Source organism: Strongylocentrotus purpuratus, unplaced genomic scaffold (genome assembly GCF_000002235.5).
Source record: "Strongylocentrotus purpuratus isolate Spur 01 unplaced genomic scaffold, Spur_5.0 spur5_scaffold_19, whole genome shotgun sequence".
Lineage (NCBI taxonomy): Eukaryota > Metazoa > Echinodermata > Echinoidea > Camarodonta > Strongylocentrotidae > Strongylocentrotus > Strongylocentrotus purpuratus.
The window spans coordinates 8,493,139-8,565,227 of NW_022145604.1; the positions used below are offsets into that span (position 1 = coordinate 8,493,139).

General features: G+C 39.2%; 4 protein-coding genes and 2 long non-coding RNA genes across 10 annotated transcripts in view; 4 read left to right on the forward strand and 2 right to left on the reverse strand.

Annotated features, from left to right (window-relative positions):
• Nucleotides 1-4,410: 4,410 nt before the first annotated feature.
• On the reverse strand, nucleotides 4,411-5,448 carry LOC115926219. The gene has a single exon (XM_030990886.1). The coding sequence runs from the start codon at nucleotides 5,446-5,448 to the stop codon at nucleotides 4,411-4,413; it is 1,038 nt and encodes a 345-aa protein (XP_030846746.1).
• Nucleotides 5,449-6,377: 929 nt separating this feature from the next.
• LOC100890368 (ketimine reductase mu-crystallin) lies at nucleotides 6,378-15,071 on the forward strand. Of its 2 annotated transcripts, none has more exons than XM_030990213.1 (7): nucleotides 6,378-6,601; nucleotides 7,950-8,012; nucleotides 8,687-8,788; nucleotides 10,842-11,019; nucleotides 12,985-13,148; nucleotides 14,152-14,236; nucleotides 14,574-15,071. In XM_030990213.1, exons 1-7 carry the CDS (start codon nucleotides 6,464-6,466, stop codon nucleotides 14,648-14,650), a joined length of 807 nt encoding a protein of 268 aa, XP_030846073.1. In that variant the 5' UTR covers nucleotides 6,378-6,463; the 3' UTR covers nucleotides 14,651-15,071. The 2 variants fall into 2 exon arrangements, with proteins under 2 accessions (XP_030846073.1, XP_030846074.1); XM_030990214.1 differs by having other exon boundaries at nucleotides 6,400-6,601; nucleotides 12,985-13,106.
• A 636-nt stretch (nucleotides 15,072-15,707) lies between these two features.
• LOC115926220 lies at nucleotides 15,708-16,805 on the reverse strand. The gene has a single exon (XM_030990887.1). It carries the CDS (start codon nucleotides 16,803-16,805, stop codon nucleotides 15,708-15,710), a length of 1,098 nt encoding a protein of 365 aa, XP_030846747.1.
• Nucleotides 16,806-19,013: 2,208 nt separating this feature from the next.
• On the forward strand, nucleotides 19,014-21,752 carry LOC115926010. Of its 2 annotated transcripts, none has more exons than XR_004064921.1 (3): nucleotides 19,014-19,374; nucleotides 21,075-21,336; nucleotides 21,663-21,752. It is a non-coding gene; the product is annotated as an uncharacterized LOC115926010 (long non-coding RNA). The 2 variants fall into 2 exon arrangements; XR_004064922.1 differs by having other exon boundaries at nucleotides 21,075-21,305.
• Nucleotides 21,753-38,105: 16,353 nt separating this feature from the next.
• LOC115926011 lies at nucleotides 38,106-40,932 on the forward strand. The gene is made up of 4 exons (XR_004064923.1): nucleotides 38,106-38,117; nucleotides 39,668-39,761; nucleotides 40,191-40,330; nucleotides 40,894-40,932. It is a non-coding gene; the product is annotated as an uncharacterized LOC115926011 (long non-coding RNA).
• Nucleotides 40,933-69,148: 28,216 nt separating this feature from the next.
• Nucleotides 69,149-72,089, forward strand: part of LOC593410 (ketimine reductase mu-crystallin) — a 19,498-nt gene continuing 16,557 nt past the window's right edge. The window contains exon 1 of one of the 3 annotated variants that reach the window (XM_030990216.1): nucleotides 69,149-69,478. The gene's annotated coding sequence lies outside the window, so the exon portion shown is untranslated. Of the gene's footprint in view, nucleotides 69,479-69,940; nucleotides 70,120-72,089 lie in introns of those variants that run through there. The other 2 variants (XM_030990217.1, XM_030990215.1) reach the window with 2 other exon arrangements.

Sequence of the window (72,089 nt, forward strand, 5' to 3'; positions counted from 1 at the left end):
CCCCCCCCCCCGGTTTGACCGAAAGGGTGCGTTGGGAGTGTCGCGTCGCATCGTGTTAACTTGAACGCTACCATTCGTCCAAAGCCCCCCCCCCCGGTATGGCCGAAAGGGTGTGTTAAAAATATTTAAAAAGTATTTAAAAAATAATAATCTTGTAAATCAAGGGTATCGAATAAGAAATAAACCACGATGAATTATATTTGGCATCTGTCACCCCCCCCCCGATCCACAAGTTGTTGGCGGGATTAATCGCAACTGTTCTTTTTCTTCCTCTTTTTTTGATGGGGGGGGGGGGGTAACAGCTGGGAGGCAAGGCCCTTTCGGCCCCCCCGATCTCCTTCCCCCTTTTTTCTAATCGTAGCTGATCTCCCCTACCTTTCTTTTTTCTTTCCCTTTCTCTCCTATTCAAGTTCCTTTCCCTTCCTTCTCTCTGTTTTAGGTTTTCTAGGGAAAGGGCCTTTCGCTGCCCCCCCCCGATCCACAAGTTGTTGGCGGGATTAATCGCAACTGTTCTCCCCTTCTTTTTACCCTTTTCTTTTCTTCTTCCTCTTTTTTGTTCCCTTTTAGCTCTCCTCTTTACCTTTCCCTTCCCCCATTTTTTTTTGTGGGGGGGGGGGGGGTGCCCTTCTTTTCTTCTTCCTATTTTTTCTTCCCTTTCTCTCCTCTTTTTCTTTCCCTTTCCTTCCTTCTCTCTTATTTTTTTGATGGGGGGGGGGGGGTAACAGCTGGGAGGCAAGGCCCTTTCGGCCCCCCGATCTCCTTTCCCCCCTTTTTCTTATCGTAGCTGATCTCCCCTACCTTTCTTTTTTCTTTACTTTATCTCTCTTCCCTTTCCTTCTCTCTCTCTTTCTATTATTTTTTTTTTGGGGGGGGGGGGGGGGGGTGGGTGGAAGGCAAGAGCCCTTTGCCCCCCCCCTCTTCCTCTTTTCTTCTTTCTTTCCTTTATCTTCTCTTTCCCTTTCCCTTCCCTTCTCTCTCTCTCTCTCTCTATTATTTATTTGGCGGGGGGGGGGGGGGGAGGCAAAAGCCCTTCGCCCCCGTCTCCCTTTCTTCTTCTTTCCTTTATCTTCTCTTTCCCTTTCCCTTCTCTCTCTCTTTCTCTCTATGATTTATTTTTCGGCGGGGGGGGGGGGGAGGAGGCAAGAGCCCTTTGCCCCCCTCTCCTCTTTTCTTCTTCTTCCTCTTCTTTCTTTCCTTTATCTTCTCTTCCCTTTCCCTTCTCTCCCTCTCTCTCTCTCTCTATTGTTTATTTTTTGGCGGGGGGGGGGGGGGGGAGGCAAGAGCCCTTCGCCCCGTCTCCCTTTCTTCTTCTTTCCTTTATCTTCTCTTTCCCTTTCCCTTCTCTCTCTCTTTCTCTCTATTATTTATTTTTTGGCGGGGGGGGGGGTGGAAGGCAAGAGCCCTTTGCCCCCGTCTTCCTCTTTTCTTCTTCCTCTTCTTTCTTTCCTTTATCTTCTCTTTCCCTTTCCCTTTCCCTTTTCTCTCTCTCTCTCTCTCTCTCTCTCTATTATTTATTTTTTGGCGGGGGGGGGGGGGGGGGGAGGGAGGCAAAAGCCCTTTGCCCCGTCTCCCTCTTTTCTTCTTCTTCCTCTTCTTTCTTTCCTTTATTTTATTTTTATTAAGCAATCATATGTTTTCTCTTTAGTGATTTAGAAGTCTATTTAAGCCCCACTGTCCTACTTCACTTGTATTGTAGCTACTTGCTCCGAGCTCCCTCTAGCATGTCTAGACTATAGGCCTATAGAAAACTCCCCCAATTTGTGCCTGTTGCCGTTGGTCCCCCATGATCCTCTTTTTCTTATGTTAGTTGAGAGCTGAATTAATGAGATAGCCACCTGTCAGTGACCTCGCTGTGAGGTCTAATCCCTTCTGGCCCAGTAGTATTGACGGTCTTTAATAGAGCCTCATTAAGTAGCCCCTTAGACCTAGTTAGTTCTGAAAGATTACGCCAAATTAAGCACATGGGACTGATCTCAGTCAATCCGATCAACCGCGCGGTCCGATCATCAAGTTTTTGTTGTTGGTTGTATTGTATTGTATTGGTTTATTGAGATAGAAATCATCGGACATGCAGCTAAAAGCTGAAATTGTTCAATTTACAGAGTAAAAAAAGTACATGGCATAACATTGCATTGATAACACATTAAAATATATAGCCCACTTAACAAATATTGTGTATATTTAAATAGGATTTACAGTTTCATTGATGATATAAAATTGTCATTCGTTTTACATGAGATAGAAAATTGATAATTAACAATTTACAGGTTCATTGCAACAGTGATACGTAGGTGGGATAACATTTAGATGTTTATACAGATAAAATATGATAAAAGATAAGATATTAAAGGTAAGTTTCAATATTGGTTAAACAAGGTGATGTTCCTGAATTAAGCGAAATTGGCAAATTAATATTACATCAGAAAGTATAAAGTGAAGAAACCTTGAATGAATTAAATATAGTGATGATAAAGATGTAATGTTGACATCGATAAAGATAAATATTAACAAGGTGATGGTCCTGAATTCAGCGAAATTGGCAAATTAATATTACATCAGAGAGTATAAAGTGAAGAAACCTTGAATTAATTAAATATAGTTATGATAAAGATGTAATGTTGAAATCGACAAAGATAAATATTAACAAGTAAAAAGGCTATTTCACATTGATTGAAACATTCTCAAGTTCTGTTATTAATTGATATTGCACATAGAAGAGGAGATACAAAAGTAGCAATCAGTAGATGAATATGCATGTGGGAATATAATCAAATACATTGTTTTGTTTACTCGATCTTTGTTATTTTTAGTTCAAAGATTCAAGGTGAATTAAGCAGTCTAACAATAGTGGGTATCGTTGAGGAATAATACCGGGTAGTCCGACAGAGGGGGGTGTTGAGAAGATGTGAAGAGCGTAAGCGACGAGAGGACATATCACTACGTAAGGGAGGGAGAAGATCACGGTGCCGGGGAGATTTCAACAGACTACGAGCAAAGGAATCCAGTAGTTGTTCATGACGCTCAGACATTCGACAGATGGAGAGGTGCTCTAGAGCATGGTCGTAAGAGACATACTGGTCCTTCATAATGATGCGGCAGACACGTTTCTGGATTTTCTCAATATCATTGTACTGATTTGCAGTGATGCTTGGAGACCAAAGGGGAGATGAATACTCCAAAAGAGGACGTATGTAGGATGAGTAGATGTTGACTAGGTCACAACTTGGGACGGATGCCTTTCGAAGACGACTTATCATAAATACTCGCTTTCCCGCTCTTGATACCATATCACCAACTTGTTTGTCCCACTTGAGATTGGATTGTAAGTGCACGCCCAGTATTTTCTGGGATTCCGTTGTTTTCAGAGGCTCATCATTCAAACGCAAACAAGGAGTGTTGATGGGACGTTTCGTGAAGTTGACAGACATGGCATTGCTCTTGGTGGTATTGAATTTCATGTCATTGTCTTTACTCCAATTTTCTAATTCGTCAAGATGGTCCTGTAGTTTCGGTGGTGCCGATGTCGTGCGAATCTCGAGCAGGCTTAGGTCGTCAACATATTTCCAATGATGCTCGATATCATGTGCGGCATCATTCACCAGAGCTAGGAACATCAACGGGCCTAGTTTTGTTCCCTGCGGAACTCCGCACGTCAAATGCCTTTCCTCGGAGATACAAGAGCCAACTCTAACAGCCTGGGTGCGATCAGTTAAGAAGCTGGTCGCGGTCTGAAGAACTGCTTCATTGACACCATACGTGAAGAGTTTGTGAATCACTATATTGTGGTTGACACGATCGAAGGCTTTAGAAAAATCTATCGTGCAAAGGGACGCACAGTAGCCAGGCCTATCTAAGCCCTTGAGGATTGTATCCACTAGGCTCACCAAGTAGTGGGTTGTTGAACTGCCTTTAATGTTGCCAAACTGACGATTGTCAAGATGGGGTGTGAGGTCTCTCATCAGATACAGTGAAATGAAACCTTCAAACACTCGTGAAAATATCGGAGTTATCGATATGGGTCTCAAATCAGAACAGCTTCTAACTGGGTAGGTTTTAGGTACCGGTGTTACAACGGAACGTTTCCAACGCGATGGGAAAGAACCCGACTTCAGAATGGAATTGAAGATGGCAGATAACGGAGCAGAGATCTCTAGGGCGAATTCTCTGATCAGTCGAACCGGAGTATCTTCAGGATGGATAGCTTTAAATGGATTTAGCTTCTTCAGCGCTTGAAAGACCCTGAAGCGCTGAATGTCGGGTGGTGGTCTTCTGGCAGGTAGGTAGGCCGGGCTAGTCGTGGTATCAAGGGCAGGTAGTTCAGAGCATATACCTGCAAAGAAGTCGTTGATATGATTTGCCTGCTGAGAATGGCTCATGCCGAAGTCATCTGGAAAACTGTAGGAAATACGTTTACTCAAACCAGCAAGAGAGCGTATTTGACGGTGCCAGGAGCCAGGATTTGAGTTCTTCATCGCTGCCTGCGATCTTTGAGCGATAGAACGTAGACTTCAGTTTCACAATTGCGCGCTGAATTTGGTTGCGGATACTCCTAAAAGAAGCCAAGTCACCCCTTTCCAAGGCTCGTTGTCTCTTCTGGATGTCAGTTTTTATCTTGTCATTGATCCATTGTTTGTCGTTCGCTGAACGCTTACGAACAACAAGAGGGAAATGTTGACGATATGCCTGATCTAGAACATTCTGAAGAGATCGGACCATATCGTCAGGTGACTCCATATCATTCAGGTAGCTGAAGTCATAAGAAGTGATCCAACGACCAAAGGATCTGATGCCAGAGTCGCGCATGGGACGATAGCTAAATCTGGTCGTAAGTGTAGGACGGGAAATCTCTGGAAACAACAACACTGTAGAGTGATCTGAACGTCCGATGGGGGCCGTTATCCGAGGTTCCTTGTAAAAATCTCCCCTGTCAGTGAAGATCATATCAAGTATCCGGTTTTGTCTAGTAGGCTGCTTGACAAGTTGATCGACATTGAGATGTCGCACAAACGGGGTTGTATCTAGATCATTGAAATCACCAAGGATCACAATCGCAGCATCAGAGAAAGAGTTACGAATATGGTCGCTCATATATATGACATGGTCGATGATCTCTTCCTTCATAGGTGTGTTAGATGGTGCATAAACAACACAAGTGAAGAGGTTTACAGAGTTCCGGACGTAACTGCGAAGACTTGCTTTAGCCCAGAGGATTTCAAGGTGTTTGGGTGTAAGCTCTGCTCCAAAAGGTGTTGCATGGAGATCATTTCTAGCATACAGAGCTACACCTCCACCACGTTTATCAGCTCGGTCCTTGTGAAGAAGGTTGTATCCTTTCATTTCGTTGGCTTCCGCAGGGTTACTATCCGAAAACCATGTCTCAGTCACGGCTACTAAGTCAGCTTGATTGACCTGCACCGTTGCATAAAGTTCATCAAGTTTATTATTCATCGATCTAATGTTGTTAGGAGGATCGATGGAAAGTGTTCTTTGCGTCTATCACTTCGAACCAACTGGATAACATTGGCTTTCCTTGAAGGAAATGGAAGATGTTTTCGCCTTGGTATTGGTTTAACAACAGTAATGTGTCTTCTCATGTGCGAACCTCCTCTCCTACCCCTCATGCGGCGGTGTTGATCATTACGTGCTATTCCTAATCGATCAATGTTTATCAACACTTCTTGGGGTAATTGAACTCTAGACGTAGACACATTATTACGTAATAACATCAATTCACTTTCACTGTAGCGTATCTCGTGTTCAAGTTCAGTTTAATACAACATTACGGTTTAACACTTGGCAAAAAAACCCATAAACTTCAATATTCTGACATTTTACTAGTATACTTAAACACGTACTACACAAAAAACACGATAATATGCAGGAATACTCATATACACTCACCACGAAAATGATCAGGAAGCTTAAAGCCCGGTCGCACGTGTCCAGTCTCTTTTCAGCGCTCTTACTTGAAATTCGATGCTCTGAACAGGTACATTTGGAATAAGCCCCCCCCCCCCCGTATGTGCCATTTGGTCGCGTTATCTGACCTGACGCGCCTTAACAATCCAACGCACCCTTTCGGTCAAACCGGGGGGGGGGGCTTTGGACGAATAGTCGCGTTCAAGTCAACGTGCCGCGACGCGACACTACCCACCCTTATGGTATAAGCCAAATTAAACGATTTTTATGGAAATTGATGTTGTGTATTTTGATCTTCACCGCAGTTTATTACTGTATAGTAATTGAAATAATAAACAGAGCATGAAGCCCCCTCCCCCACCTCCAGATCCCCCTGGTCCTATTTCTTAACGTGCCAAAAAATTCAAATCCAGTTCTTTTAGGATGGGATTAAACGCTTCACATTATCTATTTATTTTGCATAGGCACATTTCAACAACCTTTACTTATTTTGTTGTTTTCTTTGCTTTGCTGTTTTTGTTGTTTCATCAGTATCGTGGTGGTCATGCCTGCTTTCAGTTCTGTTGGTAATGTCGTTGTAACAAAGATTATCAATCGTTACGTAGACAATCCTGAGCACAACCTCCCCTTAATTCTCGGAACGATCATTCTGCATGATGCCCGGACCGGAGAATCCAAAGCCGTAAGTAACGACCTTGATAATAGGGACTTTTCGATTTGCGTGGACGTAGACGTGTGACTTCCTTTTACGGCACTGGCAGTCACGTGTGACGTCCTTTTAAGGCACTGCCATTGTTGCAGTCCATGTTCTCGTCGTGCAAATCGAAAAGTCCCTAGTGATTCCTTGCACTTCGACATGAAACATGTCCAGAGTGTATAGAGTGAGAGAGCGAGTTTTACATTGCACATACATTTATTATCATGCAGAGTCATAGGTCATATTACGGGGATCCAAATAGTTCCTTCCCATATTTCAACTTCCATGGGAGGGAACTCTGTGGAGCTCTGTGAAGTGACTGACCAATCGGAAAAAAACTTCCTGTGACGTAACTGTATCTCTCAACTAGCTATGAGCATGGCCTATTCCATTCGAGCATGGACAAGAACAGGGGGGGGGGGTATTGTGATAAATTGTTTTCTGTGTTTCTCTCTTTCTGTAGCCATATTTTTGTAATGCCTGTTGATAGCTCTACTGATGACAACAAAGAGTTCTGAAGACCTTGCCTAATATCTGTATTTAATAAGAAAATACTGACACACACCCCTACGGTAGACCCACTATTGGTATGGCTACCCAGTATTTGTCCCATGCACCATTGGGCCTATGCACCATTAATTAGCTCAATGTACCACTGGTAACAGTCCCCATTTGTCCTATGAACCATTGGTTCTATATGCAGCTGGTCATCTGGATTTATGTTGCTCCTCCCCAGTATGCACTATCGGTCCATGCATTGGCTGTTTGTACCATTGGACCTACCCTGATATAAATACTCCAGTATTGTATGTGCCATAATTGGTAAAGGGGGCTAGAATTAGGGTAAACCTAACCCTACATGTAGTCTTAATCTCAGCCCTTACAGTTAGGACCAGGAATTGTAAATTTAATGGCATGATTATATTAGGTAGCTGAGTGAAATGAATTGGCACAACAAAGATGTGTCCATAATTGTTGGTGCTATTTAGGAATTAAAAGCCATTTCTGGACATATCTAAATCACATTTCAATTGGTTGGTTCTTTGTATTCATATTCCATGCAAAATTAGCAAGTCTCAATACATTTTACAAAACATTAGCATTTATTTAAGTAATATGGATCCGGAGTAAGTGATCCTTAATCTTAGTAATCATTGACGTTTTTGGTGTTATCTGTCATAATCAAGGTCACAGAGTTGTTTAATAGCTCCACGTCCTGAGGACGTGGTTCTACCTCTATTCCTTATAAAAGTAATAATTTTCCATCATTATGCATTTTGTGTTCTGGACGGGTCTTTTTGCTACGCTACATGCCTTCCTGTTCATTTACTAGGTAATGGATGCAGAGCACATTACTGCTATGAGAACCGCAGCAGCATCAGCCGTAGCTACAAAGGTAAGAAATTATATCTGATATTAAACTCAACAGGAATCAATTTACCATGTTAAAGACGGCAATATCTTTCACTCAATATGGTATTCGCAATGTGCTCATCTCTATATTCGAAGGGTTTAGTTGTCATTCAATCATTTTTTAAAATTTGTTATGGTTTCATCCTCCTGGCAATGAATTATCTTTTTAGCACTTTCCATTATGTGCCTGTGAGTTCAGTGAAATTATCTATCTGCCTACCCCACCCCCAACAAAATATGCACAACAAGGAAATGTTATTATATCTTATTAGATTACAACAAAATATTTTCCGGAGGTTTAACATAAATTATTTGTGTCTTTTCTCCTTAGTCTATTGTGTCCTAGTTGTTTTTATTTTATGTAATGTTGTCATTTTGTATTTAAATGTCTATGATTATTTTTGTTTAGTGCCATAAATCTATGATATTATTAATGTTATAAGTAAAAGTAGTAGTAGTATCATTCTTCTACTTCTCTTTCTTCTCCTCATTCTTCTTCTTCTTTTTATTATTGTTATAATAGTTATTATAATGATGATTAATATTTATAGTGTTCTTGTTGTAATTTTGTTATGACAATCATCAACTTAATTGACATTAAGTTGATAATATCATCAATAAATTGAACGTGTAATATAAATTCCATTTTCCATCCAGTACCTGGCGAAGGATGGCTGGCAGACGTTAGCAATTCTTGGAGCAGGGTCCCAGGCCGTATCTCACCTTCATGCCTTGAAGCATATGGCGACAATTAGGGAGGTCTGTATCAGGTCTCATCCACATAGATGATGCATTAAGCCATCAAAAATACTGCTATGGCAAAATAAAATGTCATGATGATAATAATATAGGATTTCCCGGCCAAATTCGCGAGTTTGTCATTCAAATTCATTTGTCTTGCGTTCAAATTCGACGGTTTTAGTGCTGTCGGGTATATCTCGGGTTTATATTCCTTTTTCTAGATTTCAAATCTATGAAGTTTTCGTTAGAATCTATGTATATTTCATTCCAATTAATGAACAAAGTGCTTCTTTCGCTATTTGGTCATTCGATTTAGCGCAACACGATTTTCTGACATCGCGACGGTGTACTTCTAGCATTCGAATTTATTTGTAGCATTCAAATTAGCACTTTGTGCACTAAAATTAATGGTCAATATACATTTCTCGTTTATTAAACACTTTTTATAGCTCATTCTTTTTCTTTCAAGATCGTTTTTTCATGTGTATTTCATCCTATTTTATTTTCTTGCATTTATACTCTTTACATACTTTTAGATTTATCAGATATTCATCAGCCTTTAAGTTTGATTGTTAAAAAAAAGACCTACATCTACGGACTTGATGGTCTCAATACTTGTGTAAATTTACATGTAAGGAAGCTGCTTGTCTTGTGTTTCATCATAAATTTAATACAATTTCATTATAGAGGAAGGGTACAATATTGTGACTGGGGTAGGTGTTTTTGTATCCCCACTTTTCCGGGGTATATGAACATGTCCGTTCAGAGATGCCATATCCCTTGATTTCGCCCCTTCTTTAACTAATGTCTGCCTACAAACAAATGCTTTGTCCTCAAAATTAATAAATTGAATAACAGAACAGACCCCAATGGCAAATCATGTATTTAATTACATTTTTTTAAAGCTGTAAACGTGTGTTGCATTTCTCCCCCGTAACATTCCTAACTTGAATAAACATAATTCGAATACGAATGACAGGTGTTAATTTGAATGATAAAAATGACGCCTCGACAAGTGACGATTAATTTGAATGCTAGTTGATCAGTTTTTAAATTGAATGACAGATCTATGAAATCCTTCGACCAATATCCTAAATTAAATACAAAATCGGGAAAATTGAATGATAATTGGCATGGCAAAGCTGATCTCCGCTAACTTAACTGCAAAGTAAATGAATTCGAATGACAAACTCGCGAATTTGGCCGGGAAATCCTATAATATTTATCATATTCCATTCTTGTAAAGTGCAAATCACCTTGTGTTATAAAATCTCTATGCACTGTCTAAGGACTTTGGATATTTGTGACCCTTGCTCTACCTCCGAAAACCATATCGCTTTGTATATTCAAGGAATAAATCTTACCATGTAGGCAGGTACCTATTTACCTCACGTCGGTCAAGTCTGGCAAATGTAGATTAATGTCTTTCTAAAGGATTTTAATGCTGCGGTAGGAATTCAAACCCATACCTTGTAGTTCATAGTCCAGAGACTTATCCACAAGACCACAAACCTCTACATAAGCGCTTCATATTGATGTTATAAATGACACATACAGCATAGAAGATAAACAAAGTACCGGTACTGAAAGTGCTTATTTGCTGGAATTTGTCAAAACCTGTTGCCATGCCTGATATCCTGATATTTAACATGATAAAGATGCACGTAGGCCTACATGTATAGGCCTACTACAATTCAAACATCTTTATTATATGATAAACCTTTATTTATGCCCTTGATTATGTCATTTGTCAAAAGATGATGCATTTTCACGGATATCAATGCATTATTGATATTTATGTATCCATTTGATATATTATGATTGTAAAATAACCTGCAATTTGGCCATCTAGCTGCGAATTTTTTCTTATCCAAAAACCATTTAGAATGAATAATCACTCTTTATAGGGGCTTTTTTGTGTGTAGCTTCATTTAATTGTTCCCATTTGCTATTCTTTCACCCACATTTTATGTGTGAAGAATCAAGCACGATCCTGTGACATCATTTGATCAATAAATAATTCTTCAGACACAAAGCTGTAAACTGCATCACGTTGATCTCTTTGATGCAGGTACGAGTTTGGACAAGATCCTCTGAGAAGTGCCAGGCTTTTGCCCAGAAGTTTGATGTAAAAGCGTGTGAAACAGCTCAAGAGGCAGTTACTGGTGCAGATGTTATTGTCACATGCACTTCTTCTAAAACTCCTGTATTGGAGTCTAGCTGGCTGAAACCGGGTGCTCACATAAATTGTAAGTATCTTGCTTTTCTCTTTTGCAGTACAACGTGGACTTCTGGGATGCAACGGAATTTAAAAAGAACATCTCTCCTTTGCCATTAGTTTTTGTTTGTTTCTTATTTGATTATTGACAGTGTCTTTCAAGTCATATATGATGGTATCTGGTTACGGATAACAATTGTGGTGTAATTGCAAGTGAGCAAAGCGAGCAAGCAAATTTTCTGACAGTTATTCAATATCAGTAGCCACCGGTGTGTGTTATGTATCCATTTCAAGCATGAGAAGGAATTTAACATTTCTTTTGGTTTTTCATGCCTCAAAGACTAAAGGTGGCGCCGGAGGCATTGTTTACTTGACGTTTTTGGTGGCCACATCAAATTGTGCTATTATTTAAACAGCCCGTATTCAATTCAATATTTAGGTATTAACCATTTTTGCATGGAAACCCCCCCCCCCCCTGCATCCCCTCTCAAAAAAAAAATGAAATGGAAGCTCCTATTACCAATCATGTGAAAGAATATGTTTTGGATTATACGTGATGATACAAATATTGCCGGGAAACCGCCTACTAATTGATATATTAGGTAAATTATTATATATATCCGGACTGGATAGATACCGCGCACGTGTCGCGTAGTCCCATATACATCTTTCTGTGTACAGTGCTTGTAACTTTACCAAGATTGGGTCAAATTTCTTTTTTGATGATTCTAGAACCTTGCAGTACACACCAATACTTATATGCTAGATAATGAACCTCTTGTGATCAATTCCAAAACTTTTCTTTCACAATGCAATCGCATGACCAGAAATTGTCTTTACCTTTAAGTACAAAATTTAAGCGTTTTACTATTAAGTATTTGGCTCAGATAACATACTTAGCCAATTTTGGTATTAAATTCAAACTTTTGGCTAAGTATTTAACCTTAAATTTAAGACAGCTCCCTACCAGACTTAAGCCAATTATTTGGAGCCTTAGATTGGTAGGAATTTGTTTTTCGTATGCAGTATGCACGAGCGCATTTATTGCGACGCGTTAATTGCGCGTTACTTTTGATTGACCGTGTGATGTCACAATGCTAATGGCCTGGTCTCACCGCCAGAACTTTGCTGGAGCGTTCCTGGAGCGGTAGGGAGAGGGGGCCGAATTTCGACAACGCTCGTCACCGCGCACAAGATGGGAAACAAATCGAAAACACGGGCGTTGCCTTAGCGGTGCACCGCTGAAGCCGGCGTTGCTTTAGCGTTGGTTTAACGGTAGCGGTGACACCTCCATACCAACGCCAAACCAAAGTTCATCACCGCAATGGATCGCTGCTTCAACGCCCGACACCGTTCCAGCAATCCCGTGTCCGCTCGTAAAACGCTTACAACCGCTCCACCAAAGTTTGTGCAACGTTTAATCACCGCCCGGGCAAAGCTGGCGAAGCAGCGGTGGTCCAGCGTTCAAGATTTCTGCGTTGGCCTAGCGGACCAAAGAGTCCACGAACTTGCGTCTAGCGGTGCCAAACTTTGACTGGGCGTTGTTGGAGCGGTGGTGAACTTTGCCGGAGCGGAAAATTGCCTCACCGCTCACCGCTCGCAATATTTTGTGCAGCTCAAAACTTTCGGAGCGGTAGGAGGGACCATCAGCGGTGGCCGAGCGTATACGGCGTTGCCTTAACGGGGGCCAACTTCTGTTAAACGGTGGTGAACGGTTACGAGCGGTGATGAATTTTTTCACCGCTCCAGGAATGCTCCAGCAAAGTTCTGGCGGTGAGACGGGGCCTTTAGATTTTGTCTCAGGTAAGTTATAGTCTAAAATGCGATTTGAATACGATATAAGTACTTCAGTATTGAATTGAATACCGACCAAGTGATATAGGACATATTTTGAACTTCTGGTACGACGATTAATCATGCTTACACGCTGCTATATGACCTGAGTATAGTATTTTAGAGTATTTCATTTCTCTTTGATCATCTCACTGTGATTTAGGTGTTGGGGCCTGCCAGCCATGGGCTCAGGAGTTGGGCGTTGAGGTGATGAAGAAGGCTGTAATCTACGCAGATAACACTCCAGGGGCATATCAGAATTCTGGAGACATCGTCCATTCCAAGGTAATTGGCATTATATTCCACTTACCAAGAGTCTTACAACAGGTATGGTCTAAATGAGGTCACTGGGTATATCTTGACAGTCGTAGTGATAATAATGATATAATTTTAGATGTTAGACCCATCAGTACTTCTCATAAAATAGTTTGAGTTTAGATTTACCCATCGCTATTGGCCCAAATTACTTTGATACTACATGTAGTTCAATCAAATTATCCACTTTTACGGGGGTTAAAATGTGTTACGAAACACTCAAAGTATACACAAAGCATTTTTCGAATAACTGTTATAAGCTACTGACATCCTGATATTTGATTGGCTGACAGCGAATTCGTCATAAATGTAGCATTTGTTACTGATAAAAGTTGTATGAAACAGGGCCCAGCTCTAGTCAAATAAAGAGACTGTGAATCACCATTGTTGTGTGGGTGAAGCAGACAAACCTTGGGTGAGGTTGGGCTAGATTTATTGTTATGTATAACACTCCTGTGAGGCTTTCTGTAAGTGTACCATTAATGCTTAGATGCTGTGCAATCACCTTTCCCAACACCTTCACTTCCGTGGTAGGAAATTATTCTGGATGGTAGCATCATAAACTGACAACATGCTTATGCTTGCTTAAGTCGGTTCAACTGCCCGAGCTGTGATGGCCTTCCACACATTCCTGTCCAGCATGGCTGCTTTTATCTCTGACAGTTCCAAGTCCCGTGTCCTTCTTGAGTAGGTCTGTATAGGTAAAATGAGGTCTTCCAGGTTTCCTCAACATAGGTCCTTAATTAAAACTCCGATTAGGTTTGTATTACTACCTGGGAAAAATCGTCATTTGTGGCATGGTGGTAGAAATACATGTAAAGTGTAAATTTACTATCGAGATCATGCCAACGTACGGAAAGTGGCATTGTATATTATTGAAATTACAAGTTTAAATTCACCAATATCACCAACCGTTATGCCTTTGACATTCCTAGCGCATCATAACGTGCCACTACTGTGCTTTGCTAAGCTACAAATTTAAAGTGTCATTCTTTATTCACTAATTATCTTGAAGGTGACGGTGTTTGCAGAGATTGGAGAGGTGATTAATGGGACCAAGGAAGCCAAAAGAGATGAGCTTACGGTCTTCAAATCTCAAGGTGAATATTGACTGCTTTAACATTACTTGCTGTCAGGCGCGTACGCAGGAGGGGGGGGGGGGGGGGTCAAAGCCCCCCCCCCCTCATTTTTTGTTAATGTGTGTGTAATTTTTGGAGGAAACCCACCCCCCCCCCAACTGAACGAAAACCATAACAATAACAAACCATAACAAATGAAACCGACTGATTTTGATGGTGTCCTAAAACCAAGGGTAGGCCGATCTTTGCATCCCAGTTAAAACCTTGGAACCAGTTGAATCCAATCCCTTGCTGGCCTTGACAAAATAATTTTCTAAGATCTAACCGACCCTGCTCTTATCTTGATTTTGTCTTCTAGGATTGGCTGTTGAAGATGCTGTAGCAGCAAAAATCGTCTATGATAAAGTGAGCGTTCTAAAGGACATGACATCATAATAAATAAAACCAATTGATGGTGATGTTTCAAGGATAGGCTTGTAATCTTCCAAAAATCAATTTGCTGAAGACAAGTTGTCATGATTATTCGAACATTTATAGGGAAATTGTGCTGCATATATAAATTAAATTTATAAGGAAATATTGGTGTTACGATATTTTTATTTACATTTAGGGGCTTATAAACTTACATGTATTGTATTGTATTTATTAAACTTTATTGGTGTATATCAATATTCTGTTTATAAACATATAAATCAATTTACAATGCAACATGTATCATTTAATTAGTTTTGAGATGTGTATTATGTCGACTTCTGTTTTTCTAACAAGTCCATGTTTATTCAAGGCACTTACTTACGTTTTCTGATGAGTATAATTTTTAGTGGATTAATGTAGCATTGTATTTAAGATGAGTGATTACTATAGGTTTTCCCGCCCAATTTCATCAGAGTTGCACTCGAATTCATGAATAGACGTTCAAGTTCGAACGATTTTCGTCAACTCTCTGCTCTCATGGTTCATTTTCATTCTTTGAGTATTCAATTTCGTTTTATCTCATTCCTTTTAAATTTTATTTCATTCAGTTTAGAGAGAAGTCCGTTCAATTTAGTTGTCATTCAATTTCGTGCCTGCTGGATAGACGTTCAGTTTCGTCCTCAATACCAATTTCAATTTCATTTATGGGCACACACTTTCGCAGTTTGAACGTTCGAATTAAATTAACATAAACAAGTTCTGTCTTTCTTTCACGTCATATTTACGTTTTTTTTTAAACTGTTTTTAATCATATAATTTCATTTTCATTTTTCAAGTTTCATAATGTTTATTTTAATCATATTTTATATATTCATTTTCTTTTTAAGCTTCACTACCAGTTTTTAACTTAATTTCCAAATACAAAATCGCTATAACTCATCATTTTTGTACATGTAAGTGTAGTATGTATATTTTTGTAATAGATTGTGCTTTATGTCACGTTTGGGGTTGGATACATTGGGACATTCTTTCTTTACATAATTATTCATAATAATTGATGTGCAGTCTCTCAGTCTCTTCACCCGTCAATGTGTTGACTCGCCAGGCACCTTGGCAAGTATGTCTGAGAGTGATTGTACCATTGTGTACACTTTCCGGGTGTAATGGCGTCAATGTTCTGGAGAGCAGCATCTCTGAGGATGTCACAACGCCATTGCTGTACATGTAGGTTGATTCCTGCGTCTTGAGCTGCCTGCCTGTCCCCAACACGAAGCTGCCACGCTGGCTGTGCCAAGGTCCTCTTCACGGCGGCCTTAAAGGCGGAGTGAGTCATTTCTGTCATGTTGAGGAATGGGGAATAGGGAGGGAGTCGCTTCGTCTGGATGATGGGATTGGCTCCGTCGGGCAGCTGGGCGCGGACATGAGGTCTGGCGTTGTCATAGATGAGGTAGATGGGTTCATCGGCCGGGAACATCTGGTTGCATTCCGCGACGGTTTCAGCAAGGAAGTCCTCGAACCTCTCCCTGGTAACGGTTTCGAATGCGATTCTGTGGTGGACAAGACCGATGGCAGCGGACACAGCAAATGTCACGTTGCAATTGCGACCTCGCTGGCCGTGCACCACCCTCCTAGCCGGCACACCCCGTGGAGCCCTCCCACGAGTACGCCTGGTCCAGACGTTGTACCCTGTTTCATCGATAAATACACAGTTTCCCAAAACGCCGTGTTCGAGGAACCATTCAGCATACTCCAGTCGCTGTTCTACTACCCTTGGGGCGTTCCTGGCATCTGGAACATCCTCTGCCATCTTCAGTGTCAACATCATTCCATCCAGTGCCCTGGCTACTGATGATGTTGAGACTGCGGGCTTGTCAGGGAGGTTGTGCGCAAGACTCTCCTTCATTTGTCGTAGCGTTAGGAGTGGGTTTGCATCTATGATGTTCTCCAAATGGTTGCGCATGTCCACATCCATTTTCACATTTCGGGCCCCACCCCTTGGTAGCTTTTGGACCCTCCCCGTGTCCACATACGTCGCCACAATCGACCTAGCCGTAGATCTGTTTATTCCCAGAGTGTCGGCCAGCTGTAGGTAATCTTGCTGGTTGTCAAATGCTTCAGCCAACCTACCTCTGTCCGTATTCGAGATATCCATGTACTCTCCTCGCGCCGCCGCCATAGTCATGTATAAATTAATCTAATGAGTTGTACGAGCTCTTGATTCGATGACGGTTTGTCAGAGGAATGAGATATTTCAATATAAGGCAAAGGTCCCATTTCAAGGTACATACAGTTTGCATAATTTATTCAAACAAATGCAGATTGCAAAGAACATAAACAGTATTAAACAAAAGAAAATGAATTCCCAAATGCTATAAATGCTTGCCTATTCGTGAATTTGAACACCTTAACGTTCATCAGGGCGGTGCAGGTGCGAATTTGAATGCATAAACGTGCATTTTGAATTTGAACGCGCTTTTTGCACGTTTATGTGAAAAAACCATGAAATCGCATGCTAATACAATCAAATTGAATGAACAAGTTAGGCTTTTGAATGTTGATCTCGGTGATCATTCAAATTCGCTCGAAATTGAATGATCGCATCGTTAAATCGGATGCAACTCTGATGAAATTGGGCGGGAAAACCTATATTACACATTGGGTTTTAAAAGCATAAGTTTAATAAAATTGTTTTTGTTTCTTCTTTTTTTTCCAGAAGGGAAAAAAGAACTTTAATTAGTTTCACATCAATTTGCAATGTCAATACATCGGTTTTACACAGAAAATATACACATTTCAAGTTATACAAAATTTAGAGAAGCAGAGATAAAGCCTACTGCATAAAAGAAATCAAAATACAATCCCCAATTCTAATCAAAGTTATCACACTGATAGTTTTTTATAAAGATGAACCTCTCTTGATAAAAAAAAAATACCTCTCAACCTCTCCTAAATTTGGATGTTTATTATTCATTTTCATTTTGTAGATATGAAAACGAGAAATTAGAATGATAGTGTTCAAAGCACTAAATTTGAGAGATCTGACTCCAAATAAACACAAATCCTCATCAATTTGAATATGGATACTTGAAAGCTCCCTCAACCATTGAGCTACTTTGTTCCTAAACAATATGATTATCGGACATACACAGAACAAGTGAATTAATGTCTCTTCTTCTTCAAGACTACAGAAGGAGCAGAGACCTGAATCGACTTTATTACTTTAATAAGGAAAGAATTAACGCCTAACATTCTGTGGATGAGCCTAAACTGAAACCACCTTAATTTTTGTATCTGTGGTACATTTATACGGAATATTATACTCTACCGACCAATCGTCTTGAATGTATCGAATGTTCAACATATTGTTCCATTTTTCAGTAAATTTTCTTATGACTTTTTAAACAGAAACAAGCATATCATAAATATTCCTCGACCATTTCTTATCTTTAAAAACAAAAATTGAAATGGAAAGGTTTGAAGGGTTGAGTAAATTTAGTAAATATATTCTCCAAGAGCCTACCTTTTCTAACTGCATTCACTACTCCACCGTATTCAATAAACTTGTTCGAACATTAAATCTGTCCCTCAACCTGTTGAGGGAAAGGTGGAATTCCCTTGAATCATTCATGATATCACTAACGGACCTTGCATCTTTCTTTGCCCAATGATTATAACAAAATACACTCGCCGCCAATTTTAACTCTATCATTAAACCACAACATATTTGTCATTAGATCATATTCATTTTGAGAAGCACAAACCTACTCCAAGCTATTAAAACATAAATAGAACAATTCTTATTTTGATCAGGATGAAATATATTACAGTTTTTGGGAACCACTCACAACATATAACAGGTCAGGAGTGTTAGCTATGGTCACAAAAACATTACACCACTGTACATTATCTGCTCTTAGAATTCTTCTTATCCATGTCACTTTAAGTGCATAAATATAACTTTAAACATCAACCATTCTTACCCCACCTTAATCATAATCTTGAATCATTTGGTTTCTGGTAACTCTATCCATATCTTTCCAGATAAATTTATATAATGTTTAATTCTTTCGGTTAAAGTTAAAGTTTCAAGTTAAAGTGACTTGGTAACATTGTTGAAGGTTGATGAAAAAAATGCTTAATTTTTGTATAAAATGTTACTTACTATATTCCTTCTACTGTTCTAACCCTCTGACATGCAAAAAATCCTGAGAAAATTCTCAAACCACGAAGATATCTATAGTTCTCCTTGACGGAGTCGATGTATGACACCCTCTATTGATTAACAGTAAATTCTCCCAAACAATTTTGAATTTTCCCAACCGTTTTCCATGAAAAAAAAGACATAAAACAGGCTATAAAGAATCCGTCAACATTTTAAATGGCCCGAATTCACAAAGGAGGTTTAGATTTAACCCAGGCTAAATCGCGTCATAATACGTCATAACCCCGAGCTTTAGACCATGGGTCATTATTTTGGTATTCACAAAGGAAGTTTAGATTTAACCCAGGCTAAATCGCGTCATATTACGTCATAATTTTAGCCTGCTCAGAAGGGTGGTTTAAACAGCGGGCTAAATCTAACCCACGGTTTAACCCACGGTTTAACGCGTCATATGACGTCATACCATCGAGCTTTGGCTTTTTAGCGCAGACGATCGTACAAATTTTGTTGACAAATTTGTGGTGAAACAAAGTGAAGAGACCTTCACAAAGTTGCTGTTTTTTCAACTTTGATAGCCTACATTGTAAGTATTTTTAGTTATTTACAACATATTTGTACCATATTCTCAGTTCTGCTACAATGGAAGCCCAATTGAACATGATTTATGTGCGTAAAAAGTGCACGAATAATAATCTTCACCGTAAGTTGCACAGCCTTTGCGAACATTGTCGCAGAACCTAACGCAGCTCGGACCCATGCGTGTGTATTTGTGTTGTGTTGTTTATGTAATCCTGCGAGGCAAGGCAATTTCGCAATAACTGCGAATGTGCCAGCTAACAATACGAAATTAGTCATAACATCACACAATTGTGTGATTCGGGAAGAAAAATATGTTAATCATGACATTTGAGACATTCCTGGCCTCGGGGGGGGGGGGGGGGGCCCGGGTAGCGACAGTTCCATTTGTATTTTCTGCTCTGCTGATGCTGCTTCTCATCTGACTAACGGAGGAGAACGAAAAATGCCGAAATGAAAATGAAAATTCTTCCACGCTAATGGATTTTACTAGTCTAGTCTAGGCCTACTGTACAGAGGCCTGGTCTAGACCTAGATCTAGACTAGTCTCTAGTACTACTAGATCTAGGCCTACACTGACACTCAGTACTGACTGAATAAGACCTGAGCTTGAGCTCGAAGTCGGTGGCAGTGAGACACGCAAACACGACGTGGGCCTAGGCTAGATCGATGATAGATCTAGGCCTAGAATCTAGATCTAGATTTAAAAATTGAAATGGAATAAAATATTTTTCAAAATAGACCTAGGGTCTAGACCTAGATCTAGTCTAGGTCTAGTCTAGGTCTAGTCTAGTACTCTAGACTTTCTAGATCTAGAACTAGTACTCAGTACTAGGCCTAGTAGGCCTAGTAGACCTCAGGCTCTAGAATCTATAGACCCTCTAACTTTTGTTAGGCCCTATCTAGAATCTAGTCTATGTGGTCTAGGCCTAGATCTAGACCTTTCTAAACCTAGACTACTTTTCATAAATTCATGCCAAGCCCGCGCCGATGGTTTGTTGTGTTGTGTCTTGAGAAGTTGAGTGTTTGTGTGTCTCACCGTCACTGAGTTCGAGCACAAGTCTGAGCTGAATGAGAGGTAGGTCTAGACCTACTTTGTCTTTACTACTAGGCCCATCTATGATCTAGATCTAGACTAGACTCTAGTACTGACTGTCGAATGTCTCTACACTCAACTCCTACAAATTTATACTAGATCTACATCATGATCATGTCTAGGCCTAGAGTCTACATCAATACATTGTTGTACTTGAATTTTGAAGCAAGTTTAAAATCTGTGCAAGCAAATAGCCAATAAATCAATATTTCTTCCTAATCTACATGTAATCTTAGTCAAATTCAACCTTTCACATGGGACATCTAATGCTAATTTACATGTACATGTATCTAATTTCACATTTTATCAAGCATGAGTAGATTTTTAACAAAACATGACAGGAATTGGCCCTACGTTCTTATGGAGGTTCAGTGACATCATCTTTCCTAATTACACAATAGTATGAATCAATAGCACTCATTTCTTTAATGCAATCAAAGTATCGTTAATATTTTTTTTAGAGTTTGCAAAAGCTATTCAAAATCAGATTGTCTACAATACAAAGAATGCAAAACATGTAATATCATAGGACTTAGTTGATAAACAATGAATGATATTTTTTCATTTCATGTTCTAATTTTAATTCACTTTTTTCTATTTTGTTGTGACAGAGACAGCATGGCTGAATATATTCACCATCTCCGCCAGCTTGATCGGAACAGAGAGTTGATAGGCAGACCTCAGAGAGGCCTTCGTGACCCATGAACCCTTTTGAAGTGTATGATGATGAGTCATTTCGGACCAGGTACTGGTTTTCCAAAGAGACAGCGCTCTACCTCATCAACTTGGTGGATGAAGAGCTGAGGAGGACGACAGACAGAAACGACCCAATACCTATACAGGTAGTGACAGCACTTCGATCCTATGCTGTTGGTGAGTAATTTACCTTATTTAGTATTTAGTAAATTTCTATTTAATCTGGGCTGAGCGAAAAAGTAAAAGGGTAAAATTGCGGTTACCATGTTTTGCGTGAGGTTTTTTCATAAACCGGGAGATTCTACATCAAAGCGGGAGGAAGGGCGTGGTGGCGTGAGACTCCCTCTAAATGCAAGAGGGTTGACAGCCCTGATTTAATAAAAAGTCTATTCTACAATTTTAAGGACATTAAACATTTCTCAGTTTGAGAATTTGATCTGGCCATGTAACTTGTAAGAAATTGTACTAGTTGATATTTCACTAAAAGGATTTTTTTTTTACAGGGTCATTCCAAAAGATGCATGGTGATGAGGCACAACTTTCACAGTCTTCTGTATGCAGAGTCATCAAAGACGTGTCAGAAGCGTTTGCAAGAAGAAGGAAACAATTCATGAAGTTCCCAACATCAAGAGAAGAAGTAGAAGCAACACAGCAGCAGTTCTACCAATACTGCAGGCTGCCAGGTTTTCTAGGTGCAATTGATAGGACTCATGTCTACATCAGGAGTCCTGGTGGAGATCAAGCCTTGTATTTTATTAATAGGAAGAACAGATACTCTATTAATGAAATGAAAATTTTCCCTTTTTTTGGAGATGCTCCCCATTTACTTTTAATCCGATTAATTAAATGACCGATATGGAATTGGTTCACCCTTTAGTTTCTCTGAACGAAACGTACACGCATGCAGTACTGTGGTCTGAAACAATTAGACCGTATGATTTGAAATCTAATGGTTGATAGTTCCTCCCAAAAACATTTTTGCAAAAGGTACCAACCACTTCGAAAGGGAAATCGTCATCATCTTCATCATCATCAACATCATCACTGAAATCGTTATTTGACTGCTTCATCACCATCACCACCGACAACATTGCTGTCATCATTATCATCACTGACATCATCATCGACTTCAACATTGTCTTCGTCAATAACCTTGAATACTTGTTTTGATTATCCATATTAAATCGTCAATATTTAAATATAAATTTCTCTTGTTTGATGGTAAGGTTTTTCTCGTGAAATCATTGAGTTAGGAAGTAAACGTTTTACAAGTGAATGACCTACTTTGTTTATCTCGTTTAATTATTAATATACCATTTGCTGTTATCTATTACTTATAATTACCCAGTACACACCATGAATTAAAATGGATTCGGTATGTTTCGCTAAATCCAAACACCCACAGAGAGAGAGAGAGCAAAAGATAAAGAGAGAGATGAAGAAAGAAGGAGAAAGGGTATGTGTGAGAGAGAGAGGTGGAGAAAAAAGAGAAAGAAAAGGGGTACGAGAGGGATTTAAAAAAATGGAGTTCTAACAAATAAAAAGATATTTGAGAGAGGTGGGGTGGAAAGCTGGTGAAAAAAGAGAGACGACAAACAAAAACAAGGAAGGTGAAAGAGTGAGAAGTAGAGACGAAATTTACAAAAAAGTTCTTTTCTTTTCGTTTAAATCTCTATTCCCTTGAGAAATTCAATAAAGCAGAAAAATTAAGAAAAAAAAATGAACGCCCCCCGAAGAAAAGAATTAATACAGCAAATAAACAAATTCAGAAAAAATTAATGCCCCCCCCCTAAGAAAACAATTAATTCCCCCTCCCCCCTAAGAAAAATTAAAAACAAAATTACCCCCACCCCCTAAGAAAACAATTAATGCCCCCTCCCCCCCCCTAAAAAAAAACCCCCATCCCCTAAGAAAACAATTAATGTCCCCTCCCCCCCCCCCCCGAATTAGGCCTAATAATTCTTTATCACATGTCAAGACTGCCTTGTTTTTGCTGTCCTATTTTATATGACTAGTAAGCCCGGTTTTTTTACTCAATACATCTATGCATTTTATGCATTAATGCCAGTATTTTCTATCAGATAGTATTTATCGTAACCTTTCAGCCCTTTCTTTCTACATCATCAACACATTCTGGACTAAACGTCATCGATCGCTTTCGCTGGCTCTACGGAGTCTACGCTATATATAACACGAGTCTACTCTTACTTCGGATTGATTAATTGCTAAACTAAAGTGTGACCTACGCTCTAAAATCATCATAACAATCAACGAAAATGTGATCATATAGCTCTAAAATGAACACTACATCATAGAAAATTTTCACTCTGGTATAAGGGTCGTTTACAGAAGTTTTTTGTGGACTCTTCCACGAAAACTGTCGATATTTAGTGTGTTGTGATGCCCAGCTGATCATAAGGCCATAAATATATGCCATACATTAACAACGATAGTGAGGAATTATTGAGGTAATTTATGCGAAATTCGGTAATATTTTGAGGACATCTGTCAGAGAACTGTTTTAGTATGTGAATAGAGGTTTAAAGTCTTATCTCAACTAAGAATCGGTCGGTTTTCAGTCTCTACTTGTAGGCGAAGAGTAATAGCCCAAATACAACTGAATCTGGACTTAGCAGACGACGGTGAACTAGGTGGAGTAACCAAGTGTACTGAGCGCGCATGCTCAGTTCAATGCTTCAATTCTGCGCATGCTCAGTTTATTTTTTTGCTCTCTTAGGCATGCTTAAACCGTGGGTTAAACCGTGGGTTAGATTTAGACCATGGGTTATCTAACCCACGCTTTGTGAATACCGAGCGAGGTTTAAACCGTGGGTTAGATTTAGCCTGGGCTAAATAACCCAGGGTTAGATTTAGCCTGGGTTAAATCTAAACCTCCTTTGTGAATTCGGGCCATTATGTCTGGAATGGAATGTAGAGCCATTTTATTGCTTTGTGACGATTTCCATTCACCTAAAATGTAATTAAATTGTAATAATATAGTTGGGAGAATTAAGGAATCGATCAGATCAGTTTTTCCCAATTTGTACTATGAATAATGGTCCGTTTTCACTCAAACTTTCAAATTATCTGTAATTGTACATCTAGCATTGAAGTCACTACCTTAGCACAACTATCTCTCATCTGAACAATGTTACCAAGTCCCTTTAAATCAAATTTGGCAAAATCCAAAAAGTCTTTCATAAAAGTGTAACAACACAATTATTTTGCATAAATATTTTTATGCCGCAAATTAATGAAATCTGTGGGGGTGTTTCATAAAGCTGTTTGTAAAGTTACGCATGACTTTACGAATGACTTATGAAATATGAAAAGCCGAATGGGATGCTCAATCATTATTAACTGCATCAACTTGAGTTGAACTGTGCAGATGTAGATTAATATTCTTATTATATAACAATTTTTTTAATGCAAAGTATATTTTTGGCCATAATTTAATTGAGGTTATTGGAAATATAGTGACACTTTGAGGCCGTTATTTGCACTGCACAAAAGTTTTGTGTCACAGACATTGCTGGTTTTACAGTAAGCTAGGGGATTTTTCTTGTTTGTAATGCATGTACATGCAATCATCTTTGTTACCTCTCTTTTAAGGTTTGTTCATAATAACCGTGGATTTATTTGTATACTGACATGTATTGAAGGGTGGCGTGCCTAACTTTTTTTTTTCTTGTATCTCGTAACATATGAGAGAAGTGAGTATTGCTTTTAAAATAAAAGCTCAAAATTCATCAATGTGTTACCTTTGCGAAGTTCTTGGTTGTCGCTAGTCTGCTAAAGGTATGATGGGGAACTGTATGTCTGCGCCCCTAACATTTGACACGAAATCGACAAGGAAGTTCCTTCCATACTGTATTCCTCTAAAGCTTAAATTGACATTATTCCTCATATTCTTAAGAGTAAGTGCGCCAAGTCAAAATTTAAACTGAGAAAGAGAGAGAGAGAGAGAGAGAGAGAAAGAGAGAGAGAGAGAGAGAAAGTATGGGTGGGGGAGATAATAGAGAGTTTAACTGTTGAGACAGAGAAAGAGGAGAGATTAACGAAACATACAACGTAATGAAGAACATATATGAGAGTAACAAAATGAAAGGACTGTTTGTTCTTAATATTTCCAATATCAAGTTTGCTGGTTTATACTTCGTAGGCCCGTCAAACGTTCAGCCAATTATGGTAGTGATTGCTAAAGGCCCGGTCACACAGAGGGGACGCATGGGGGACGCATGCTCAAAAAATCCCGACGCACACAGCGAATGACGACGAATGCATAGCGTGGGTCCAGCGCGCTCGAGGAACGAGTAACGAATGATGACGCACACCTAGCGAACGACAACGCACTGGTCAAAATTCCAAATTTCCATTGCGCTGGCCGTGCGTTCCCCATGCGTCCCCTCTGTGTGACCGGGCCTTTAGAAAGCCTAACAAGCATTTTCACTTCACCTTTCCTGCCTATCTGTCCATCTTTATCTCTCCCTGGCTCTCACTTTTTCTCTCGTCGGTTCTCTCTTTCGCTCTCGCTCTCAATCCCTCTCCCTCTCTCTCTGGTGATTATATTTGGTACATGTAGCCTATTTTCCTGTTCTGTTCTCATTCATCCTCTCTTTTCATGTTGTTTGTCCCTCCCTGCATTATTTGCTTTCCTATCTTGCAGTCTATATCGCTATAATAAAAATATTATCACATTTAAAAAGATCAGTCAGCACTAATAGCTCACTCATTCATGGGATGAAATAATTTCATTTATTGCTGCCAATACATTCTCTCCCATAAATTTGTCCCACACTCTTTAAAATCTAGATTTCTTCTCCATTACATCTCAAATTCTCTCATTTATATTCAACAATTTCTGGACATTTGTCATGTTCCCTTTTTATGTTTTGATTTTTAGAAACCAAATCCCAGTAGTTGCCCGTATGGCAGAACAAAAAAGCATTGGCATGAAATGAAAATACACGAAAAAGTATAAAGCGAAGGCTAATAATTTACTGTAGTCAAAACAAACTGGCCAATCGATGATCCGTTCGAAAAGCGGCTAAAAATCTTTGAGATGAGTGATTAGCCAGGTCGAATTTCGCATTTTCATTAAAAAAAAAGACACTAGACATATAGCTCTGATACTATTTACGTTAAAGATAAACTTTAGTACTGGTAATGCGATTGCGTTGTGAAAGAAAAGGTGTGGAAAGGATCAGAAACAGTTGATCATGTAGCATGTAAGTATTGGTGTGCACTGCAAGGTTCTGGAGTCATCAAAATCATAATAAATTTGACCGAGTCTTGGTAAAGTAACAAGCACTCACATAGAAAGCTATATATGGGACAACACGCATGATGTCGGGGCTGGTACTACCTTGATTTCCTTGTCTTTCTATGCTCATTACTCAGCCAGTATACATTTTCTTCCCAAATTGTTTGGCACATGTCATTTATTTGTAATCTTGAACATTCAGTGTAAGTTTCATTTGATTCTGTGAGAATTTTTTTTTTTTTTTTACCAGTACTGGAGTTTATCTTTAAACTAAAATTATGATCATTTGATTTTTTTCATTAATAGCAAAATTAATTTGTTCCATTGCATTTAATTCATCTTTGAAATGCAAATCTTGTAGAGTAGTTTGCTATCAAGGTTGGATTTCCCTTTGATTGAATCACTATTCAAAGTAATCTTGTAAAAAAAGTTATTAAGACGATACGAATTTATTCTACGAAATGAGGCTCTGACTTGCCCTTCGATTTTACTACTTACTGTACATGTATGCTCTAGCGACCATTGGAATTGCTCTGCGGTCAATTTTTTTTACACCATCAGAATTCCCAATTTTAAACATGAATACAATTGTATTCATATTTGACCAATTCAAGTTTATGGCAAATATTAACATAGATTTGACGAAAAAGATAAAAACTAAAGACCATAATGAACAGATTGAGATCTAAAACAAGAGAGTATTTTGGAAATGTGAAGGCCTACTAAGAAGCCTATAGCTTGCAAAATATATACCCTCAACAATATCATAATGATTTAGCTGAGCAAATTAACAAAAACAATAAACAAAATAATGCTATAAACACCATGAAATTTATATGTACGCTATATATACAGATGAAATATACAAATACAATTACCACACAAAGGAAAACAAAATATATAGAGTCAAACAGAACAGACATTAATGCCTGCAGCAAAGGACGCCCGAACAAATGTCGCAGAAGTAAATTAATGTCGCCCGAACAAATGTCGCTGAAGTAAATATCGCCGGAGCAAATGTCGGATCACCAAACTCAACTCGCTAAGGCCTTTCGCTGGACATGCATTCACCCAACCAATCTATAGATCTCTGTTTGGCAGGTCATGCCATTGGTTGATTTCAAGTTCGGTGTCAAAAGCTGATGTTAGTGTCGTGAAAAGATCAGCACCAACACCGAACTTGAACTCGCCCATTGTTTCCATTAATTTTTTTTTTACATGAACCTCACAATGTGTGGGTCTTTGCCGATCAGTGCGCCGAAAGAAAAAAAAAACCATTCATTAGTAAAGTCGCAAATGTGAGGGTCACTGCACTCTCTATGTGCCTGATATGATCTTTCATTTTTTTTAAAGGTGAAATTCAAAGAAGATCACAAATATGTCAACATATCGGGTGATTTATAAAAATACAAATACAACCACCTCCATAGCAGCTGGGATATACGAGGGATTCGCCGAAAAAAATAACGATGTTTTGATGACGTCACTATATGGACCAACACTGCCCAAGCAGACGAGATCCTATAGAGAATGGACATAATTGCAAAGCTATTATTTTTCAAATTATAATGAGTTTAGTGTATATAAATGTAATGGCATGTCAAACCATTCAAAAGGGGATATGACCCGATTCTGATAACAAAAATCTTTTGCTTGTAAATACACAGGATAGGGGTTAATTAACAATCGAAGAAACCAGACTTTCAAATTGAAAACCCCCCGGAATGATATTAAGGACGGCATTTGTTCCCTCTTGAAACGCTGAGCATAACCCGGTGTGTGCAGCTGAATATACAATGGCGTCTTATTTTGTTTGCTAGCGACAGATTCCCCTATTTTGGTATCGCTGCATTGGTCATTAAAATAAAACCATGCACGGGGTTTAGAGTGAGGCAATAGAATACATTTAGCATGACGGTAGTGAAGTAAGAGAAAGAACTCAAGAGAAGATGAAAACACAGGCACTGAAAATATGTGAGATGTCATGGGATATCGTCTGCTTGTGCAAATCATGTCCATACTGTGATCTCACACACCTCAGCAGCGTTCGGAGAGCTCTTCAGGTGCTATGCCGGGGCTTTATCTAAGCGTTTTGTAATTTATAATAATCCTTACTTCGAATGTTCCCAAGCATTGAATTTTGATAACCTTGTCGAATCCAAGTTTCAACTTTGCAATAATGAAAATAAATTTAGTTTTTAAAATCAATGAATATCTACTTTAACGTGACAATCTGAATATTTTGAACTGTATGACGTCGCTTTTAGTTCTATATGAAGGCCAGTCTGCATCGTACGACCTTTTATTTATGACGTCATTAGGAAGCGTGCTCTCTTTCAGGTTAGTCCTCGAAATGACACCCTGAATATTTCCCATTTAGTTATCAGATCTCCGAAATGGGTCCTTCGCTTATGACGAATCAAACTTCGTAGAAAGGTTGCCATTTACTCGAGAACTGGAAGACCCTCCAATGTTGGGTTGGAACCTGTTTTTCATGGTCCAAATGAGAAGATCAATGCTGCTCATCACGTTCATCCTTTTCTTACCGTCTCCTTTCCACTTTGGCCAAGCGTCAGGGTCTTCTTTGCTTCCAGGGGAACCAGGGCTATCCGATTCATGTTTGCTCTTTCGGTTCTTATCCTTTCCTTTCCGCCTGCCACTCGTTGGGGTTTCAGGTCGCTTCTTGTCAAAATCTAGGGTCATCCCGAATTCTAGAGCATTGTTTTGGCGTGAACTTTTCTCCTTCTTGATCTTCCTTTTCTTCTTCTTTTTCTTCTTTTTCTTCTTCTTCCTTTTCTCCTTACTGTTTTGATTGTCCAGTGTTCGCACTTCCTCTGACGTTGTATCACGCGACAGTCTCGATTCACGACATGCCATGCTTGGGGTCTCTGTCCGATCTTTGACGGCATTTTTAGCCACACTGTACTCATCACTGTCGTTTGATTCTTTCTTTCTCTCCAATTCTTCCAGGTCCGCTGCTTCAATCATGAATTGAAATAGATTAGCCCACTTGGAGTTTGGTCTATCAACGTTTTGTTTGTCAATGCACAGACCCCTCTGTGACGTCTTGCAACCGGACTGACCACGCCTGGTCTTTACTGTACTTCCCATGTTGGAAACGCAGGACTTCGTGCTGGGTGATCCTGGCGTTGGTGTGTGAATGGCTGGCGTGGACACGTCACCGCAATCTTCGACAGATTTTTTAAGACCTGGAGCAGCTCTGGACACGAGGGTATCTTGAAAGGGGAACACGGTCTTGAAGAGTGATCTTCTGCGTTCGTGAAACTGGTTCAGACTCAGTGCGGTATCGACGCTTCGCTTGGCGTCGCCCTCTGTGTTCGCCCTCACTAGTCCCTGTGAAGTCGGCTCAGGTGTGTCGCATTCTCGAGATACCTTCGTCGTATCCAGCTGATGGAATTCGCAAGAACGTGATTGAAACTTTCTACCGTACTTCTTCCACAGTTTCGTCTTCGACCTGGACCGGCTGCCCTTTGTCAAGTTACGAAGAGGTTTGTTTGAGTCATGAGATGTAGCTCTTGATTCTTTTTCGTCTGACATTTTAGTCGGTCCTCTATGTAAGTGACCTTGCTGCAATTTGCAACTTTCGATGGCCGACTTCCCTCTTGAAGATGGTATACTTTGAGATTTTTCACCCTGTCTCCCATTACTTCCAATCGTACGGACCATACTGCTAAGATCATTTCGTTTCCAAACCGATGACGATATCGGCGTAAAGCTGAGTTTTTTCCTCTGTCCTTTTACAAAATCCTCTCCCTCTTTTTTCTTCCCATCGATTTTTGGAGACGTAGAAGACTCTCCTCGTTCACTCGACCGTGTTTCTTGAAGGATCTTCTTCGGTCCTTTGCCTCTTTCTTTCGGAGCGTTTTTCATCTCTTCTCGTTGACATACCGGGTTCATCACTTCCGTGTCAAAAGTCGTCGACATAAGTTCTATGTCATCAAATTTTACACTTCTTTCCATAATTGACGTTTCTGATCTCAATATAATCTTAAGATCAGTCTTTGCGAGCTGTCCAGGAAGAGGTGGAGTCAGACTTCGATCTGTGCCCCCTCTCTTGGAGTCTCGTTTATGTACCTCTTTCCTGTGATTTCTTGACCTGTCAATCGTGCTGGTGACCAAACTATCAACGTAAATGCTTTTGAGCGTCTCGACATTGCGGGATGCACGTTTAGATTTGATGATGCTTCTCCCCTTTGCATTTCTTGCTTCTATGACGTGTCCAGCATCTTTATGACCTCGTTGGTCTTTTCGGACCTGCAATTCACACAGAGAGGATAATTCAAAGTATGTTTCATGCCTTCTAATGCAACATCATGGTAAACAGATGCAAAAACATGTCTGACAATAACTGTAACCAATAGCGACTCCAAAACAGATTGATAAGAAATACATCAATCCACAATAACGAACATTTTTAATTGTGAAAATACTAATTTTTCAGGCAGCGAGATGCCCAATATCTTCATATCCAAGGCAGCGAAGTACATGTACAAGGATAAAAGACTATTCATAAATTTCCATACGCAATTTGATGACAAAATACCGTTAAAAAGGAATCGCCTCTTCCTTCGTTCCTTTAGGAATGCTTAGAAACAGGAAAGCTAATATGCGGGCAAGAAGCGTCAGTCCCCCTCCCCTTTCGAAAACATGTACCATAACCGCTCGCAAGTGACCTGACTTATACTCATGCGACAAATTTCTCTGGACATTATGTCGTCCAAGGTTAAGGGTTAGGGTTACGATTTGGTTTTAGGTTGAGTTAGGTTTAAAGTTAGGGTTATGGTAAAGGTTAGGGTTACGAAGAGTTTTGGGTCCTGGATTAAGTGTAGGAAATTGACACGGAATAATAATAATGTCGCATAACCGTGCCCGCAAGCCAATGCTTTATTCTCCTCTCTTGGGTACCGGTGCTCATTATTTTAGTAAACTTGATAATCATGACTTACATCTGATCTCGGAAGAGACACGTTGCTACCCACATCCCCAGACGGTTGGCGAGAAGGGGTCAGACGGGACTGTGTCTCGTTGATGAACGTCCTGGCGCACTGTACGGAGCAGAATTTTTCAGCAGCTTCCAGGATGTAGCAGGATCGAGCAGAGAAGTAGAGCAATGAACCAAATCCGTTGCAAGTTCTGCAATGCCCTGGGAAGAAAATGTAGACAGAAAAGGAATATAACCAAAATCTGCCACCCACCAGGGCCCCGTTGCATAAAACTTTCCTCTGATGGTAACTTTGCCATCAATGGCAACTACCATGGTAACAGGGCTCAACAGCCAATCAAAATCAAGGTTACCATGGTAGTTACCATTGATGGCAAAGTTACCATCAATGGTAAGTTTTGTGCAACGGGGCCCAGCTTATCTGCTCTAGCTCTTACGTACAGTGTACATGCAGGAATACGACTGATTATAATTTGCGCAGGAGACAGAAAATGTAGGTGTTACATAGGATACTATCGGGCTAACTTTATGAGACAGGAAAAGAAACGAGGAAAAAAGAAAGGAACAGAAGGTAGCTAACATCCTGCAGCAGGTTAGAGAGATGGGATTGAGATGTTTGGACACTAAGGAGAGGGTTGATTAAGGAAAACAAGCAAGGGACATTATGACGCGAGCAGTGGTAGGAAGCGGAGGAAGAGGAAGGCCGAGAACTTGATCGTTGGAAGGATAACCTTAATAGAGATAAGAGGGGACTAAATCTGATAACGGCTCAAATAGGAAACATAGAACATTGGAGACTGTATAGCTGTATAGGGACATAATAGATAAACCAGCAGAGTATAACTTTTAGCGAGTTTTTCTTCTATCAATACCTAGAATTCCTCCTTACCTTTGGGTGGTTGGAGACAAGTTACAGCTACAAACTTGATGCCGTCTATCATGATGACACGACCGATAGTGCTGCGTGACGGCTCCGTCGTTTGCTTGGCGCCATTTTCATCAATCGCATCAGTCGTACTGTCACGATGTCGTCTCCGCAATGCAGGATTATCCTTCGTTTGGTGACCATCATCTGAAGTCTGATTCTCGCCATCTTTATTTTGGTCGCCGCTCTCAAACAACGTCGCGTTCTTTATATCTCCTTTATCACAACGACGGCTTTCCTCAATCGTCTGGTCTGTCTGGCCGAGGGTCTTCTCCAACCGTTGCCTTGAGTGATCTATAAGTTGACCAGCCATTTCTTCATTTGATATTGACCCTACCTTTTCTGGAGCGTTTGGTTCATTCGTAATCAAGCATCCGATACCTTTTCCAGTAGGCATACATGGACCAGATCTTTGCTCTAGTTCAATCTCGTATGAGCTCTTATATGCAGCAGAATTCTTGTGGTCTTTAACAGGCGTCTTTAGTGGCTGTTCACCAATACCCAATACTTTGGTTTTAATGCAGTCTATCCTGGACGGTTGAACCATTGTCGCTTCGCAACCGCAAAGGTTAATTGATATCCCGCCCAGTTTTGTCCTTTTCTTGATCAAGGAATCCTTTGGGCAATGCTTGTGAGACGAACTCTTCTTCTTTTTCCTGGTCAGGGAAACCTTGGTCGGATCTTGTACTAGTTGGTAAACAGTCTTGGTCCCCAACTCGTTCGCATCCAGGAAATAGGATGGAGTCTTGGGTACCAGATACCCCTGATGATAAGGTACTAGGTAGTGTCACTGTTGAGGACCTCACTCCCGATGACATCCAGATCGAAGACTGAGCTGTATTAATTTCCAAAACGATAGTTTTTAATACAAGCATAATTATATAATCAGAGCCACAAGGGCATTAAGCCTGCGTTAAAGTACATGTAACAGTTAAAGGAATAAAGACTTCTGGCTCCGAACATACAATATGATGAGGTCGGGCTTGAGTGTGCGGACACCAGGCGCGTATGCAGGGGGGGGGGGGAGGGGGAGGGGGGGGGGTCTGAACCCCCCTTTAGCTTGTGTGTGTGTGTGTGTTTTGGAGGAAACCCCCCCTTTTTTTTTTAAAGGAAAAAAATTGACAAAAATTGTGGTAATGGGTGACAAAAAGCTGACCTTACCCCTCCCCCCAACGAAACGAAATATCGATCGGCCAAATTTTCAAATTTTTGGACACCCCCCCCCCCCCCCCAAAAAAAAAAAAAAAAAAAAAAAAAATGTCCTCTTATAAAATGAAGGGGTAACCAAAGTTCGGGGACATTTAAGAACACATTACAAACTGTGATATTCGATCTATGATTTCTCATATTCTAAACAAATAGACGGCAAAGTTTTTTTTTACTACAGACTGGTTCAACTAGAAAATTTATCGTCGACGGGTTTCGGAGATATCGCGATCTAAAATTCTGTTGTCCAATCGTGCGTGCGCGCTGCATCTAAAAAAAGTCATAAAAACAACGAGACCTAACTTCACGCACTGGGGTTTACAGTTGATTTATCAACAAAAGTGATCCATCAAAAATAAGTTCTATCATAATTTGCAAGGCAAGATATCATACAATCAGTTTGTACCACTTTTACTCACAATTTTGAGGAACTCAAATTGAAAATTGAAAATTTTCAGACCCTTAAGGCCTTATCAGTAAATTGATAATTTTTCGGAACGGAGGCAAATGGTTGTAAAACTTGCCGATCTTTTGTCAATATTTTCACAATTTCGTACCCAATTCCAAAGAAAATTTCATCTCTGGGTAATTTCATGTTCCTCTTTCCATTGGTGATATCAGATTGTCGAAATCTTCCTGATTTTTTGAAATAGCGAACTTAGGTCACGCGCGAACTTGGGTCACACCACCATAACCCTTATCAATATCATCATCATGCACGACAGATTGTTATATTTTGTTCTTGATCTAGGCCTAGATCTTGATCTAATGTTCTTCAATGCCTGTATAAAACATCACTTGTCCTAATCATAAACCCAAGAAATCATAACAGAACAATTCTCACCTTACCGTTGGGTGACGACTCTTGTTGCTTGTCCATCGAGTGTACGTGTGTGATAGTGCCTGATTCGTCCGTAATTAACCTTTGTTTACTTTAACTTTGTTTATGTCATGTAAACTAATGAAATGAGACTATGCGCAGAGATATGTTGCGTAACAATAATTTTTACGCAATCTATATTAGCGCGCATTACACTTTTGCAACCGGCCGGTGACGTGGGTGGTTCCCATTTAAGGCGGTGTCAGACAGAGGCCAACAACCCGGAAAATAATTAGTTATCCACTTGATGGGCTGTCTGTCATCAATTTTCCCTTAAATAAACCCTTTAAAAATCTTTTTAATTTCTCCCTTGAAGGGATTTTTAGGGATTTTTCTGTCTGACACCAATGCTGAAATAAACCCTTTAAAGGTCAGTGTAAGGTTAACGTTTGACTGGCTGGCACATGGTTTTTAACGCGATATCAATGACAATGACAATCACAATCACAAATTATTCTCATGTCACCCACATTGGGGTATTGGAGAAGTTTACAATCAGTTTGAATTTGTCAATTTAACACTGTGAAATATACAATACAAATATAATTAATCCATACAAAATAACACTATCTACTATCTACAATAGTGAGAAAAATTATGATGATAATGACAATAACGATATTGATGATGATGATAATAATAATAATAAAAACAAACAAAACGATAATATTAATTAAAACGATAATTAATGACGAAATTAATGGAAGCAATTGAAAAAGAAATTTACTGGCACCAGTAAATTTTTTATCTGAATTAATGAATTACTGAAAGTATTCTTGATATCAATTTAAAAAATTGATATCAGACAAAAAAGAGGAAAATAAAATTAATATTGAACTCATAACATGTTTTTTGCACATACTTAAATTAATGAAAATGAAGCAGTATTTTTCGACAGAATTTTACTAAGAACATGCGAACAATTATTAGCGCGCATTTAATGTGACGCGTTAATTACGCATTACTTGTGTTTGAACCAAAGACGTTTAAATATAATTACTAGACGGAAAGCAGCACGCGCGGAAACCATTACACAAATGGGATTAGGCTCCGCCTCTTTTGGATCATTTGAAGACAAAATAAGCACCCGAGGCGGCGTTTTGATTGGATATGAGCCTCATGAATATGTATTTTATCGATAGTATCGTTTAAGAAACCGGATAATATATTTGACCTCATTGCGTCACTTTAATTATGCAGATTTATGCACGACGCAGGCTACTCGCACAAACTGAGAAGATTTAGTTCATTCTTCTTCTTATCGAGTCACTACACAAGTCCCGTCCAGTGGTCCACACAGGCTTTAGCACGGCAATTAACGGCTTCCAGGTCATCTTGGGTGCATGGCTCTGGCAGGAGTGGGCAGACTAGCAGGTGTTCCATTGTCTGTTCCTGGCCGCATTCACATGCCGTTTGTTCGTCTCCTAGACCCCACCTCTGCATTAGGACTCTGCATCGACCGTAGCCAGTTCTTAGGCGGTTGAGGCTAAGCCAGGTAGGCCAAGTCTCACTGGAGCCGGTTGCGAGGGATTCCTTCGGGCTGAGGGAGAGTTTATGTGGAGTGGTCTGAAGGTGGTTAGACCACAAAGTCATCCTTTGGTTGTGAGGGCTAGTATTAAGAGGCTCTACCGAGTGCAGAAAGCTGTGTCTGGATTTGAGCCGCTTGCCCACTGGCTGTTGTTCGAAGAGTGGGTGGAGTGGATTGTTTTCTTGTTTGTCCTTTTCTTTCTGGGACAAGACCAACCTTCTGACGTGTGGAGGGGCAATACCGCAGAGCAGGTAGATGTCTTCTACTTTAGTTGGCCTTAGGCATCCAGTGATCGCTCTGCAAGATGAATTTAGAGCTGGGTCAATCTTGGGTGCATGGGCCGACCTACTCCGTACTGGTGATGCATACTCCGCAGCAGAGAAGCAAAGCGCGAGGGCTGTCGTCCGGATTGTTCTGGCATCAGTCCCCCAGTTGGTGTTGGCTAGCTTCTTGAGGATGCTGTTGCGGGCTCCAACTTTTGCCTTTGTGTTGGCAATGTGGTTCTTGTAGGTAAGGGAGCGATCGAGTGTGACGCCTAAGTAGACTGGGTTGGGAGTGTGCTTCAGCCTTTTCCCATACCAGCTGATCCTTAGTTGATGGTTGGCATCCCTGTTCTTGAGGTGGAATGCGCTTATCTGAGTTTTATCAGGGTTAGCTCTCAGGTGGTTGGTCGCATAGTATGGGATGAGACCGGCCAGGGCATCACTGAGGGACTCCTCCAACTTCACAAAAGACTGGTTCTGGGTGGCGATGCAGAGATCATCGGCGTAGAGGAAGCTCCTGGTGTTTGGGTGGATCGGTTGGTCATTCGTGTACACGTTAAAGAGTAACGGTGCGAGCACACTTCCTTGTGGTAGGCCATTTTTCTGTCTGCGCCATCTGCTGCGATTCCCATTGAGAACCACAAAATATCGCCGATTGGACAGCAACGTCTGGATGAGTCCAGTCAGTCTCACGTCCTTTGTCAGCTCAAAGATCTTCCTGGTAAGGATTCTGTGGTTCACGGTGTCGTAGGCAGCAGAGAGATCAACGAAAGCAGCTCCGGTGATTAGCTTACTCTCATACCCGTCCTCGATGAACTGAGTGAGGTTTAGGAGTTGGCCAGTGCATGATTTTCCTGGCCTAAACCCTGCTTGTTCTGGAATGAGATGTTCATCCACGAATGGGGCGATGTGGTTAAGGATAAGCCGCTCGAACAGCTTATATGTATGGCACAGTAGGGAGATAGGCCTGTAGCTCTTTGGACTGGCTGCGTCTTTACCAGGCTTCAATAGGGCAATAACTTTGGATTTCCTCCAGAGCTTTGGGATGTTGTTGGTGCCCAAACATTCGTTGAACATTTTGAGAAGCCAGTTGAGGGCGCCTGGTCTAAGCTGTTTGATCTGCTCGCAGAGGATGTCATCAAGTCCAGCAGCTTTGTTGTTTTTCATTGCTTTGATGGCAGCAAGCAGGTCGTCCATGGTGAACGGTCTAGTGAAGCCTGGGTCATCTTGAGAGCTTAGAGCGTCTGGGACCTTAGGGAGTCTGGCTCTTCTGGGGTGATGGTCAGGGTTTCCCCGACCATTCAATAGGAGTTGATGGGCAACTTGGTCAGCAGTGACTTCAGATCTTGGTTGGGCCTTTGTATAGTCATTGCCCAGTATCCGGATCGTTTTCCATGCCTTCCTGCTGCTATGTGTCATGTCAGTGGATTGAATGAATTCCTGCCACTTCCTCCTTCTAGATTCACCAATTTCCTTGGTCAGATTTTCTCCAGATTCCAGTGTCTCCTCACTAAAGGGGTCCATCTGGAAGTGTTCGATGTAGTCTTCATACATCACCTTGGAGTGGTCCGTCAAGCCTTGAATGTAGCTTGTGCGACATCCTCGGGGGATGTTACGCCTTGACGATTTCTTCATCAACTCTACAAAGGTGTCGTAGTTTTGGGGGGTGGCAGGTAGGTCCTGGATGTAGGAGTCAAAGTCCTTAGCAAACTTTTCCCAGTTTGCCTTCCTCAGGTTGAAACGACGTCGGAAGGGTACTGCTCGTGGAGTAATGACTGCATTAACCATAAGCCCTATCGGTCGGTGCTGGGAGTGAGGGATTGGGTCGAGAATGACTTTCTCGCACTGGTTAGCAATCCTGGTAGATGTAAATATCAGGTCAGGGTTGTAGTTGGGGTCAGGTCATTGAGAATTAGTTCATTGAGAATGGGTGAGTAATTGATTGAAATATGAGTAGATTAAGTGAATTTAGTCATCAATTTTGAAAAAGCTGCAATAATCTTTGTGATCTACGGTAATTTCGTTACATTGTGAGACCGTTCTCAACAGAAAGAGGAAAAAATAAATGAATTGAATTGAATTGAATTGAATTGAATTGAATTGAAAAAAATTGAATTGAATTGAATTGAATTAAATTGAATTGAATTGATTTTTTGGGAAAAGACTAGGAAATTATTGCTCTTGAAATTGAACTTTGATTTTCATCGTCATGAAGTAGTTTGACTGCGGTTTACCGTCATTTCACCCTAGTACTCCAGTTAGGGGCCCGGCCGTTCCGGCAGGCCCACCCCGGGGAATTTCGGTGCTCATCTGCATCAAGATCAAACTTTCTAATCAAGTTTTATTTCAGATTTGATCGTCATCATGAATCTAGCTAATTCACCAATCATCGATTTAATTTAAATCTAGATTTAACGTTACACCTTACAATAATCTCTGAAGCATGATTTTTTTGATAATCCAAGTGGATTAATTCTTGTTAAAATCTTTAGTAGGGTCTAGATGTTGACTCTAACTGTTAGATGGCTTTATTTTTATCAGTGCAGTGCCATCCGTTCGCTCAGTTGCATCCGTGTCAACTTTATTTAGACCAAAATTATCTGTGACCATAATTGATAATCAAACAACTCCAAATCTTATTTCATTTAGATGTAAACCTGGAACTTATTAATAAAAAGTATTCAAAAAACATCAACACTAGGATTTGTTTATTTAATAATAAGATTTTGTGTGGGTCCAGCATGCTTGTCAATTTTTAGCGTCTAGACCTTGACCTTACTATCTAGATCTAGACCCCTATCAGTGGCGTACGCAGGATTTTTTCAAGAGGGAGGGGGGGGGGGGGTTAACATTTTTAAATCTGACCAAAAATTTCGCAACGACTCAGCCAGCCACTGAATAAGCATGGGGGGGGGGGGTTTAGGTCATCCATTTGGATTTGTTTTGTATTAAAAAAAAAAACCAAACAAACAACACTAAAAAAAAGGGGGGGGGGGTTCCAGAAAAACATACACATAAAAAAAACTGAAGGTAGGGGGGTTTACCCCCCCCCCCCTCCCCCTGCGTACGCTCCTGACTCCTGTTATTACTTTTAATATATTACAGATTTTTTTTTCTTCTCTGAATTGTGCAGTTCATGTTGATAAATCTATATGTTTGTGTAAGAGAAGACCCCTTGTCCACAATTATGTTTACTTATGAAGTCCACTTCTTCTTGTCTTAATAAACCAATTCTACTTAAGACTACTTTATATTTATAGGCCATATAAAACACTTTTTGAGGCACAAGTTAAATCTTCCATTTGATTTTACTTTGTACTGTGGTCCATTAAATTGGAATGTTGATTTCCACACTTTATTAAAATTAAGGCCAACCATGACATGAAAAATAGCTTTTATGCTAGATCTATTTTTATTTTGTTAAGGAGAAAGGGACGCCTTGATTGTCGTATTGATTTTGTTTTCTTTTTGTTCCAACAGATGGAAACTGATAAAGAGCTGGAAGGAGTTAACTGATGAGTAGACATTACAACATTTCTTATATTTTCAAGATGAAGCTGAAAGTCCCATGCAGGTAAAATTTTCAGGATATTTAGCACACAAATATTAAACGACCACCTATTAATTCACTAAAAAGGAAATGGAACTAAGAGTATGTTTCAAGTGTGTATAGTGGAGGGAATATTTTATTATAGTTCTTCCCTTTCTTTGTTTACAAAGGGATTTGTCCTTATTTACAGGAGGTCCTGTGTGTAGAAGAACGATGTCTAATGCACATTCAAAGCACTACATAATAATGATAATGATCATACATGTAGGGTATACACAGGACCCCTCATTACTTTTTTTTTGTAAGTGGTCCTTTCACTTTTTGAGCAATGAAGATGAAGAAGAACACAACATAAGATTAACGAAAGTCTGTTTATACGATGAATTATGGTTGATATGTATCTATTATTATCACTTTTTAATTGAAGTACCTACATTGCTTTCTCTTATGTAGGATGATGCTTCTCTACAGTGGATGATGAAAGCATGCTGATTACAAACCCAGGAGAGGAATAAAGAACAGATATTGACAGAATCATATCTAGAGATGTGGGCCTACTGCACTTCATACAAGCAAGTGTGCTAATATACCATGTAGGTACCCCCAATAAACTATTGTAGAACACATTTATCATGCAGAAAGTTATAGATCTGACAATTATATTTTTCATTGTCCATTGACTTGTAAAAGAATACATGACTGAATATCACAATTGTGATTTAGATTAAAAATAAAATGTCAATACCGTATACATGAAATATAAGTCTACATAACGTATGTTTCAATAGCTATTTCCAGTACATTCTCTGTTCCAAGTTGTTTGGTCATTTTATGGCCCATACTTAACCAAGTATTATTCAATTATGACCATGAGTTTACATTACAAGTACATTGTTCATGTACCGATATTAGTTATTTCATACTTGCCTGATCCAAGCTCCATCAGGCCTATTGTCTTAATGGGATCATCAGAAATAATCTAACATGCGGTCAGTATTACTAGTCTTGTAGGAAAAATAGTTTAGGTTTGCCCCCTAGAATCCCAAGTGAATATTAGTCCTTCCTCTTTTTGTCAGAGCAGGTATCGGGGTGTATGTTATTAGTTGTTGTTTATTTTCTTATACACTGTATCTTATTTCATTTTTCCATTCAACAGACTTGGGTTATCATCACAGCCCTTTCTTCTGAAAACTAGGCTACAACTTCATCAATGAATGCAGAAGACATCTACATGGGACTACGTCTTAAAGATGCCACCCTCATATAATGAAAGAGGACAGTAGAGATGGGTTTAAACTTGAATATTTACATACTATTTATTTATTATTTGTATTATATGTTTGTAGAATACCACATTAAAAAAAAGCTAATGAATTTATCATCTTGTCAACTTTCAAATAATTAAAGATAACTAATCATCAATGAATAAACATTAACATTTTAACAATGTCAACTTCCATCTTATAGGGTGAAACTGAGGGCTGGGCAAAAAGAAATTTCCTTGAAATTTGAGTGAGTGATAAAGGTCTATTAGTCTATATCAAAGATTGAATTAATCAATGATATTTCAAATATAATTATACATGTTGAAATTCATTTACCTCGGTCTATGGACTTCTGTATTTGAAGTTTTGTAGATTATTACATTATTGCTGCTTCAAGTATTGTATGTAAGAAGGTTTGAAAGACAACCCTCTAAATGCACTAAATATGGAAACTGCTAATCATCATTGCCTTTGTATCAAAACTGCTAATTTTAATAGAATCATGTTTTGGTACTTTCTAGCTTAAGAAAACGGGGGGGGGGGGGGGCTTGTTATCCTCTTCCTGGTGCTGTTTCTACATGGACCGTGTAACGGGTTGCAAAAGTGTAAACAATATTATATTTGTTATATGTTTATATTAGAAGGATTTAGAAAATGAAAATGTTTTGAATTATAGAATTACTGTTGCTAGAAGTAATGGTAGTATTGATGTGTAAGGGAAGGGGGTGGTTTTCCCAGTGAAATTAATGGTATACCAATGTAAAATTAATTTTAAAAAAAGAGAAAACTATTCTTAACAATAAAATTATAAAGGACATGGGCCTCCTAACTAACTAACCCTGGTACCACTTCTGGGGGGGGGGGGGGGGTTTAAGGGAGGGGGGGGGGAAGGGGGCAACCCAATTCAAAATTTCCAGTGTTAAATTCCATTGTCTTTAAACAAAAATGATGTCAAGATGTTGAAAAACAATGTTTCACTTTCCATTTTCAAGTTAGAAAATTTGAATAAAATGATTAACATATTTTCCGATCTCTCTGGTCTCTACATTAAAAATGTTCAAAGCTCCTGCAAAGGCTGCAAAAAGGAAAAGTGAAGATAATCCAAGTGAAATGTAGACAGTAATGGAGTGAATATGGAATGGTTGATCGTAGTTGATAACGAGTAAATGTAAATGAGTGGTATTACGACTGAAAGTGAGACAGAAAGGAACTGCAACAGGTTGTTCAGTCAAGACAACAAACCGTTAGTTGCAGAAAATAATTTACGAAAGACAGAGAAAGACAGAGAAAGGGAATCATTAACTTAGGTACGATGAGAGTGGGTGGAGAGAAACCATCCACTTTGCCACATAATTTGTTTGTCTAAAATAAGGAAACTTTAAACATAAGCATATTTGAAATGTATAATCATAGCCATAGAATGTGTTGTTATATGGCTTATAGCATGTTTGATTTAATAAAACAAAAACAGACCCAGTTATTGATAGACTAAAAAGGGAATAAGATCGAAACATTAAGAATATCAGTATTTCTCAATGAAGTTAAGGCCACTCCCCCATATTAAAAAACAACAACAACACAACAACGAGAGGAACTTTGAAAGTCCACTTCCCGATGCATCCTGGGTACACCAGCTGTTATACTGGTGATCGATAATACAAGTTCGAGCGCGTATTTCACCTAACGGTGATCGCATCAGAATAATCCACGCTGATTCGCTCAATCACTTGCGTTGCTAGCGCGCAGCGTGATGAATAAATTACCCATAATTCCGTATAGTAGATTATTTGACCTCTCTAATTACGCTGATACGCGTATTGTCTTTTACAATGTAGTGAACATCATTCCAGTACACTTTTCGTGGGGAGCATCCTACAGAATGCATAATTCATAAGGCTCATGAATTATGCAAGGGGGCTTATTTTGGCTTCTAATGGATCCGGACAAAATGGCGGAGCTTGGGGGGCCTGGTTTGAACCAAAGACGTTTAAATATAATTACTAGACGGAAAGCAGCACGCGCGGAAACCATGCAGACGAATGTGATTAGACTCCGCCTCTTTTGGATCATTTGAAGACAAAATAAGCACCCGAGGCGGCTTTTTGATTGGATATGAGCCTCATGAATATGTATTTTATCGATAGTATCGTTTAAGAAACCGGATAATATATTTGACCTCATTGCGTCACTTTAATTATGCAGATTTATGCACGACGCAGGCTACTCGCACAAACTGAGAAGATTTAGTTCATTGGGAATGGGTGAGTAATTGATTGAAATATGAGTAGATTAAGTGAATTTAGTCATCAATTTTGAAAAAGCTGCAATAGTCTTTGTGATCTACGGTAATTTCGTTACATTGTGAGACCGTTCTCAACAGATTTTTGGGAAAAGACTAGGAAATTATTGCTCTTGAAATTGAACTTTGATTTTCATCGTCATGAAGTAGTTTGACTGCGGTTTACCGTCATTTCACCCTAGTACTCCAGTTAGGGGCCCGGCCGTTCCGGCAGGCCCACCCCGGGGAATTTCGGTGCTCATCTGCATCAAGATCAAACTTTCTAATCAAGTTTTATTTCAGATTTGATCGTCATCATGAATCTAATTCACCAATCATCGATTTAATTTGAATCTAGATTTAACGTTACACCTTACAATAATCTCTGATGCATGATTTGTTTGATAATCCAAGTGGATTAATTCTTGTTAAAATCTTTAGTAGATGTTGACTCTGATGGCTTTACTTATCAGTGCCATCCGTTCGGCTCAGTTGCATCCGTGTCAACTTTATTTAGTTCTAGACCAAAATTATCTGTGACCATTGATAATCAAACAACTCCAAATCCTATTTCATTTAGATGTATAAACCTGGAACTTATTAATAAAAAGTATTAAAAAAACATCAACACTAGGATTTGTTTATTTAATAATTAGATTTTGTGTGGGTCCAGCATGCTTGTCAAGTTATCATTTTAGAGTCTAGACCTTGACCTTACTACTAGATCTAGATCTAAGTTAGACCCCTATCAGTGGCGTACGCAGGATTTTTTCAAGGGGTTGGGGGGGGGGGGGGTTAACATTTTGAAATCGGACCAAAAATTTCGCAACGACTCAGCCAGCCACTGAATAAGCATGGGGGGGGGGGGTAGGTCATCCATTTGGATTTTTTTGTATTAAAAAAAAAAAAACACTAAAAAAAAGGGGGGGGGGTTCCAGAAAAACATACACATACCCCCCCCCCCCATGCGTACGCTTCTGACTCCTGTTATTACTTTTAATATATTAGAGATTTTTTTCTTCTCTGAATTGTGCAGTTCATGTTGATAAATCTATTTGTTTGTGTAAGAGAAGACCCCTTGTCCACAATTATGTTTACTTATGAAGTCCACTTCTTCTTGTCTTAATAAACCAATTCTACTTAAGACTACTTTATATTTATAGGCCATATAAAGCACTTTTTGAGGCACAAGTTAAATCTTCCATTTGATTTTACTTTGTACTGTGGTCCATTAAATCGGAATGTTGATTTCCACACTATATTAAAATTAAGGCCAACCATGACATGAAAAATAGCTTTTATGCTAGATCTATTTTTATTTTGTTAAGGAGAAAGGGACGCCTTGATTGTCGTATTTATTTTGTTTTCTTTTTGTTCCAACAGATGGAAACTGATGGAGAGCTGGAAGGAGTTAAATGATGAGTAGACATTACAACATTTCTTATATTTTCAAGATGAAGCTGAAAGTCCCATGCAGGTAAAATTTTCAGGATATTTAGCACACAAATATTAAACCACCACCTATTAATTCACTAAAAAGGAAATGGAACTAAGTGTATGTTTCAAGTGTGTATAGTGGAGGGAATATTTTATTCTAGTTCTTCCCTTTCTTTGTTTACAAAAGGATTTGTCCTTATTTACAGGAGGTCCTGTGTGTAGAAGAACGATGTCTAATGCACATTCAAAGCACTACATAATAATAATGATCATACATGTAGGGTATACACAGGACCCCTCATTACTTTTTTTTTGTAAGTGGTCCTTTCACTTCTTGAGCAATGAAGATGAAGAAGAACACAACATAAGATTAACGAAAATCTGTTTATACGATGAATTATGCTTGATATGTATCTATTATTATCACTTTTTAATTGAAGTACCTACATTGCTTTCTCTTATGTAGGATGATGCTTCTCTACAGTGGATGATGAAAGCATGCTGATTACAAACCCAGGAGAGGAATAAAGAACAGATATTGACAGAATCATATCTAGAGATGTGGGTCTACTGCACTTCGTACAAGCAAGTGTGCTAATATATCATGTAGGTACCCCCAATAAACTATTGTAGTACACATTTATCATGCAGAAAGTTATAGATCTGACAATTATATTTTTCATTATCCATTGACTTGTAAAAGAATACTTGACTGAATATCACAATTGTGATTTAGATTAAAACTAAAATGTCAATATACATGAAATATAAGTCTACATAACGTATGTTTCAGTAGCATTATTTCCTGTACATTCTCTGTTCCAAGTTGTTTGGTCATTTTATGTAAACCGAGTACTATTCATTTATGACCACGAGTTTACATTACAAGTACATTGTACATGTACCAGTATTACTTATTTGATACTTGTCTGATCCAAGCTCCATCAGGCCTATTGTCTTAATGGGATCATCAGAAATAATCTAACATGTGGTCAGTAACTAGTCTTGTAGGAAAAAAAGTTTAGGTTTTCCCACTAGAACCCCAAGTGAATATTAGTCCTTCCTCTTTTTGTCAGAGCAGGTATCAGGGTGTATGTTATTAGTTGTTGTTTATTTTCTTATACACTGTATCTTATTTAATTTTTCCATTCAACAGACTTGGGTTATCATCATAGCCCTTTCTTCTGAAAACTAGCCTACAACTTCATCGATGAATGCAGAAGACATCTACATGGGACTACGTCTTAAAGATGCCCCCTCATATAATGAAAGAGGACAGTAGAGATGGGTTTAAACTTGAATATTTACATACTATTTATTTATTATTTGTATTATATGTTTGTAGAATACCACATTTAAAAAAAACTAATGAATTTATCATCTTGTCAACTTTCAAATAATTAAAGATAACTAATCATCAATGAATAAACATTAATGACATTTTAACAATGTCAACTACCATGTTATAGGATGAAACTGAGTGCTGGGCAGAAAGAAATTTCCTTGAAATTTGAGTGATAAAGATCTATCAGTCTATATCAAAGATTGAATCAATCAATGATATTTTAATTATAATTATACATGTTGAAATTCATTTACCTCAGTCTATGGACTTCTGTATTTGAAGTTTTGTAGATTATTACATTATTGCTGCTTCAAGCTTAGTATTGTATGTAAGAAGGTTTGAAAGACAACCCTCTAAATGCACTAAATATGGAAACTACTAATCATCATTGCCTGTTGTATCCAAACTGCTAATTTTAATAGAATCATGTTTTGATACTTCCTAGCTTAAGAAAACAGGGGGGGGGGGCTTGTTATCCTCTTCCTGGTGCTGTTTCTAAATGGACCATGTAACAGGTTGCAAAAGTGTAAACAATATTATATTTGTTATATGTTTATATTAGAAGGATTTAGAAAATGAAAACGTTTTGAATTATAGAATTACTGTTGCTAGAAGTAATGGCAGTATTGATGTGTAAGGGAAGGGGGTGGTTTTCCCAGTGAAATTAACGGTATACCAATGTCAAATTGATAAAATAGAGAAAACTATTCCTAAAAATAAAATTATAAAGGACAGGGGCCTCCCAACTAACTAACCCTGGTACCACTTCTAGGTTGTCTTTTTTTTTTTTTTTTTTTTTTTTTGGAGGGGGGGGGGGGGCGCCCCAATTCAAAATTTCCAGTGTTAAATTCCATTGTCTTTAAACAAAAAAATATGTCAAGATGTTGAAAAACAATGTTTCACTTTCCGTTTTCAATTCGAATAAAATGATTAACATATTTTCCGATCTCTCTGGTCTCTACATTAAAAATGTTCAAAGCTCCTGCAAAGGCTGCAAAAAGGAAAAGTGAAGATAATCCAACTGAAATGTGGACAGTAATGGAGTGAATATGGATCAATGGTTGATCGTAGTTGATAACGAGTAAATGTAAATGAATGGTATTTCGACTGAAAGTGAGACAGAAAGGAACTGCAACAGGTTGTTCAGTCAAGACAACAAACCGTTAGTTGCCGAAGATAATTTACGAAAGACAGAGAAAGAGAGAGAAAGGGAATCATTAAGGTACGATGAGAGTGGGTGGAGAAAACTCGTCCTCTTTGCCACATAATTTGTTTGTATAAAATAAGGACACTTTATACATTAGCATATTTAAAATGTATAAGCATAGCCAGAGAATGTGTTGTTATATGGCTTATAGCATGTTTGAGTTAATAAAACAAAAACAGACCCAGTTATTGATAGACTAAAAAGGGAATAAGATCGGATCAGTATTTCTTATTCAATGAAGTTAAGGCCACTCCCCCATATTAAAAAACAACAACAACACAACGAGAGGTCCACTTCCCGATGCATTCTGGGTACACCAGCTGTTATACTGGTGATCGATAATACAAGTTCGAGCGCGTATTTCACCTAACGGTGATCGCATCAGAATAATCCACGCTGATTCGCTGAATCACTTGCGTTGCTAGCGCGCAGCGTGATGAATAAATTACCCATAATTCCGTACAGTAGATTATTTGACCTCTCTAATTCTCGCTACCCTAAATAGGTACGAAAATCTCGAAATTCGCGAGACGAGGTAATTTTCACTCTCTCGGGTCGTCACTACAACTTCCGGTATAGAGTCCCATCCCGCTGGCGCTAGCGCCTGTGTTCGCTGTGCAGAGTTTTCACGCACGCTAAAATCGATGCCAATCAGTGTAATTTGTACAGATTATTATATGCAATGGAAAGCTTCGGGCAGAATTAGTGACTTTAGCACAAAAGGCCGTTAAACTCTACCGTGAAAGAGATGGTTGTGATCACGAACGCCTGCACAGGAAGCTGTAATGTCGAAAAGCTATCCCATAATGCAATGCGCGTTTTCAGGATTTTCCCCGGATCTCGGCAGAATCGCTATTTGGGGTAGCGAGAATTACGCTGATACGCGTATTGTCTTGTACCATGTAGTGAACATCATTCCAGTACACTTTTCGGGGGGAGCATCCTACAGAATGCATAATTCATAAGGCTCATGAATTATGCAAGGGGGGCTTATTTTGGCTTCTAATGGATCCGGACAAAATGGCTGAGCTTGGGGGGCCTGGTTTGAACGTGTGATGTCACAATGCTTATCTACCTAAACGGCGCATGCACACTGGCCCATCATTAATCTAGATAATAGTTATCCGGATCATTCGTAGCCTGTCTGTCACCGACGAAAATGAATTATCTGGATTTCTAAAATGTAATTTATTAAAGACGAGTCGGGATTTTTCTGTCTGACACCCCCTATATACTACTACTGTATTTGTCTGTGGTGCCCGTGATGTAGGCATAGACATATACACTTTTTACCCCAATCCTTACTCCTTAGAAGTGAAAAAAATGGCATACATCTCTCTCGTACGGTCCCAGCTAGAGTATGCTTCGGTAGTATGCATGAGACCCCAACAAGCGAAATCAGATAGACCAACTAGAGAAGATCCAAAGACGTGCACTTCGTTTCATTTGTGGAAACTACCAGCGTGATGCCAGTGTAACATCCACGCGAGAACAACTTAATCTCCCAACTCTTGAAGAAAGAAGAAAGCGGGCACGTTTGTCAATGTTCTACAAGATAGCAAATAACAAAATTTCGATACCAATACCGGATTACATCCAACCGAGGGAGCGAACTACAAGGAGGAGTCAACAACAACGATATATGAGACTATAGGCTCTTCAATGGACACTTACAAATTTAGTTATTTCCCCAGGACACTGAAGGATTGGGACAGCTACCTCAAATCATCGTTGAAGTCTTTGGAGCAGTTCAAGGTGGCTCTTGAAACAATTTAGTTCCCTTTTCAGGAACTGTACCGCATATAGATGTATATAACAACTCTATGCTTGACCCTCATCTAGATGCTGAACAGGCGTTGATGAGTATTACCATAGAAGTAGAAGGAAGTGGCCGTCTGACACCTCATCCCCACGGAAATTGTTGTCAGTTTAATGTGTTTTGTATAATGTCCAGTCACACAACTTCCTACTGACAAATGTTTGGTCATGGGCTAGATAGGTGTCAAATCGAGTCGACTTTGGGGTCTATTTGGGGGGCTCGGAGGCTAAACCCGACGGCTACTGTCGGACTGAAAACATGTTTGTCAAAGAGTTAGATGGTCTAATGAATTAATGCTAATTGAATTGAATTGGTTTAATAGGAAACAACACCATAATATGCAGCTCAAGGCTAATATTGTCTGTTCTACAAAGTTATCAGATATTTACATCATAATAAAAACATAAAAATACAAAAGCAATATAACAAAATGGCAATGGTATCATCACACAGCGATAATATACAAAGATTCACAAATTTCTTTCTCAGAAATACAGTCCTCTGGGCGGAATCTGGACCCAGTTTTCATCAAACTTGTTATCAATACCAAGTGCCAAACTGATGGAACAAATTTATTCCCTGCCAATCATAATGCAATGACTTCAGTAGCTTATATCTCATATTCTTACCCTGTCACTCATAATACGTGTTATGAACCAGGGTCCCAATGTAAGCTTGTTGTTTTTATTCACATTCATATCATTTTATTCATGAAGTGCACCGGTGCCTATCAATTGTCATAATTTGTTCCTTCTTGCCTGCTATACTTCTGCACTGTATGCGTGCATGCATGTAAGTTGCTATTGAAATTGTATTTTTATGCATACCAATGCATGAATGCCAAAATGCGCAGTAGTTTTAAGTTGGACCAGACGCCATTTTCATTGCATCTGACGCATTGGTTCTTCTTCGGACAACATTTTAATTATCGGAAAAGTGTCACGTGGTCAGCTTTCTCTGGGAATTTACATCACACAGGTCAGAAAAGCAGCTTATATGTAAATACTGGGTGAAATATATTGTGTGTTGCTTTGATGGAATATGAATAATGGGGAATTTTAAACACGGAAGTACGATAAAAAATGTCAGAGAAGAAACGAATGGTTATTGCTAGTCAAGACTATGTAGTACGGGGTGTATGTATTGAGAGTAAGTGGTGAACCAAACAGAAGACGTTTAAGAAAGTTATCAAACCTTCTGATGTGCATAAAGCTGAATGAAGCATGTATAATCATATTGTTTTCTTTTATTAAGCGTTCAAAAGAAAGTATTATAGACCTCTCTTTAGTATATTGAATAAATCTCGTCATCTGATTGGTCTAAATTGGAGTCGTGATTTTATCCATGCCCTCCTACCGGTCAACAGTTTTTTTGTTAAGATGACTGCATGCCCGCCTACCGGTCAATAGTTTTTTAAAAGATGCTCGTTGCCCCGGGTGACGGGCCGCATTAATAAAAATTTGCTGAGATCCCCATTGGTCAACGTGTAAACAGTTTCTTTGACCGGGATAATGATATATTTGTAAAGCGCTTATTATTATTATTTGTGCGAGCAACTCTCCAGCGAAGATTTACAGACAGTGTCTTTGTGATTTTCTGTGATGTTTAACCAGTCTTTACTCAAGAAAAAGATAATTAAGAATTACTTGTAGATTTGTTTGTGAATTTGGTATATAAAAGATATATCGACCGCTTTAATATTCGAAGCATAGCTGTTTCTATACTGGCTCTCAGGAACGGGCGGCGCGCCTCGGGGTCATATCAGGATGTTACGTCAACTTGTCCCTATAGAAACAGCGATGCCTCTCATAGCAGTCAATATATCTATAATATATAGAAGAGATCCTCCACCCTCTCTTTTTCCTAATTTCTCTCTCTCTCTCTCTCTCTTTTACTACCTGTACTTTCTCTCTCTTTTCTCTTTCTTTCTATTTTGCTCTGTCTCTTTCTCTCAATGATGATGATTATGACGGCGATGATGACGATAAGCGTAGATAAGGCGCGATTATTTATCAAACACCATTAATTTTGTGTCTTCCCTTTCAATTTATTCTGTCTCCCACCGCTATTTTCACCTTTCTTCTTCCTTTTTTCTCTTCCTCTCTCTCTCTCTCTCTCTCTCTCTTTCTCTCACTCTTCTGTCTCTCACATACTTCGTCTTTCTCTTATAAATCCCCCCTCTCTTCTCTCTTCTCACATTCCTTTTTTTCTTTTTGTGTCTGCTTATTCTCCTCTCCTGTCTGCCTGTCTTCCCTTCTCTGTGTGCATGACTGTCCATCTTCTTGTATTATGCAGGTCAATACTCTGATCAGCATGGCTTCTGAATTGAGCTCTGTAGAGGGCGTCTGTGAAGGAGACGACTGTGAGGCGAATGCAGATCTTACTTTCTATGTGAAGGAGAAGAAGAAGCTCTGCCATGACTGCGCCTCTAAAAAGGAGTGCTTAGGAATAGCAAGAAAGGGTATGCCTTGTCTGTACTGTGAAAAACACGATAAACATATCGATATGTACTGTAAAACACATTGCGTGGGTTTATGTGTTTCATGCGCTGTGATAGATCACCATGAAAAGCCTTGCGTGCGACAGGATTTAGAGGACGCAATCATGGAAATTAAAGCTAAGCTCAACATTCTGAAGAAAAAGGCGATGGAGAAGTTAGAGTTATGTCGAGTCCATGGAAAGCACATTCGTGAGTGTAGACAATCCGCCGACGAACATCTGCAGAGTATCAAAGAAAAGGTTGATTCCGTAATCGAAAAGGCGATTGCAAGCGACAAAGTCAGGGAACAGGAGGATACTGCTAAAATCGACCAGGAGATTGATGGGAAAAACCAAAAACTCCAAGAAGAGATTCAAAAGATGCAGGATAAGATTCGAGAGAACGATGAAGAGAGAAAGAAGCGACATGATGAATACAACACAAACGCAGAGAAAAGACGAGAACCAATTAATTGTAAACAATACGGTCTTCATGCTGACATTCAGAACATCGCTCAAGAGATCGAGAGAAAGATTGGCGAGGTGGAGAAATCATGGAAAGATGACACGAAAAGCACAGAGAAAGCGAAAGAGACACTTGACTCGGTACTCGAAGACGATCAAAATATTGTCAAAGACGGGCATCGTGTGAATACATCAGTTAGTGATGCACTAAAAAAGCCACTGAATGAGGGTGAGGTAAAAGAAATGAATCGTGTTGTATCAGGTGTGAGGTTTGTGAAGGGTGTTGGGAAGGAGATGATGTATGATGGGAGGATTGATGGGTATGATGGCGAGTGGAAGCTCATTGATACAATCAATGTGAGAAATGAAATCACATACCCGTTCATTGTAGGATGCATAGATGAATACAATCTGATCATCACAGATAACCGAGTAGGTAGTGCACACACATACATGTTAAATTTGAACACTAAACATACTCAGAGAGTGGTAAAATGTAGTGATGCATCATGGGTTGTGTCCTGTGCAGTACTGAATGATGACATGGTAATATGCGGTAAAACGTACAAAGGTAGTACAGGAGACAGTTTGACTGCATACATCAGTGTGTATGACAGACGGTGGAAGCTCATCGTTGACGTCACAATACCAAGAAACAAGACGGGTGATATAACATGGGTGAATGTTGCAGCTGACAAGGATGGGATGATCATCACTGCTGAGGAGGGTCAGTCTAAGATATACGTCATCAACCCAGCTGATGGTAAGATTATCAATACCATCACGTGTAAAGAGGACATAAGGATGTGTGGTATACTTTCATCAGGTCACATAATCGCTCGACCCTTACCGCAAGATTGCAGAGCGCTCATCATTGACAGAGAGGGTGCTCAAAGGGAAATCCCCCACAGTGATGTCATCCTGAGCGTCTCCGTTGATCCTAATGCAGACGACCTCTACGTCGTTACATCAGCTAACAAGTACAAAACGTGTGTGATTGATCAGGTGGTGAGTGAGGGTGATATGAAGAAGAGAAGAGTAGCATCATTCGCTATATCAAATAGATTGGTGAAGGTTAATGAAAGTAAAAAGTACCTTCTTAGATCTCGAGTGATGATGACGTCATCAGGGAAAATGATTGCTTGCGATGGAGACAATATTCTCGTATTCAGAAAGCTATTCAGCCTCTAAACTAATCATAAAATAATCTTTACATTTGATTTTGATCACTTCTTTGGTGAAAGAATACTAAATGTATTTTATCATTTACTTCACCTCATACAAATTCCCAATAAAGTGAAGAAAAATCTTTGAAGAGAATGTTGATTCGTAAAAATATTCAGTCAGCAATAATTCTTTCTTCATGTTACCCTTTCATATCCGTCTCATTCAAATTATTCATGTTCAATATCCGTATCTGCATTCTGACTTTTGAAATACAATTATTCGTAGCAGGTGAATGAAATAATTTTAACGAGGTATTTACAAGTATTTGTGTATTTAATTTGATTACATGGCGAAAATAGTCTATTCCGAGTGTACCGTAGACAACAACATATCTTGGCAGAGTTTTAGTTCCTAAATCCTGGCTCAATACGTTGAGGACGATCCCGATATAGGGAACAGTGCAAATAATCATCGAAATAGATATACAAAATTTTGAAGGTCATTTTATTAAAATATCTCAGAAAATGAAGGGATATTCGCGGAGTATCCATTTTACGTTCACATTACAGGTTAAACATACCCGTTTAGTGTCAATTAACCGCACGCGTCCCAGATTCACTCTTTTATTAATTCACATTACAAACTTCTTACCAAAGTTTGATGTTAGACTAGCAAAAATGCCCTAATCCGAACATGAATAATGTACTGAAAATCAAATGTAAAAATGTATTGTATCTTGCTGTAGTCGATTTTATCTCACCACTGATTGTATTTATCAGTAACATAAATACTGAAATTGTAGCTACGGAAACATTAGTGAAATTTCGTTAAAAATTTAACATATGATACGTAATAGAAGTTTTAGCATTACATACATTTATTTGCCTTAGGCAGCTTCGAATTCCCGATTCAATGATTCATGTTGAGAGCAGATAGTCTTTTGACTAGGAAACGAATATGTACTTCCTTGAAACTTGTTTTGTGAAAATGAAATCAATGTTTTGGTATTTGAACCGTTATTGATTTAATAGCGTGTTTTTTGCCTCGTTTTGTACATTCAATCATCTGCCACAAACCCATAATCATATACGTAAGTGTAAATATGTAAATACCTACTTGGTGTCATGGTTATGAATATCTGGTGTTAATTTCATTTAAGTATTGGGTAATGGGTCTTGATATATTCTGACGCAAAGACTTTCGAAAATCAACGGAAGGCAGGTTCATTATCTTTGTCCATCACTTTATGAGAAGAGTGAACATCACCACGATGTACAACGAAATCCGAACATGATTGATATTGGATATACAATAGGGCATTGAAATTGCCCCTGAGTTGATTATTACCAACTACTTTGGCGATGGAAAAAAATCAAAGAGTGTTTAAAAGAGACAGTCTGAAATAACAATCCGATCCCCCCAAAAGGTTTTGTTATTGTACATCAAATGTTCAGTTCGAACTGTACAACTATCCTGCTGTATATAGTCTAAAACGGTATTTGTAAAATAAATCTAAATATATAAGGTAGTGAAATGCTCATGGGTTATCAGTGTACGTTGTACAAGAACTGAAGTTGATAAGTTGGAGTAAAATCGCTCCCAGGAATGGTTATGTTTTATTTTCATTGCTTGTTCATTTGGTCCGATATACTGTTAAGAGTTATCGGAAATATTTTTAAACAAAAAATAGATTCCTTGTTGTAAAGTATGAGTATTATCTAGACTGTATGTTTGCTTATTTCAAGAGGGTTGATAACGTGGACACGACAAAAGTTTCATTTGTTATGCATGAAATATATGCCTGTATTGTTAAATAGTTTTTAGTATCTTTGAAGTGTAAGGTATTTGGTCATTTGTTGCGTATCTATAATCATGCTTACATTTGGGAAAGATTTCTCCTCATGAAGTATTTCCTATTTGGATTCATATGTTCTTCAATAGTGTATAAATATACAGTGTATTTAAATACGTATCAAAGATATTTTCAGGGTTTATATTTTGCAGATGTATCAATTACTTTTATAAGTTTGAGTAAAATCACTTAGACGAATATGTTTTATTTACATTCTTGTTTGTTTGTTTTTTCTATTTTACCTGACTACTGGGTAATTATTTGCTTACTTGATTCGTTAATATAGTCAGATAAATTGACAAAGATCAATTCCATGATCTAATGCTATGGTCACATTACCCAAAAGTAGCCTGCTCGGCGGCCGAGCGGCGAGTTTTTAACCAATTTTGCCCGGCCACCGAGCGGCGGCCGCCCAGGCACCGCTTGTTTTTAAGGCATCGCTCGGTCGCTGCTGAAGTTTTAGCGCGGAGTTAAAATTCGGGCGGCGCCTGCTCACTTTCACTCGCCGCCCATACTACGCTCGGTGACCGGGCGGTCGCAGCCCGGGCGCCGACCTAATCGAGCGTTCACTGTCGAGCGATTTAGGTCAAAAATCGAAGCCGCTATGTCAAAGGCTGTCAAGCAGTTGCCGCCCGGTCACCGCCTGGTCTCCGCCCGGTCGCCGATGGGAGATCGATCGGTCACTGGGCGGCGAGTCCAAAATCGGTCAGCAGCCTTTGACCTAGCGGCTTCGATTTTTGACCTAAATCGCTCGGCGGCGAACGCTCGATTAGTTCGGTGCCCGGGCGGCGAACGGCCGGGCACCGAGCGTATTTTGGAGCCCCGCCGATCACTGGCCGGCCGCCGTGCAATATCATTAAAATCAGCCGGTGGCCGGTAGGAGACTGCTCGGGAATCGGTGGGTCACCGGTCGGTCACTGCCGGGACAACGCGCGGAAAAACTCCGCGATTTCGCCCAGTTTTGACCTAAAATCGACCGGCGACCGACGGGAAATCGACAGGGCACCGCCCAAGCATCGCTGGGCCTCTACAGCCTGCTCGACTTCTCCAAAAATCACTGGGCGATGCCTAAATTCCAGCGGCGACCGAGCAGGCAACTAATCGGTCGGTCGCCGCTCTGATTTGTGACCATAGCTTAAGAGACAGCCTGAGAAAACCACCCGTTCCAAACGAAGGTTTTGTTATGGTGAGTCACACGTTCATTCCAAACTGTTATATGTTGTAGAGTAAAACGCTGACTCTAAAAAAGATAATACATAAGGTAGTGAAATGCTCATGTGTTGTCATTGTACGTATGAATTTCAAAGTAGATATGTAAACAATTTATATGTTGGAGTAAGATCGCTCGGAGGAATGATTACGTACTATTTTTTATTCTTGGGTGATTTGGTCCGATATACTGTTAAGAGTTATCAGAAATATGAGTAAAATAGATCCATTGTGGTATAGTGTGAATTCAATCTATACTGTTTGTTTGTTTGTTTCAAGATTTGTGATACCCAGGAAAACGGCGTTACTTTCATTTTCTCATGCAAAAAATGTATTTACCTGTATTGTAAAATACTTATCACTTTATCATTTTTAAGTGTAAGGTATCTGGTCATTTGTAGCGTATCTGTAATCAAATGGAATTGCTTACAATAATTTTGGGGTAAATGTCTCATTACATTCTTCCCTCACATGACTTCATATGTTTGTTAATACTTCATACATTTAAACAGTGCAGTTATATCATTGTATCGAAAGATATTTTAGCGTTATTATTCAATGTGTAAATTGCGTTGTAGATAAAAATGTAGTTATATAAGTTGGAGTAAAATCACGTAGACGAATATGTCTTAATACACTCTTTGTTTATTTGTTAGTTTGTTAGTTTTACCTGACTACTCGGTAATTTTTAGCTTAGTTGCTTGCCTGGTTAAAATAGGCAGATTTATTACAAATATCCATTCATGATCAAGGAGACGGCCTGACATAATCACCCTTGTTCAAATGAAGGTTTTGTTATGGTGTGTCACATGTTCAGCCCAAACTATTATCTGTTATAGAGTAAAATGTTGTCTCTAAAATAAATAAAGCTTTAAATGTAATGTACATACTGCTACATGAAATATATTAATACCCGTTTGATAGTTATAGCATAGCCTTTTCTTATGGTGGGATTTGTATATATTATTATTTGATTTCAATTGTTTGATCTGATAATATAGAAAATGTATACAATTAAATTTACAAATCCATAAAAAAGATAAAATACATACAGAAAAGCATGTGCTGTAATAAACGTTATATGAATTTGACTATTATTATTGCTATTATTATTATCATTAAGATTATTATCGTTATCATTACAATCATTATTATCATTATTATTATTGATAATTATAACTCAGCATTTCCTTTCATTATATTATAATATGTATATATTACTGTTTGATCTAATATGCTAATATTTCTCATACATGTATATACAAGATGTAGAACTGAAGTACTTTTATTTACATCACTGGTTCAGGGTAAAGTTTTATTTTAGTTTGTCTTGTAGGAAAGTAATAATATTTTTATTCAGATTTTAAGGTGGTGTGTCCCTTTTGCAGGCTGAAAGTATAAACTTGTGTGAATCCTATGATAAACAAGAGATAATACCAACTAAAAACCCCGTGAAAAGAATGGACTAGTAATTTCCTTTAATATGGAATTATATCGACCGTTAGGAATTTTCGCACCGCGTTTCGAAAAATTTGCGTAGAAAATCGGACATTCGTGACATAACTCCTGCAAATTTCTACAACATTCGATGGTGGCTGCAAAAGGGATACACTACCTTTAACATCTAAATGAAGTACATGTAGAAAGACAGTACAACTTTGTAAGCAGAATATGAAAACTGTATTTGTTGAATATCTTATCTTATCGGCTGGTAGACTATAATTTGGCAAACAAAGAATCAGAGTGATGGTGGTATAAAGAATTAGTGCCTAAACGAATGACTTTCCTTTCTAATAAAAATATATTAACGTTGCTTGAATTATCCCAATTGTTATAACACAAGGAAATATAATTCATTGCTTGCTTTCATTTGTTCATGTTCGGGAATGTTCTTCTTTCGTACGCTAGCTTTCTAATGAAAGATTATCACATATACATGTAACAGTTTTTTTTCTTCATGCGATTGGTTCAGATGTGATTATTTCATCAAAACAAAGAATTCTTGCTAAATTTATTACTCATTGCGGATGTAGTATCGAAAATAATATCGCTAGTGACATTCATTTGTCTCGTAATGTGTGGTCAACATGGCGCACGAAACGTCGTGATCTTTTAGATTCCTTGTTGACCATACATTGCGAGACAAACGAATGTCACTAGCGATATTATTTTCAAAGAACTCTTGTTTATTATTTGGACTGATTGTCTAATCCACGGTCTTTATCTTTATCATGTGTCAGTTTTCTTTCTAAATAAAAGTACCCATCACTTTACGAGCAGCTCTTGGCAGACTCGTTATTTCGTGTGTCACAAAATACTTTTAATACACTGTCGCTCATAAAGGTGGAATATTTTTTTTTATCCCAATTTATGGAATTATTTTAAAAATAATTTAAAAATAATAGATCTAGAAAATAGTATACATTCTCAGATTTTATTGAATAATAATTTGCCAATGTGTGTTTTGCGTGACTGCTAAAGCATGTGTATAGTACTATGCTTATCAACTAGGGGACCTATGCCCTAAAGTCATAAATGACAGTAATGACGATTAATGCCCCACAAAAGGGCACTAATATAGCACATCGACACGGTTTTAATCCTGGGGCCCCACAGTTACGAGGCCATTGCTTTGTCACTGAACCATGACTGTAAGCAGCGGGGGCTAGGGTAGGGGGCAGTTTCCATAAATAAAAAAAACAACAGAAAATGCAATAAATTTTCAATAATTTATTGCATTTTACCCCGGTCCCCAACATAAACAAATCCTCTGGACTACCATGCATTATGGCTCAAGGCATGGGCACACCGAAGATTTTTTATGTTGGGAACCGGGGTAAAATGCAATAAATTATTGAAAATTTATTGCATTTTCTATGGTTTTTTTAATTTATGGAAACTGCCCCCTACCCTAGCCCCCGCTGCGTACAGTCATGGTTCAGTGACAAAACAATGGCCTCGTGACTGTGAGGCCCCAGGATCAAAACCGTGTCGATGTGCTATATTAGTGTCCTTTTGGGGGGGGGGGGCATTAACCCTCATTACTGTCATTTATGACTTGAGGGCGTAGGTTCCCTAGTTAATAAGCATAGTAGCATACACATGCTTTAGCAGTCCCGCAAAACACACATTGGCAAATTATTATTCAGTAAAATCTGAGAATGTATGCTATTATCTAGATCTATTATTTTTAAATATTTTTTTAAATAATTCCATAAATTGGGGTAAAACTAAAATATTCCACCTTTATGAGCGACAGTGTATGTTTTTATGTATACCTCTCACTTTCTATTTATTTTCTTACATGTCTGTAACATACCACTATTGCTGTACATCCTTTCTAGAAATTGTCCATCCTCTATCTCCCCCTCCCTACCCTCTCTCTTTTGTTCTCTATCTCTCATATTTTCTTTCTTTCTTTCTCTCTCCTAATCTCTAACTCTCTCTCTCTCTCTCTCTCTCTTTCGTTCTCTATTCCTCCCTTTTTCTTATCTCTTTCTCTCTCCCAATCTCGAATTCTCTTTTTCTCAGGCTCTTTCTCTCTCTCTCTCTCTCTCTCTCTCTTTCATTCTATAGTTCTCCCCTAGAAGTCCCACACTTGTGTTTGTTACCATGGTTACTCAGTTGATCTAGATTGTGACTTAAGGGCTGATTAGACATAAACAATAATGATTTGATAACACGATTTTTAACTGAAGGTACAACCATCCATTCATGAAGATGCTAACATACACCACCTAAACACGTACATTACAAAACTCACATACATGTATATACCTTTTATTGAAACGTCTCATATTATTATCAACGTTAATTTTTACTCAGTTCTTAACAGCCGTTTATAATCATCTGACCTTATCTGTGACAAGGAATAGCCTTCATCTTTTTATGAGCTCGTCAAAATTGAAGATCATTGCAGACAATTTTCAAAATGAGGGATCAAGCTTCCTAACACAAGATATCAGAAACTTGACTGTACGATTGCTAACTTTATTACACCTCTCTCAAATGGCATCATAGATTTGTATAATCACATAGCACAACTGGTCTTTAGTATACTAAGTATTATATACTATTTTAAGACATTTTGCGGAATTTAAGACTTTGGAAAGATCATATGGAGTCATTTTGTCCGGCATGTTCATAGTGATCATTATAATAATGCCTATACATATACATGACATGACATGATTGTCACATAATACTAATAATGCCTTTGCATACCATACAATAAATAGTCTTATTACATGATACATACAAATATTCAAAGTGAACTCTTGACAGTGATGCCTGTATTTCGATCAGAAAGAACACGTTTGGAAAAAACCAATGGTAGCACCAACAAAATAATTGGTCATTTTGACGAAAAACTGTTTCAAGGTATTTTCGTTCTTCTTTAGACAACTTAGAACAGTTTTAATACAAAAGTTACAGTCAATTAAATACAAAAAATACTTCTTATTTCATACGAAGACATGGTGCATATAGATTCTGTATTTAAAAACAAATATTACCCAAACTACTTTAAAATGTAGATTAACAATTCTTGCTAAGTTGATGATTAATTCTTCGACAAAATCAAATGCTGCTGCTGTAGTACATCAATAGATAGGGAAATGGACAATTCAAGTGATAATTCTCATTAAACACAATTCACCACTCTAATGTCACAGGCTTTTTTTCAATAATTACACCAGAGTAAGTTGATTATAAGATCAATATTTACTTACAATTTAAGGTACACAAAACCAGTGAAAGGTTATAAATCACATTGGAAAGTCCTTTTCTTCCATTTCCCTCCTCTACACATACAAAATTCATATGGCATTGCATCAAATGTACGTTTATCTAGAGTCAAAATTGTTTATGACATGCCAATGTTTTAAATGGTACACCAATATTTTTGAAAAACAAAACCATTGTAAGACAAACATATTCTAAAGGCCTCCACCACTATGTTACTTGGAATTTCTAAGTAACGTGACATACTTCATGACAAATATTAGACTGCCTTAATATATTTGATCAAATATGGTGAACCCAAGTAGACCCATGGTCAGGATGAGTACCTTAATTTCTGTCAAATTCATTCTGGTTAAATTGAAAATTGGCCAAAATTACTACATTGTATAATCAATTCCACTTGAAGGATGAATATGTAACTTAAATACATCCAATTGATGTTAGACAAAAAGCAATCTCACCTGGTCATCTTCCCATGCTTATAAATAATGTAGCAAGACCAAAAGTATTTTCTACGCAATATACCTGTTCACGCATAACAATTAGTGCGAATTGGATCACACACAAAAAAAAATTGGATCGCGATGCACAAATCGATTTTAAATCTCACTTTTTCTGTAGATGTGAACGCCCCTAAGGCCAACAAAAAACATTGTTTGGTTGTCCTCGATTGATTTTTTTGGAGTAGGGGCGGGCGGGCAGATTTTTTTTTTTTTTTTTTTTTTTTTTTTTTTTTAATTAAAAAAATACGAGCGACTGAAATTGACGAGCGGGCGGTCGAGGACAACCAAATGATTTTTTTTTGTTTGCCTAATGTTGAACAGCAGCGATCAGGGAGGGTTTGAAGTCCACGCGCTTGCGTATTGTTCGTCTACTGCCTTATTCATGAATAATCCATAAGGCAATAGGTCGGCAGGTACGAACAAATATTCGGGGAAAGGGGGAAGGGGGGATCAAGGGCCTAGCTAGGGGCCCCTCGGCCGGGGATGGGGGGGGGGGGGGAGGGGGGGGGGAGTAAAAGTAGGATTCATACACAGAGAATTTAGAGAGATTATCTTTTTTTTTAATAACGATCAGAGTCTCACTAAAAGTGCGCTTAAAAAATATATATTATCACGATTATTGGCAGAGCATTTTGCATGTGAACAAGAGCGAGCACTCGTCAAACGTTAGATTTTTCGCAGAGTATGAACGGTGGCAAAATAAAAGTGAGAATAGAATCGCGATCCAAATCTCACTTAATGTATGCGTGTGAATGGGCATAAAGCCTCTTTATGACGAGTAAACGGCAACAACAAAAAAAAAACTCCGCCGCAGACAAAACGGCTTTGGAAAACGCGGAGCGGACAAATTTTTTATATACAGACTACCTTTCTTATATCTTGTAAAACTGGTGCAGAGTTTAAATGGTAGTATTTTCATTATCTTCTCAATTTTGTGCTATTGTTGAGAATGCAATATTTTTTCACTTGTAATGAAATGACTACAAATTGCACCTCAAAAAAGTCACAATACACAAGATTGCACTGTGTAAACTCAAACTGATTTGAATTGAATTGGGTTATTAAAAGTATTACAAAGTTTTGGTAAATTTTGAAAATTGGCTGGATAGTGATTCTTTACAATTTTGATATATCTGGATGCCCCTTTGGATGTATTATAAGCACTGAAAAATTAAGCCCCTAAAACACTTCTGCTTTCGAGAAAAATTGAATATACAAATTTACCGGTGCTCCCGGTAAATTTGGTTAAATTTCAAATAGCGCCTACGACCATACGATGGTAGCTGCCACCATGAAAATCTCAGAATATGTAGTTGTGATATATATATTCCAAACGGTAATAGCAAATCGGTCGATTTTATTCAGAGAACATTGTTGCATTGCTAAGCCTTGAGAGGGCGCTAAACAACATAAAGAGTTTATTATTTACAATTTCATCACTTTAGATTCGATTTCAACCACGACAACGATCACTGAATATTGTAGGATCACCTATGCTTCCAATATGTTCAAATTCATGACCCCATACCAAAACTTTGTATTACCTTTAAGGTCAGAATGTAAATCTACATGCAGACCGTGTTTGGGCAGCAAAGATTGTTTCAAAGGCACTTTGGTGTCATCTTTTTTAGAGCAGTGGTATACCTCCTTCCTGATACACAATTTTGTCAGTTGATATATTTTTGTAATGTACAACCACTGAGCTCTCCATTCTGACAAAATTTGGTACATGGGACCTAAGGGAAACATTTGACCCCAGTTCTTAGGGCCCGTCTGACTCCTCATCAAGACGGAAATTGTTGTCAGTTTATTGTGTTCTGTAATGTCCAGTCATGCTACTCCATACTTAAATGTTGTGGTAGATGAGGTGAAATCGAGCTGACTTTGGGTTTCTGTTTTCAGGCGCTCTGTGGGCTTAACCCGACGGCTACGGTCAGATTGAAAATATTTTTGTCAGTGAGTTAGATGGTCTAATGATCTAATGCTAAAACAGTCCTTTGGGCCCAGTTTTCGATAAACTTATTATCAATAACAAGTGTCAAACAGTTGAAACAAATTTGTTCACAGCCAATCAAATGCAATAATTTCAGTAGCTTATATCAAATGTTTTACCTTGTCACTTAATAGTACATGTATTATGAACCAGGGTCCCAATGAAAGCCTCTTATCATTATTACGTATACCACGCTTTTCCCAGAAGGCCCAAAGCGGTTACAGTGATTGAAAATGAAAATTACATAAATACATTAAACAAGAAAAAAAAATCTTATAACTACAAACAGGCCTTTCTGAAGGTAATGGAGACTGCCTAATTCTAAATGGTAGATCATTCCAGTATTTTGAAGCAGATACAGTAAATGTCCTATCACCGGCTAATGTGCGGGTAACTGAATAATAGGGACTTTTAGATCTGCGTGGACTGAGTGATACGTGTGACGTCCATTCAAGGCAGTCCATTACAAGGACGTCGATCGTAGCATAGACCTATTGTCTTCGTGCGAATCTAAAAGTCCCTACTATGTGAGACGGAGGACCACTGGCTGACCCCAATGCCCTGGCAGGGTTCTAGGACAACTACCCCCTGGGCAATCACCCCCCGGAAAATTACCCCCCGGAAAACTACCCCCAAAGGACAATTACCCCCTGGAATATTACCCCCCGGAGAGATCACCCCCCGAGGACAACTACCCCCCAAGGACAATTACCCCCCGGAAAATTACCCCCCGGAGAATTACCCCCCGAGGACAATTACCCCCCGAGGACAACTACCCCCCCGAGGACAATTACCCCCTAGGACAATTACCCCCCGAGGACAATTACCCCCCGAGGACAACTACCACCCGAGGACAATTACCCCCGTGGACAATTACCCCCGTGGACAATTACCCCCCGAGGACAACTACCACCCGAGGACAATTACCCCCGTGGACAATTACCCCCGTGGACAATTACCCCCCGAGGTTAACTACCCCCCGATGATAATTACCCCCCGAGGACAATTACCCCCCGATGACAACTACTCCCGTGGACAATCAGGATTCAATAGCAAAAGACGATCTGACACATTCAAATACTCTAGCACGTTGTCTTTCTCATTACTACACATTTCCCTTTTATTATAATTTATGCAACGCCAGCGCGGTTGCTAATTTCCACGAAGGATGTAAGTTTTAGGTAATTGTCCAGCACTTTTCTAAATGCATAGAATTACATTTCTCTGGAGCAGCGTTATTTTAGCTTTTTGTTAGTCACGGTACCCTCTTAAGAAATGAAAAGTTTCTCCCAAATCCCAAAGTCTTTACAGACTATTAATTTTGCATGACTCTGGCTCTCGTCAAGTACTATGCACACACGTATGGGCACATTTAGGAATAAAACTGGTAAAAAAATAGTTTGTAATCCACACACTAGAAACTATTTAAAGTACTGCATGCGGGCACCTTACCGCACTGGCGTACTGGTGGGGGGGGGGGGGCTTGGGGGCGCCAGCCCCCTCCCCCCTCCAAATAAAATAGAACCATGACTTATTTTCAATTCCATATACAAGTGATGTATAAATGTTCGTGATATCACATGATTTTCAACAAAATGTGCGTTTCTCCATTTCTGTTGCAAACTGACACATTCCCAAATGGCCAGGAAGAGCATATGTTTTTTTTTATAGTCACTAAGGGGCCGTGGCCACTAACAGTAACACTAGTAAAAAAATCCTTTCCAGAAGCAACTGTGACAAGCACTGCCGGGCGTTCCATACTTACATCATGTAACACTGCACATATGTACAGTTAAGGGGGCCCAGTGGGAAAATTGAATTCAGACAAGATTAAGAGTAGTAAAAGGTACAACGAATCGTTTTCCTTCTTTAATAATTTAATGAAGTGTCAAAGCTCCCGCGCTTTGCGCGAGATGGGCGAAAATGAATTGAGACAAGGATTAAGAGTCGGAACCGGTACAATGAATCGTCTTCTTTCTCTAATAAGTTAATGAAGTGTCAAAGCTTCCGTGCTTCGCGCGGGAGGGGGGGGGGGGGAACTGAATTCAGACAAGAACACGATACAACGAATCGTCTTCTTTCTCTAATAATTTAATGAAACGTGAAAGCTTCCGCGCTTCGCGCGGGATGGGCGAAAATGAATTCCGACAAGGATTAAGAGTAATAATTTAATGAAACGTCAGAGTTTCCGCGCTTCACGCGAGATGGGCGAAAATGAATTCAGACAAGGATTAAGAGTCGGAACTGGTACAATGAATCGTCTTCTTTCTCTAATAATTTAATGAAACGTGAAAGCTTCCGCGTCTCGCGCGGGATGGGGGAGAATGAATTCAGACAAGGATTAAGAGTAATAATTTATTGAAACGTCAAAACTGCTTCGCGCGGGAGGGGGGGGGGGGGACTGGATCCAAACAAGAAATAAGAGTCGAGAACGGTACAATGGATCGTCTTCTTTCTCTAATAATTGAATGAAGTGTCAAAGTTTCCGCGCATCGCGCGGGAGGGGGGAGACTGAAAAATAACTTAGTTCCTGGCCCCAGGTTTAGAGGGTTAAATTTGTAGACATTTGGACATTGGCATCAATATATTTGTCGGTAATTGGTTGCTCCTTTTGTCTGTAATCGGTGGCCTCTACACCCTCCCCACTCCCCCACTGACAAAGATCTAGCGACGCCCCTGATAACGACACAGTTTATACACTCGAGAATTTTTTTGCAAGTACTACTGATGAAGTACCGGACCACCGTCTTTGTGCATTGTGCGGCATCAAAGCATATACAACGTCTCAAGACGTGACAGATCACTTTTCTCTAACTTCTAACCAATAAGAAGGCCTCGTTTTTTCCAGGAAGTGCCGGTGGACATTAATGCGCCAAATGTGGTTCTCAAATTGCTAAAGATCCCTACTCTTGGAAGGGGTAGGAGAAAGCAATTTTACGTCATATTACTCCAGGAAGTGCCTAAAAATGCATCTAATTTGGTTCTAAAATTTCAAATGCTTCTTACTCTGGGAGGGGGCCAGAACCCACTCCCAAACCAACCCCCGCTTGGTCGCTCCGCTCCCTCGCCGCTAAAGCCTCGTTCTGTCGCTTCATCGTTTTACATAATATTTAACCCCATGCCATTTGGTCCCCCCCCCCGGTAAGAAATTCCTGGATCCGCCACTGATGCCCATACCCCTTGAGCTTCGGGGGCTCCGCCCCTTGACCCCCGCCGGGGCTTTGCCCCTAGACCCCACTTTGCGAAACGTTCAGCGGGGCCTGCATGTTAGAGTGGGGTGCTGCGGATTTTTTTGGTCAGCCCCCCCCCAAACGTTTTTGCTCATTACGCCACTGCCGCCGAATGTACATACAAAAAGTGATATATTCGGTCATGACCTTGATACACTAATATGAGGATATTCGGGCCTCTAGTTGTCCTCATTTGCCTTGCTGTCAACAAATTGTCAGCGAGCGAGGAAGGAAGACACTTTAGTATCTTCCAAATTTTATTTTCTCTTGTAATTACATATTTTAACCGTTTCTGGTATTTGATTTTTTTTACAAAATCAACGTTTTACAAATCATTCTCTTGCGGCACCCCGGTTGAAAAACGCTGCGCTAGAGTAACAAATTCAAATGAGATGAATTACCAGAGAGCGGATATTTATTTTCTTTTGACAGGGCACTGTACATATAACTTGAAGGCAATTTAACGTACACGAAAACATATTATACTTGTCCTCGGGGGTTGTTATCCTCGAGGGTAATAACAATAATAATAATTATAATAACGTTTTATTTACCCAGGGTAGCCACTTCAGTTATGAAACTGCTCTTCCAGCGGGCCCTGCATAACATAACATAATTATTACTACCCTTCTCCAATCTAATATGCTGAGCGCCTAGCTAGAAGGCAAAAGGTCCCATTGTTATAAGTCTTTGGTATGACTCGGCCGGGGTTCGAACCCACGACCTTCCGTACATGAGACGGGCGCTCTAACCTCTGAGCCACCAGGCCCAGTAGTGTCCATGGGGGTAATTGTCCTCGGGGGTAGTTGTCCTCGGGGGGTAATTGTCCTCGGGGGTAGTTGTCCTCGGGGGGTAGTTGTCCTCGGGGGGTAGTTGTCCTCGGGGGGTAATTGTCCCCGGGGGGTAGTTGTCCTCGGGGGGTAGTTGTCCTCGGGGGGTAATTGTCCCCGGGGGGTAGTTGTCCTCGGGGGGGTAATTCTCCGGGGGGTAATTTTCCGGGGGGTAATTGTCCTTGGGGGGTAATTGTCCTCGGGGGGTAATTCTCCGGGGGGTAATTTTCCGGGGGGTAATCGTCCTACGGGGGTAGTTTTCCGGGGGTAATTTTCCGGGGGGTGATTGCCCAGGGGGTAATTGTCCTGATACGCCCTGGCAGGTGTATAAAATTAAAACAGGTACCTAAATATTGTTGAGCTTGATTATTGAGTATTTTGAAGACAAACAAGAGTAATTTAACAATTATTCTTTGTTTCAAAGCTAGAAGCCAGTGAATGATCTCAAGAGTGTCGGGCTGAGATGGATTGACCCTAGAAATCTGAAAAAGCAATCGGGCTGCCTAATTTTGTAGCCGTTGCACACGATCCAATTTAGTCGAGGGAATGGGAGAGAGAAGCCCATTACAATAATCAATACGGGATAGAACTACAGAACGCACAGCATTATGACAGGCAGACTGGTATTTATGAAGTGCACTGGTGCCTATCAATCGTGTCAATTTTGTCTTCTCTTTTTGCTTGCTATACTCAGGGGCGTCGCTAGAGGGGAGTGGGGGGGGGGGTGGGGGGGGGGATAAGAGCCACCCAACTTATCAGGATATTGTCAGTAAAATTGCGCTGCCGTCGGGAAAATGAGAAAAGGGGGAGGGAAAAAAGAGAGGGAAAGAAAAAGAAGAAAACAAAGGAAAGGAAAAGAAAGAAAGGAGAAGAGAAGAAAGAAAGAGAAGAAAAAAAAAGAAAGGAGAGGAAGAAAAAAAGGAAAAGAAAAGAAAACAAAGAAAACAAAGAAAACACAAAAAGAAAGAAAATGAAACAAATGAAACAGGGGACGAAAAAGAGGAGAGAGAGGGGTAAGAGCATGCGAGAAAAAGGGTGGGAGTAAGAGAGAGAGAGAGAGAGGAGGAGGGGGGGGGGGGGGTTGTTGGGTGAAGTGATCTCGTCGATGGAGCGGGAAAGATACGCATGTATATATGTTGCTGTGTCGGGTCATCTGTGTCCGGCCGCTAGGCAGGGATTAAAGCGATAAATTCGACAAGAATCTTGTCTACTGGCTATACTGCTCTTCTGCAATGTGTGCATGCATGCATGTCAGATGCTATTGAATTTGTATATGCATACTTTACCAAACGCATAGGCCCGAATTCACAAAGCAAGGTTTGAGCTCAGACCAAGGTTTGACCTCAAACCTCCTTTTGTTTCGCCAAACCTCCTTTTGTTATTTACAAACCTGGTTTATAAATAACAAAAGGAGGTTTGGCGAAACAAAAGGAGGTTTGAGCTCAAACCTTGGTCTGAGCTCAAACCTTGCTTCGTGAATTCGGGCCATAAAGTGCCTATTATTCTTGTTATATTTTTTTGTAAAAACGCAATGGGCAAAAGGCAAAGGGCACAGTAGTATGAAGTTCGACGGTAGAGAGGGATAAAAGCGATAAATTCGACAAGAATCTTGTCTACTGGCTATACTGCTCTACTGCAATGTGTGCATGCATGCATGTCAGATGCTATTGAATTTGTAAACGTATAAGCCTACCAAAGGCAAAAAGTACATTAGTTTGAAGTTCGACGGTAGACAACCAGACGCCATTTTGATTGCACGAATTACGGTTAGATATTGATGGATTGTTCTTCTTCGGTCAACGTTTACATTTTCGAAAGAGTGTCTACGTGGTCAGCTTTCTGTGAGAATTTACATCGCAAAGGTCAGAATAGCAGCTTATATACGTGAATTGAATTTTGAATGGTCGGCATTCTTTAAAGGTAATACAGAGTTTTGGTATTGGGTCATGAATTTGGTTCAAATGAACATATTGGAAGCATATGCGATCCTACATTATTCAGTGATCGTTGTTGCGGTTGAAATCGAGTCTAAAGTTATGAAATTGTATGTAATACACTCTTTATGTTGTATAGCTCCCTCTCAAGGTCATGATGTTAATTAAGCTAGAAAACAATGTTTCTTGACTAAAATCGACCGATTAGCTATCCCCGTTTGGAAATTATATATCACAACTAAATATTCTGAGATTTTCATGGATGCAGCTACCATTGTACGGTCGTAGGCGCTATTTGAAATTTATCAACATTTACCGGGAGCACCGGCAAATTTTTATATTCCATTTTTCTCAAAAGTAGAAGTGTTTTAGGGCCTAAGTTTTCTAGTGCTTATAATACATCCACATGGGCATCCAAATATATAAAAATTGTAAAGAATCACTATGTATAAGCCTACCAAAGGCAAAAGGTACATTAGTTTGAAGTTCGACGGTAGACAACCAGACGCCATTTTGATTGCACGAATTACGGTTAGATATTGATGGATTATTCTTCTTCGGTCAACGTTTACATTTTCGAAAGAGTGTCTACGTGGTCAGCTTTCTGTGAGAATTTACATCGCAAAGGTTAAAATAGCAGCTTATACGTGAATTGAATTTTGAATGGTCGGCATTCTTTAAAGGTAATACAGAGTGTTGGTATTGGGTCATGAATTTGGTTCAAATGAACATATTGGAAGCATATGCGATCCTACATTATTCAGTGATCGTTGTTGCGGTTGAAATCGAGTCTAAAGTTATGAAATTGTATGTAATACACTCTTTATGTTGTATAGCTCCCTCCCAAGGTCATGATGTTAATTAAGCTATAAAACAATGTTTCTTGACTAAAATCGACCGATTAGCTATCCCCGTTTGGAAATTATATATCACAACTAAATATTCTGAGATTTTCATGGATGCAGCTACCATTGTACGGTCGTAGGCGCTATTTGAAATTTATCAACATTTACCGGGAGCACCGGTCAATTTTTATATTCCATTTTTCTCAAAAGTAGAAGTGTTTTAGGGCCTAAGTTTTCTAGTGCTTATAATACATCCACATGGGCATCCAAATATATCAAAATTGTAAAGAATCACTATCCACCCAATTTTCGAAATTTCCCAAAACTTTGTATTACCTTTAACTTCTTTCTCTCTATTGTTAAGTCTCCAGCTAAAGTCAAAACTGAGCCAAGTAAGAATGGGAATATACCAATAAACATTTTAGGTCAGCATCTGCAAAACATTTAACCAGCTGCTTACAGTATATTTACTTTATATTCATGACAATATTTCTTAATGCATGGTGTACCTATAGTATTCATAATTAATAACGTTTTTTTTCTCCAAAAAAAACAATCAGTTTAATACTTTCACAAGTACCACTTTCGGAATCACCTATGTGATATTACCACAACCACACAGTACACACTTCATTAATTAAAGCGATAATATTCTACCCAACATATTTTGAGCACATCAAAATACTTTCTACATGCAGACCTGTCTACATGTATCATAACTCAATCATAATGCATAACTTAGTCTTTGTGAAACACTCCCCAGGACTATCAAGTTGTCCTTTACAAAACCTACGATGTATTCACCGATAGCTGAATAATAATAATAATAATAATAATAATAACGTTTCATTTACCCAGAGTAGCCACTTCAGTTATGAAACTGCTCTTCCAGCGGGCCCTGCATAAACATGTTATTACTATTACTATCCTTCTCCAATCTAATATGCCTAGCGCCTAGCTAGAAGGCAGAAGGTCCCATTGCTATTATAGCCTAGTTATAAGTCTTTGGTATGACTCGGCCGGGGTTCGAACCCACGACCTTCCGTTCATGAGGCGGACGCTGTAACCACTGAGCCACCATGACCGGTATAAAATGTATGAATTTAGTATTATAACGAACAACTCGTAATACTTCGTGTATTACTCAAACAAATAGTTTATTTTTCGAATTGCAACAGCTTCTGAATTGGAATTGACCATCTAGCTATATTTATAATAATTCCCCCCCATAGACGTAATGGTCTAGATTTTGGATTACTAATATTTGTAAGAGTATTTTTTAAATGTTATTGGCTTGTGCTTGGTCAATCACTTTGCAACTTGCACCTGATTGGTTGAAACTTCCTACCAGCCGGAAGGACCTGGTAGCAAAATTGTGTTTCTTCTTTGAACTCTCTGACCGGTGGATTTTTACTCTTCTGGGTGCGAAGGGCTCGTTACAATATGGACTTTTAAATGTGCACGTCGACATAGTGGACTGCTACGTGTGACGTTCTTTTAAAGCACTGGCAGTAACTTAAAAGGAAGTCAGAGTGCTTTAAAAGGACGTCACACATAGCAGTCCACTATGTCGACGTGCATATCTAAACGTCCCTAGTGAAAGAGATTACTGAAGCGATAACAAGTATGAAATGAAACCTAATAAAGCTCCAGGGTTCGACCGTTTAAGCGTAGAATTCTTAAAAGAATTTTGGTCAGAAATAACTGACCTAGTTCTTCATAATTTGAATGAGGCTTTTTGAGAAAGGACAT

Coding starts and splice junctions, on each gene's coding strand:
- LOC115926219 (XM_030990886.1), bottom strand. CDS start 5,448: ATGAATAATAAACTTGATGAACTTTATGCAACGGTGCAGGTCAATCAA.
- LOC100890368 (XM_030990213.1), top strand. CDS start 6,464: ATGCCTGCTTTCAGTTCTGTTGGTAATGTCGTTGTAACAAAGATTATC. Junction 8,789..10,841: donor ATATGGCGACAATTAGGGAG/GTCTGTATCAGG, acceptor TCTTTGATGCAG/GTACGAGTTTGGACAAGATC. Junction 11,020..12,984: donor ACCGGGTGCTCACATAAATT/GTAAGTATCTTG, acceptor ACTGTGATTTAG/GTGTTGGGGCCTGCCAGCCA.
- LOC115926220 (XM_030990887.1), bottom strand. CDS start 16,805: ATGGCGGCGGCGCGAGGAGAGTACATGGATATCTCGAATACGGACAGA.